We start from the raw sequence: 72,089 nt of genomic DNA, 5'->3' as shown, positions 1-72,089 counted from the left end.
ATTACCCCTTAAAGGTAATAAATACACATCCATCGACATCGTTGTATTTTTCGTTTTGATCTGTCATTTGTTGTTGGTTTTTTTGGGGGGAAAGGTGGGGGCGTAAAGTCGTAATTTATATCTAGATATGGATGTAATGATAAATTATGTAAATTTACAATTTTCTGTTTAATGCATTAAGCTAAGTTAAGAGGATTAAATGAAATATAAGATAAAATACTTATAACATTATGAATGCTTCACATCTGACAGATAAGATAGGGCTTTAAAATGGTAAATGATATTCGAATTAAAGAACAAAAAGCGACCATTCCAATCGTCTCTTTTTACGTATGTGACATGTTTTCAAAAAGAAGCGGAAGACATGTCACGATTTCGACTTTTAGATAGTCACACACAAATTAATAGACCTTAAAATGATAGTAAGACTGAATTTCGTGAAATAAGAATCTATCACATATCAAAGTTATTGTTATCCCAAGCAATCTTTTCAAATTAGAAAATACAAAATCGGAAGAAAAAAACCCATTTAAGTAGTTTTCTACATAAGTGTTTTGGCGGTGTCTTATTCTGCAGAAACATTTAACGTACAAACATCTTCTTTATTTTACACCGGAACGTTCTGTGATTAGGAAAATCTTGAGCCAAACATCTCGCATACTTAAGACAAAAGAATTCGAAGAACTAACATTAGGTTAATGTAACATATTGAGGTCAACATTTCCCAGTTGTTTACAACCTACATCTATTTTTTTTTTTTTTAAATCTGCACATTCACCAAATCTTTGAATTGCTGTTTGACAAATTCTGAGAAAATATGTTATGGCAAGTTAAAGTACTGACAGTCTCTGACAGGAGATTGTTTGAAATATATATTTAGTATCCAGGCTCGTGTAAAACTGTACTAAAATGTCATTTATTTTTCGAATGTGAATGATAGATGTATCAGTTGTATAAAGAAATCTAAAAAAGAATATGTACGGAGGTATGAGTTGAGGTTATTAAAGTCTTTAAATAAAATGTTACAATATGATATTTTTTCACTAAAAAGTACACACATTTGCACCGTAACATATTTATAATTTTCCTTTTCTGTAAAAGCAACGGCTTTCGGCTAAATTAGCCAAAGACTTATCTTGATATTGTAATGCAGTGATCGGCAGACGGTCTTCTTTATGGAGATTAAGATGTTTAAATGGCGATTGTCTAAGCTAGACATCAAAGATCGAGCTGAAGCTGAAGTGTCATTATCAATTCAGACAAATCAAATGATATATAATGTATGGATTATATTCATAACGGTATTTAAATTTATTATTTTAAGGAGATAAATGTTTAATGCTTAAAATGAGAGCGTGTTAGAATCGCCCTTTAAAGATCACTTAAACAGCGTCCACCTGAAGGCATTACATTCTCAAAATACCAGTCGGTGCACTTGTAGTGCATGATTAATCTGCTGGTTATTCACATGTCACTTAGTACAGCAAAAAAGTTAAAACTAGACACTGAATCCCCCAAAATCCCGCGAGAATAAATGATTCAGATTATAGTCTGTTCATAAAGGAATTATACAGTTTTGAAATGAAATTATGCAAATAAATTTTAAATAGTAACAAGAAAGAAAAAGTAAAGCAAAAGAGAAAGCAAAAAATAATTGGTAACTGGTGATTGTAAAGAATTCACTTTCATTCCGTTTGATATGAATTACATTAATAAACATAAAACACAATTAAGATATCAACACGTGACTCGAACTTCCAACTATTAGCAAGCATTCATACTTGGTGTACTATATTTTGCGACCAAAATAATATCGTCTTTTTTAATCATACAAAACAGTGTTTTCTGAGTATTCTTTTTGACTGAAACAATTGAAGCATCATAACAGACATGGTCTGAAGCCATTAAAAAAAAACAACAAATAGTCACATGATTACTATACGGATAATCAACGCGTCTAGGGCAGTAAGTTAAATAAATTTTAACGCCAATTATCGAACCTCTTTTTTATTATTACTTTGGAACCAAATTATAATTTGATAAAGAATTTGCCATAACACGTCTTTAAGCTGTTGTTAGCTTCGGCAGAATGTATCGTGTACATACTCATTCAGTCTCTGACATTTTTCAATTTGCGTGTGTACACGTCATCCAATAGAACCACAATAATGTCATTCGGGGTCAAAGTTATAAGTAGTTTTCTAACAACCGTTCATCATTTTTATTATAATAAATAGAAAAAGATACATCTGCAAATAATTTTAAACGGTTTATATATTTATTGAAATTACTTCTAATTGTCTCGTTTACAATTTACTAGCAGGTGATGATTATATCTTGGTATTATATTGTCATTGTTATAATTTTGACATCGCATGTTTAAGGTTCAATGTCAGTTTTGTGAAGTGCAACACATAATAATCAAAATGGTTAGATTGGTAACTTGAATAATTGGTGCTACCCTGTGGCTAGTTTTCTCTCACAGTTAAGTAACATCTAGCCTGTAAAGTCTTAGTTTTATGTCCACTGTAAAATCTGCGTTCAGTGACTAAGAAAAGAATATTGATCTCAATACTTATTTATTTCTTATTCAGTACATTTTCTTTTATTTCCTCAATAAACTATGTCTCTGTCTCCAAGGAGAGTTTGAAACACACTCTGTCTCTGTCACCAAGGAGATTTTGATACACACACACTCTGTCTCTGTCACCAAGGCGAGTTTGATACACACACTGTCTCTGTCTCCAAGGCGAGTTTGATACACACACTCAATCTCTGTCACCAAGGAGAGTTTGATACACACACTGTGTCTCTGACTCCAAGGAGAGTTTGATACACACACTCTGTCTTTATCTCCAAGGCGAGTTTGATACACACACTGTCTCTGTCTTCAAGGAGAGTTTGATACATACACTCTGTCTCTGTCTTCAATAGAGTTTGATACCCTCATTCTGTCTCTTTCACAAGGCGATTTTGATACCCACACTCTGTCTCTGCCTTCATGGAGAGTTTGATACATACACTCTGTCTCTGCCTTCAGGGAGAGTTTGATACACACATTTGGTCTCTGTCACCAAGGAGAGTTTCATAACCAAACTCTGTCTCTGTCTCCAAGGAGAGTTTGATACACACACTCTGTCTCTGTCACCAAGGAGAGTTTAATACACACACTCTGTCTCTGTCAACAAGGAGAGTTTGATACACACACTCTGTCTCTGTCTTCAATGAGAGCTTGATACACAACTCTGTCTCTGTCTTCAAGGAGAGTTTGATGGACACACCCTGCCTCTGCCTTCAAGGAGAGTTTGATACACACACTCTGTCTCTATCACCAAGGAGAGTTTGATACATACACTCTGTCTCTGTCACCAAGGAGAGTATATGATACTTAAACTCTGTCTCTGTCTTCAAGGAGAGTTTGAACCACACACTCTGTCTCTGTCTTCAAGGAGAGAGTGATACACACATCCTGTTTCGGTCTACAAGGAGAGTTTGATACACACACTCTGCCTCTGTCTTCAAGGAGAGTTTGTTACATACACTCTGTCTCTGTCTTCAATAGAGTTTGATACCCTCATTCTGTCTCTTTCACAAGGCGATTTTGATACCCACACTCTGTCTCTGCCTTCATGGAGAGTTTGATACATACACTCTGTCTCTGCCTTCAGGGAGAGTTTGATACACACATTTGGTCTCTGTCACCAAGGAGAGTTTCATAACCAAACTCTGTCTCTGTCTCCAAGGAGAGTTTGATACACACACTCTGTCTCTGTCACCAAGGAGAGTTTAATACACACACTCTGTCTCTGTCAACAAGGAGAGTTTGATACACACACTCTGTCTCTGTCTTCAATGAGAGCTTGATACACAACTCTGTCTCTGTCTTCAAGGAGAGTTTGATGGACACACCCTGCCTCTGCCTTCAAGGAGAGTTTGATACACACACTCTGTCTCTATCACCAAGGAGAGTTTGATACATACACTCTGTCTCTGTCACCAAGGAGAGTATATGATACTTAAACTCTGTCTCTGTCTTCAAGGAGAGTTTGAACCACACACTCTGTCTCTGTCTTCAAGGAGAGAGTGATACACACATCCTGTTTCGGTCTACAAGGAGAGTTTGATACACACACTCTGCCTCTGTCTTCAAGGAGAGTTTGTTACATACACTCTGTCTCTGTCTTCAAGGAGAGTTTGATACCCACATTCTGTCTCTGTCACAAGGCGATTTTGATATCCACACTCTGTCTCTGCCGTCATGGAGAGTTTGATACAAACACTCTGTCTCTGCCTTCAAGGAGAGTTTGATACACGCATTCTGTCTCTGTTACCAAGGCGATTTTGATACCCACACTCTGTCTCTGTCTTCAAGGAGAGTTTTATACATACACTCTGTCTCTGTCTTCAAAGAGAGTTTGATACACACATTCTGTCTCTGTCACAGGACGATTTTGATACCCACACTCTGTCTCTGCCTTCATGGAGAGTTTGATACATACACTCTGTCTCTGTCTTCAAGGAGAGTTTGATACATATACTTTGTCTCTGTCTTCAAGGAAAGTTTGATACACACACTGTCTCGGTCTTCAAGAAGAATTTGATACACACACCATGTTTCTGTCTTCACGGAGCTAGAGAGTTTGATACACACACTATGTCTCTGTCACCAAGGCGAGTTTGATACACACACTCTGTCCCTGTCACCAAGACGAGTTTGATACACACATTTTGTCTCTGTCTCCAATGCGAGTTTTATACATACACTCTGTCTCTTTAACCAAGGCGAGTTTGATACCCACACTCTGTCTCTGTCTCCAAGGAGGATATGATACACACAAAGTGCCTCTGTCTTCAAGAAGAGTTTGATACCCACACACTGTCTCTGTCACCAAGGCAAGTTTGATACACTCAACTTATCTCTGTCTCCAAGGAGGATATGATACTGTAAACCAAATTATTTTCGTGGATACTTTATTTTGCGTTTTGCCCTTTCAAGACCACTTCGCAGCGATTTATTTTCGGAATTCTAAATTAACTTGATATTTTAAAATAAGAGAGCATCGAAGTTTTAAATATTCGCGACGATTAATATTCGCGTTATTTTTTCCTCATGAAAGTCGCGAAAATAAATCGCTCGCGAAAATAAGTTGGTTCATAGTACACACAAAGTGCCTTTGTCTTCAAGAAGAGTTTGATACCCACACACGGTCTCAGTCACCAAGGAGAGTTTGATGCACACACCCTGTCTTTGTCTTCAAGGCGAGTTTGATACACACACTCTGTCTCTGTAAACAAAGAGAATTTGATACACACACCCTCTCTCTATCTTGAAGGAGAGTTTGATGCACACACTCTGTCTCTGTAAACAAGGAGAATTTGATACACACACCCTCTCTCTATCTTGAAGGCGAGTTTGATACACACACTCTGTCTCTGTAATCAAGGAGAATTTGATACACACACCCTCTTTCTATCTTGAAGGAGAGTTTGATGCACACACTCTGTCTCTGTAAACAAGGAGAATTTGATACACACACCCTCTCTCTATCTTGAAGTAGAGTTTGATACATTCACTCTGTCTCTGTAAACAAGGAGAATTTGATACACACACCCTGTTTTTGTCTTCAAGGCGAGTTTGATACACACGCACTCTGTCTCTGTAAACAAGGAGAATTTGATACACACACCCTGTCTTTGTCTTCAAGGCGAGTTTGATACACACACTCTGTCTCTGTAAACAAGGAGAATTTGATACACACACCCTGTCTTTGTCTTCAAGGCGAGTTTGATACACACACGCTGCCTCTGTAAACAAGGAGAATTTGATACACACACCCTGTCTTTGTCTTAAAGGCGAGTTTGATACACACACTCTGCCTCTGTAAACAAGGAGAGTTTGATACACACACCCTCTCTCTATCTTGACGGAGAGTTTGATACACACACCCTCTCTCTATCTTGACGAAGAGTTTCAACGGATACACACACCCTCTCTCTATCTTGACGGAGAGTTTGATACACACACCCTCTCTCTATCTTGAAGGAGAGTTTGATACTCACACGCTGCCTCTGGCTCCAAGGAGACTGATACACACACCCTCTCTCTATCTTGACGGAGAGTTTGATACTCACACGCTGCCTCTGGCTCCAAGGAGACTGATACACACACCCTCTCTCTAATTTGACAGAGAGTTTGATACTCACACGCTGCCTCTGGCTCCAAGGAGACTGATACACACAGTTTGCATCTGGCTCCAAGGAGACTGATACACACAGTTTGCATCTGGCTCCAAGGAGACTGATACACACAGTTTGCCTTTGTTTCCAAGTAGATTTTTTAAACAAATTAAATATCTACTACAGAGGGTGAGTAAATGATTATCTACTTACTAAAATATTAAGGTAGATCTTTCGTACATTTTATGCTTGTTTAAGCAACTATTGCTATTTTAAATCTACCAAAACTGATCATTCTACGTAGTTGATTAGCTTGTTTTTAATTCGAGCGTCACTGATGAATCTTTTTTAGATGAAACAAGCGTCTGGCGTATTAACTTATTAGCCTTATATCTTTAATTCTTTTTTTTTAAGATGAAAACTACAAAAGTTTCATTTTATACCAACACTTGGCCTGGTATCTTTAATGAGTGTTTTTTTTTAGATGGAAACTACAAAAGTACCATTTATACCAATACTTGCGGAATGCATATTATACTGCAATTGTCTTTTCCGTAATAATGATTTTTTTTCGTGCACACTAATTTCTCTCTAGAGATAACAAAATGATTATCTCTATAGAGCAAATGATATTTTGATAGTACGGAATATCAGACCAAGTGAACGGAAAACAGTTCCTAGAACGAATTGATACTCTCTCTATCTTCTAAATAGACTATTTTCATATTACCGACAATTGACTCCGGATTATATAATTTGTCGACTGGTTACCTTGGACATCATGGTACCAAGTCAGGTAAGAGAAAGCTAAAGAAGTAAAACCAAGCTTTCAATCGGTACAATTTTGGGGGAAAATTACCTGGTAAATATTTTTTTTTACTACAAAATCATCGGAAAACAGTAAACTTTCCCCTCAAATTACACCGATTATATGTTTGATTTTACTTATTTTGGTTGCTCTTACTTGACCGAGTACCATGATGTCCAAGGTAACCAGTCGACAAATTATATAATCAGGAGTCAAAAGTCGGTAATATGAAAATAATTAAAATTGTTGAATAATTTGTTACCGTAAATATATTGATGAGAGAAAGAGATATATATATCAAGGGAACGATATGATATGCATTAATGCTTTCTAAATTCCCCCGGTTCCGTAGAAGCAACTGTCAGTTGTCATTTGTTTAACAATCCAATCAGTATATTTAAAATATCTAAAATGTTTAAAAAACCAATAAAAATTTGTAAAAATTAATCAATTTTCAGAAGAGATGTTGAAAGACTCGATCTCGATTTGTCACGAGCGACTGTATAAATTACACTCTAACAGATGTAAAAAATGAATTTACACCAATTAAATTGATTTAATTTACCCTTTATTCTAATAGAATGTATTGTTCTGGTCCTAACCAGCCGTTACAAAAACTACTACTCTCTTTTCTACTGGATCAAAGGTCAAATTCTTAAAAAATCTTAAAGTCACGTCGCTTGCCGAGATAGAGTCAAAATTTCTTTAAGTAGTTTAAACGATGATGAATAACTAATCAACGTCTTTGAGCATGTGCATAAGAGAAATACAGCATTGTTAGAATCAGCGTTCTACAGATTCATTGTATGATTCTGCGTTCAATATTATATATGTCCTACTCGCCGTGAAGGGGCTCAAAACAAAGAAATATTTGAGCTTATGGAAATTATAATTATGCTTTAATCTTAAACTGTTCTTTCATACCAGTAATTTTATCAATTTAAACAATTTGTCAGAAACAGGAATTGTGTGGTTTCTCCTAAAAAGAAGATGACACGTATACCAATTATTTAGAGAGAAAATTTGAAATAAGACAGTAAACGCAGACATAATGATTGATAATTAATAAAGAAATAAACCCAGAGTTTATTAACTGAAGTTAACCAAGAGTTCTACTAGATCACTGAAGTTAACCAAGAGTTCTATTAGATAACTGAAGTTAACCAAGAGTTCTATTAGATAACTGAAGTCAACCAAGAGTTCTATTAGATAACGCTATTATTTGAACAATTATGACACAATAGGAACCGATACAAATCCCTAAGCACAGACGGTATTATAATACATATAATTCACCAAAATAGGGACCAATACAAATCCCTAAGCACAGACGGTATTATCATACATATAATTCACCAGCAAGCGGCAGTGGTAAACTCTATTAACATAAACATTTGTTAGCAATATTTCAGTGTGTTCGATATGTGTTTCTGACATGCCGTTCATAAGACTTGTTTTTGACACAACCTTCACTCAAGCATGTTTCTGACATAACTTTTAACAGGTATGTTTCTGACAAAATTTTCAGGCATTTTTTTGACATAACCTTCACCAGACATGTTTCTGACATGAGCTTCAATAGGCACGATTTTGACAAAACCTTCAACAGGCATGTATCTGACACAACCTTCAACAGGTATTTTTCTAACATATCCCTAACAGGTATGTTTCTTACATAACTTTTATCAGATATGTGTCTGACATAACCTTTTTCTGACATGTGTCTGACATAACCTTTTTCTGACATGTGTCTGACATAACCTTTATCAGACATGTGTCTGACATAACCTTTATCAGACACGTGTTTAACATAATCTTCAACAGGTAGGTTTCTGACATATCATTCAACAGGTATGTTTCTGACATATCCTTCAACAGGCATGTTTTAGACATAACCTTCAACAGGCATGTTTCGGACATAACTTTCAATAGGCATGTGTCTGACATAACCTTAAACAGGCATGTTTCAGCCATGACCTTTAACAGGCATGTGTCTGACATAACATTCAACAGGCGTGTGTCGGACAAAACCTTCAACAGACATGTGTCTGACATATCCTTCAACAGGCATGTTTCGGACATAACCTTCAACAGGCACGTGTCAGACATAACCATCACAAGGCATGTGTATGACATAACATTCAACAGGCATGTGTCTGACATAACCATCACAAGGCATGTGTATGACATAACATTCAACAGGCATGTGTGACATATCCTTCAACAGGCATGTTTTTACATAAACTTTATCAGACATGTGTCTGACGTAACCTTCAACAGGCATGTGTCTGACATAACCTTTATCAGAAATGTGTCTGACATAACATTCGTTGGGCATGAATATGTAGGCTTTACTAAAATATGAAACATCTCCTTATTTTATAAAGATTGCAGTCTCATTGCATTATTCAACCATACCACATTTCCTTATTTTATAAAGATCGCAGTCTGATATCAACCATACCACATCTCCTTATTTTATAAAGATTGCAGTCTCATTGTCAATCATACCACATTTCCTTATTTTATAAAGATCGCAGTCTCATTGTCAACCATACCACATCTCCTTATTTTATAAAGATCACAGTCTCATTGTCAACCATACCACATCTCCTTATTTTATCACGATTGCAGTCTCATTGTCAACCATATCACATCTCCTTATTTTATAAAGATTGCAGTCTCATTGTCAACCATACCACATCTCATTTTATAAAGATTGCAGTCTCATTGTCAACCATACCACATCTCCTTATTTTATAAAGATTGCAGTCTCAATGTCAACCATACCACATCTCCTTATTTTATAAAGATCGCAGTCTCATTGTCAACCATACCACGTCTCCTATATTTATAAAGATTGCAGTCTCAATGTCAATCATATCACATCTTCATATTTTCATATTTATAATTAAAAAATGTATTTGTGTTGTTTCCAAATTCAGATATATCACAAAAGATTTTTAAATCTTCCATTTGATGTTTGTGTTTAATTGAATAAAACATTTCTTTCGATTAATCAGCTTGCAACATTTCCAATTATTCAAAATAAAAATAGAAATGTTCAGTAGAAGTTTATATCGCTACTTGACCATACTTCTGCTTCTAGATGTTGTTTCCAGAATATATGAGGGGTTAATGAAGACTAGCATAAAGTACAACTCAACTCGATTCGTGAAAATCGAGAAACATCCGTAGATTTTTTTTTTAAATTTAATTCGTTTTTTGCTAATTTATTTTCTATTTTATCTATCTCTTTTGGTGAAATACAATAGACAATAAATAACAACAGCTTATTTGGTGTTCTCACAATTTTTGCTCTTATTTTCATTTTTGTCTCGCCTGCGACGAAAGTCGCAGTATGCGAGACTCAGATATTACTATCCGGCGGTGGCGGCGGCGTAAACTTTTTGTATAAAGCTTTATATTTCAGAAGGTAAAAGAACTGGATGCTTCATATCTCGTATGCAGATACCTTATGTTACAAAGTTTCCCTCTGTCGTATGTCCATTGTCCTTGACCTCATTTTCATGGTTCAGCGACTGCTTGAAAAAAAATATAGTTTTTTTGTCATGTGACTTTCACTTATCATGAGTTATAGGATAACCATATTTGGTATATGGGTTTCTTGCAACGTCTACATGTCCGCCAGACAGGGTTCACCTGACCTCGACCTCATTTCATGTATCAGTGATCAAGGTTAAAGTCCGTATCTCAAATACTATAAGGAGTAGGTCAACTATATGTGGTTTATGGAATGATTGTAATGGGTACAGTCTGACAGGTTTCAGCTGACCTTGACCTCATTTTCATGGTTCATTGGTAAATGTTAAGTTTTTGTGTTTTGGTCTGGTATTCAAGTACTTTAAGCAATAGGTCATCTATATTTGGTTTATAAAATGATTGTAAGGTGTACATGTCTGTCTGGCAGGTATCATCTGACTTTGACCTCATTTTCATGTTTCATTGGTCAATGTTAAGTTTTTGTGTTTTGATCTGTTTTTCAAATACTAATAGTAATAGGTCAACTATATTTGGTGTTTAAAAAATTGTAAGATGTATATGTCTGTCTGACAGGATTTATCTGACCTTGACCTCATTCTCATAGATCTTTAAAAATGTTTAGTTTTATTTGATATTTTTAGTAAAGCCTTTATCTCTAAGACTTTCAACATAAAATCAATGGTCAGTAAAGCAGGCGAGACATTTCAGCGTGTCCACTCTTGTTTTTATTTATAGCTATGTATGCTTAATGTAGGACAAAGATTTTCTTAATAAATAAAGAATAGAAAAACATTCCTTGACTTACTGGTTGTGGTGTTGAGTGTCCTACACAGTAACTTAAAGGGATCAAGTTCATGTGTGTGACATTAAACATCACCGTCATTCAGCCAGTGTTTATTTTCCCCTTCTCTAACCAACCATTTTCCTTCCGTCAGATGTCCCTTTTTTCGATTTGTGTTGATTATTAATTGCTTTTTGAAAGGAATGGTTAACATTATTGGTTGAGACTATATGTCCCTTTATCCGTCCTACTTTTGTATCGCCCTATCTACAACTGCTCCTGAAACGATTGACAGAATTTTATAAAGAGTTCACAGAATCGTAATCAAATGATTTTCTTTTACCCCTCCTATTTCATTTCTTCATACTTATGATTTTTGGGTTAAAATTTGCTTGAAAAGTATGTGTCTGTCCAAAGACCAGACTCAAGCTAGCGACCAATTCCAGCGACCAATCAAGCTAGCGACCAATTCTAGCGACCAATCAAGCTAGCGACCAATTCCAGCGACCAATCAAGCTAGCGACCAATTCCAGCGACCAATCAAGCTAGCGACCAATTCTAACGACCAATCAAGCTAGCGACCAATTCCAGCGACCAATCAAGCTAGCGACCAATTCTAACGACCAATCAAGCTAGCGACCAATTCTAGCGACCACTAAAGTAAGCAATCAGAATCAACTTGTCAAAGAATCGTAATGCGGTATTTGTGAAAACCACAAAACCCCATTATGAAAAAACGTTCTGTTAAAAAGAAATTCCAGCTACCAGTACGGTATATATTGTTTTTTAACTTTAAATGACCAGAGAATCCAGCAGTTGAAATGAAAGTGGGACACATCAACACCAATAAAAGTCTGTAGCTGAATGCACTGACTAGCTTGCTTGCTAAATGGCGACATATTGATATCAATAAGTAAAGAAATATATAGTTTCTATAAAAAAGAAACGTGCCATCAATTAGCAAAAAGTCAAAACATCTTAATAAAGCCTGTGTCAGATGTATGATGTTTGATGAAGTTCTGTATATGTCTATTATCAATACAGTCTTTGTAAACGAACTATTTTTATTCCGTTGCATCCAAACACATACTAAATATTATCATACATGTATTTATATGAATGAAAGTGCGCACCCTCCCCGGATTTTATACCATCGGGAAAGGGACAAGTTGGGAAAATAACCATATTATGACGTCTTCTTTACGTTTTCTGTGTTTTCCAAACCCTAAACCTATCATATTGTAAACTTGTATCAATTATTGCAAAGAAAATATTAAAGACGTCTATCTCCTAAGCATATAATGGATATGTGATAGCACATGGCGGATCAGAAATGAGAATAAAAAGTACAAAAATTGAATTTAAAAAAAAACCAAGAATATCTGTCCATGATGATTTGCTCGCACAATGATTTACCATATTAAGTGAACCGTAAAACTTGTGTCAAAATGCCAATTTTTTTAGAAAGATCGCGTTATAATGAACATGTGTACTAAGTTTTAAGTTGATCTGACTACAACTTCATCTTCAACTACATTCATTAATAACGTTAATCTAATGCAGTATGAATGGACGGACGAACGGATAAAGGAACGGACGAACGGATGAACGGACAAACGAACGAACGAACGAATGAACGAACACACAGACCAGAGAATATCACGCGCTTTACTATCGTAGGCCGAGCATAAACATATATATTTAATGTGAGCTATTACCTTACGCTCTTTCGGTAAAAGAATTGTAGGGGTCAAAGTTGTTGTTATAGAAGAAAATACGTATCCACCTTACACTCTTTCGGTAAGCCTCGCAGCTTCGTACGGCAAAGTTCTTTACCGGGCATGGCTTAAATGAAAGGTAATAGATTAGGAACGGGCCCACTGAAAAGTTTTTTTGTGAGTTAGGCCCATTCGGGAATTGTAGGGGTTCAAAGTTGTTGTTATAGAAGAAAATACGTATCCACCTTACACTCTTTCGGTAAGCCTCGCCAGCTTCGTACGGCAAAGTTCTTTACCGGACATGGCTTAAATGAAAGATAATAGATTAGGAAAGGGCCCACTGAAATGTTTTTTTGGGAGTTAGGCTCATTCGGGAATTGTAGGGATTCAAAGTTGGTGTTATAGAAGAAAATACGTATCCACCTTACACTCTTTCGGTAAGACTCGCCAGCTTCGTACGTCAAAGTTCTTTACCGGACATGGTTCAAATGAAAGGTAATAAATTAGGAAAGGGTCCACTGAAATGTTTTTTTAGGAGTTAGGCCCATTCGGGAATTGTAGGGGTTCAAAGTAGTTATAGAAGAAAATACGTATCCACCTTACACTCTTTCGGTAAACCTCGCCAGCTTCGTACGGCAAAGTTCTTTACCGGACATGGCTAAAATGAAAGGTAATAGCTTTGGAAAGGGCCCAATGAAATGGTTTTTGGGAGTTAGGCCCATTTGGGAATTGTAGGGGTTCAAACTTGTTGTTATAGAAGAAAATACGTATCCACCTTACACTCTTTCGGTAAGCCTCGCTAGCTTCGTACGGCAAAGTTATTTACCGAACATGGCTCAAATGAAAGATAATAGCTTAGGGAAGGCCCACTGAAATGTGTTTTGGGGAGTTAGGCCCATTCGTGAATTGTAGGGGTTCAAAGTTGTTTTTTTAATCAGAAGTCTTTTTTCCTGTCGATACATTTCTTTCAAGGAAGAGTGCATGCCGTACAAAATAGTGCACGTATAATTTCATTTGAAAGTACTTATTTTCGGCATAGAATACACTCTTACAACTTGTTCTTCCATATGTTTTCATTTTAAGTATAGGAAATAGAAATTTAAAGTTCCTTTTTCTAAAAAAAAAATACAGGATATTTGAGGAAGCCGAGTGCATGGAAAGCCAGTATATAGTAATTCTATCGCACATAGTATTTTTTTATTTCATTATTTGAAAGCATATTACATTAAATATATATTTTATATGCTCCGCCTACGATTGTAAAGCTCATGATATTTTCTGGTCTGTGTGTTCGTTCCTTCCTTCGTTCGTTCGTTCGATCGTTTGTCCGTTCATCCGTTCGTCCGTTCCTTGATCCGTCCTTCCACTATCCATTCATACTGCATTAGATTAACGTTATTAATGAATGTAGTTGAAGATGAAGTTGTAGTCAGATCAACTTGAAACTTAGACATGTTCATTATAATGTGACCGTTCCCTGAATATGGAAAATGATTGTTCGAGCAAATCATCATGGGCAAATATTCTTGTTTTTTTAATTCAATTTTTGTACTTTTATTCTCATTTCTGATACGCCATGTGCTGTTATATAGCCATCATATGCTTAGGAGATAGACGTCTTTAATCTTTTATTTGCAATAATTGATACAAGTTTACAATATGATAGTTTTAGGGTTTGGAAAACACAGAAAACTTAAAGAAGACGTCAAAATATGGTTATTTTCCCAACTAGTCCCTTTCCCGACGGTGTAAAATCCGGGTAGGGGGCGCACTTTTATGTATATGAATAAAAATATGATAATATATAGTATGTGTTTGAATGTAGGGGAATAAAGATAGTTTGTTTACAAAGACTGTCCTAATAATAGACACATACAGAACTTCATCAAACATCGTACATCTGACACAGGCTTTATTAAGATGTTTTGAATTTTTTCGAATTGCTGGCACGTTATTTTTTAAATAAACTATACATTTTTTACTGATTGATATCAATATGCCGGCATTTAGCAAACAAGCTAATCAGTGCAATCAGCTACAGACGTCATTGGTGTTGTAGTGTCCCCCTTTCACTTCAAATGCTGGACATCTCTGGTCATTCAAACGTTAAAAAACAATATACCGTACTGGTAGCTAGATATTCTTTTTAACTGAACGTTGTTTCATAATGTGGTTTTGAGGTTTTCTCATATACCACATTATGATTCTTTGACAAATTGATTTTCATTGTTTTCTTTAGTGGTCGCTAGAATTGGTCGCTATCTTGAGTCTGGTTGTCCAAAGTCAGGAGTCTGTAATTTAATTGTTGTCGTTGGTTTCTATATTATAAGTGTTATGTCTGTTTCTCATTTATTGTTTTGTCATAAATAAGCCGTTTATATTTTTATATGAATTGATTTACATTTCTTTATTTCGGGGCCATTTACAGCTGACTGTGCGATATTGGTTTTGCCCATGCATCGTTGAAGGCCGTATGGTAACCTATAATTGCTTAAATTCAAGTCATTTGGACACTGTTGGATATTTGTCTCATTGGCAATCAGACCACATCTCCTTATTATATAGTAATACAATCAAAACCATTTGATGTCTTTTTATAGGAGTAAAGACTCATAAAAGACGAATATTGCGAAATCTTTTAAAATGCTGATATAACCGAAACCATTGGATGACTCCTTAGAGAAGTTGTCGCCCTTAAAATAACAAAGATGATCACCAATTCAATATGTGCGAATCGGGCTCTTATGATTCTCTTGTTTTAATTAAATTATTTAGGAGTTCCCCGAAGCTTGTTTGAATTAAATGATTTAGGGGTTCCCCGATGCTTGTTTGAATTAAATTATTTAGGGGTTCCCCGAAACTTGTTTGAGTTAAATCATTAAGGGTTCCCCGAAGCTTGTTTGAATTAAATTATTTAGGGGTTCCCCGTAGCTTGTTTTAATTAAATTATTTAGGGGTTCCCCGAAGCTTGTTTGAATTAAATTATTTAGGGGTTCCCCGTAGCTTGTTTTAATTAAATTATTTAGGGGTTCCCCAAAGCTTGTTTGAATTAAATTACTTAGGGGTTCCCCGTAGCTTGTTTGAATTAAATTATTTAGGGGTTCTCCGTAGCTTGTTTGAATTAGATTATTTAGGGGTTCCCCGAAGCTTGTTTGAATTAAATTATTTAGGATTTCCCCGAAGCAAATCAATGATTTTGCCAATACTTCATTTGGGGTTAGGTATTATTTTGTGAGCTCGCAGTTCCTATAGTTTTTATACGATTTCAAGTCTGCCTCCTTATTTTTAGTATTCAAAACATTAAAACAAAAAATCCATTTTTAAGAAAACATAGTTACATGACAATTTACTATTGCCAATATGTGTTTGCCGGGTCTTCTATACACTACAACAAAACCATGTTGATTGACCAACATTAATTCAATCATGTGGTAAATGATTAACATAAATGGTTTTTCTTTAATAGTTATCCCATGAGGACGCGGCGTGTCAGTGTAAGATCACCCTGATGGCTGGAGGCCGAAGGGTGATCTTACACTGACACAACAAGTCGGAGTGGGATAACTATTTTACATCCCAGCTCTTCTAGACTATATGAAAAAACATTTACGCTTCATAACATCTAGTTCAGAATGCCATACAATAAATATAATATACTTTATACGCCAAAAAATAAGCACCATCTATTTTTATTGCATCGAAATCTTTTTCATTTAAAAAAATCAGTTAATCCTCGAAAAAGAGAAAATATTCATGTAGCAATTTTGCTAAAATTTACCATAAACAAACCGCAGACTTAAGTTTGTTCACGTATGCAGGTTCTATGCATTTGAAATTTGCGTTCATAGAAATAGTGAAAATTACACAAATCATAAACGGAATTTAAGTTTCACTGTGATTTTATTTTTTTACAACAATTAATCACCCAATATCATTAAAAGTCTCTACAAATAATCTTTGGTATGTTCGGCAAATTTAATGTCAATATTTGAGTCAATAGGATGTGTAACACCCTCTCTTCCGGTACAGTTCCATAACACGGAGTCTCATACTCTGTACAAGCCTTCTGAACTTTAGTTGAGTAAATTTATTCCATTCAGCAACAATTGCGCTTCTTAAATCGCTAATATTTTGCAAAGGTGGATATCTGCGATTGAGATTTCTGCCAATGGCATCCCAGACATGTTCGATAGGGTTCATGTCTGGAGACATGGAAGGCCAAAAGATAGTGCCAATGGCTTCTTGCTCTTTGTACTCTTTGTACTCGGTTACAATCCTTGCCCTGTGTGGTCTAGCATTATCGTACATGCACAAGGGTCTTGAAGCAAGTGGAGGATTATCAAAATGAGGGACTACAATGTTTCTAAGCACCAAATCCCTGTATGTCTGTCCGTTCATGTTACCCTGCAGAATATGCATACCCACCTTACAACAGTATGATAAGAAACCCCATACTGTAACACCACCAGCAACGTATGCAATCGTTGGGCAAATGTTGTTTTGGTCATTAGCAGTTTTATTTCCACGGCAAACTCGTATTCTGCCGTCTATTGGTCGTAACATAAACTGACTCTCATTTGACCAATGCACATTTTGCCAGCTTCTCATGTTCCAGCGTCGATGGTCATTAGCCCCTTGAAACCTGATTATACGGTGCCTGGCTGTTAGGGCAGGTCTCTTGACAACACGACGTGCTCTTAGGTAGCCTCTATGAAGTCGACGGACCAATGTTCGAACACTAACATGACCACCTTGACGCCAGTGGTGTCTAAGTTGTGGGGCAGGAGTAAATGGGTTGGCGTTAGCGCAACCAATTAGGAGTCTGTCATCACGATCGGTTGTTAAACGGGGTCTTCCGGACCTTGGTCTATCATTTACAGTTCCTGTGTCAACATGACGTTGTAAAAATCTGACAATGACGGTGTGTTTAACATTGAAATGGTTACCTATGCAACTAGTGCTCCTACCGGCATTTGACATGTCAATTGCTTGTCAAGGTTCAGTCACATATAACTTACCCCTTGCCATATTTCACAGTGACTTGGTGAAGGTCAAATTTCACCTGTACGCGGGGCAGTAGGAAGATGATTTAAAGGCATCGAAACAGTGTATTCGAAAAAGTGCAGATGACCTTTAATAAAAAATTGCTTGGCGTGTTGATCGAATTTTTTTTTTTTTGTCGTAATGAATTTTCTTAGTGTATGTTATAGGCAATTCATAACACCAAATATAAATATTTTTTTCGCAATAGTTAAAAAAATATTGCCAATTATATTTAGGTGGTGCTTAACTTTTGGCGGACTGTATATATACCCTTTATGAGAAATATTCATGCGGAATAAAGACTAACTTTCGAAATTTATGTAGAAAAAATCCACTAAATTTCCAGTGTCTATGCGGGGATACGAACTCAAGACCTTAAGCATATGAAGCCACGATTCATACTCCTACATCAGAACCAGAAAGTTTGTATCCAGTCGTCCTGGTGTAGGGTATGAATCGTGGCTTCATATGCTAAAGGTCTTGAGTTCGAATCCCCGCATAGACACTGGAAATTTAGTGGATTTTTTCTCATAAATTTCGAAAGTTAGTCTTTATTCCGCATGAATATTTCTAAGTTTTATTGTGGATTGTGGATAAAATGTTAAAGAACAAATGAAAGCATGCAAAACATAGAAACTCAAGCTAGGGTGATCCGGCTGCGATATAAGTAGTAAGAGGGTCGTATATTACCTATAGATATTCACAAATTCTTAAATTATAATTGTAGTAAAAAAAATCCTACATTGACCTTAGAATATACGATTCACTGATCTTTATGTTAATAGGTGGAGGTCCCAACTACATATTTAAGAGACACTTGGTCAGACAATACTTGGTCATGTTAAAATACAGCAGCACGTTTGATTACACGAAAAAGGAAATTTGACTCAATTACGCCTGTTCTAATATCGTTACACTGGCTACCCATACATTACCGTTGCCAATATAAACTTCTTTTATATGTGTACAAAGCCCAGCATGGCAAGGCTCCTAGCTACCTTCAAGATTTAATTACGCCTTACAAACCCAGTAGATCCCTCAGGTCGGAAAATTGTATGCTCTTACATCCTCCGAATGATGTCCGAACGAAAAGCTACGGTGAGAGGCGTTTTGACAAGGCTGCACCTACACTCTGGAACAGTTTGCCATCGTCCTTGCGGAGTGTAAATTCTTTAGATGTTTTTTAAAAGCAGCTCAAGACTCACTTATTTCGAACTGCTTTTAAGGATTTCTTGTAGATTTTATATACTTTTAATTGACTGCATTAGTTTTAGACTGTTTTGTATATTTTAGGGTACATGCATTTTTCATTTTTAGTATTTTATTAATTTTTATATGCTTGTTTGATTTTTGTAAGTTGGTGCTTTGTAATTTATGTTTTATGTATTTTTGTATTTTATTTATTTTCAAATGTGAAGCGCTTAGAGTAATTGTTGTTATTATATAATGCGCTTTATAAATATTGTATTTATTATTTTTTATTTATTTATGTTTTATGAACATTTAAAACCCTCGGCTACGCCTTGGGCTTTAAATCTTCATAAAACATGACCAAATATTGTCTAAACTTTACGTAACTTACTGCATTAACAATGCTTTAAACATTGAACATTATAATGATTTCTGTAAACAGAAGAAATGAAGATTAGATCTCCATACATGTCATGTCGTATAAGATATTTGTCGGTTCCGGTTTACTATATGCATCTGTAGAACTGATAGCCGGTAAATGGTGTGTAAACGACATTTTATATTTGTCGGTTCCGGTTTATTGAATGCCTCTGTAGAACTGATAGCCGGTAAATAGGTGTGTAAACGACATTTTATACTTGTCGGTTCCGGTTTACTGAATGCATCTGTAGAACTCATAGTGTAAATGGTTGTGTACGACATTTTATATTTGCAAGTTTGTTTTTCTTTTCTCTAATAGAAGGGGTTTGCATTCGTCAGCTATCTATACTACTAAAGAAAGAGACCGATTTCATTAAGCCGCAATTCCTCTGAAACCATACAAAGTCGGAAATATTTGTGATATGACGTATAAATGTAGTGTTTTGTACTTCCTAAATTTGTCTTTGAAACAATCTTTTTTCCACAGAAAACGCCAATTTATGAGAAAAGATCCAAATTAAGAGACCGTTATCGATCTGTGTCTTATCCATGCTCAGTCGACGTACTGCCTGCGAAATCAAAGTGAAAGTAAGAAGAAAGGATAGAAAATAGGACAGTTAGGCCTATAAGGATCCTGTATTGTTTTGTAAGTGCATCATTTTGCTAAATTAAACGACATTCACCCTTTTTACTCAGGTGCAGAACTGTCAAAAAATGAAATGGGCGTTGAACGTGTCGAAGTGATCCTTCCCCCTTTTTATGTGTAAACACAGGCACCCGACGTTCCGGACGCCCCCCCTTTAACCAATGTTTTGACTAAAAGATGAAATTATTTAAACATACGAATTTATTAGCAAAAAAACGACTGGATCGCCGATTACAAACAAACAGAGAACGTTATATTCGGATCCTCCCCTTTTTATGTGTATCTTCTAGTATATATGTTACAGGCATTTTCTACTTAAATTGAATTATTTACACTTAACACAAGCACTGAAGTTGACAATTATTTGTTACTTCATGCCATGTTTGGGTGACAACGGCTGTAACACATTTGTCCAGATTTTCCCCGATTAGGGGACTTAAAAATAATAATGAGAAGAAATAAATCGGAGCAAAAACAATAAGTCTCAATGCATCGTCGATTGATTGTTGCATGCTAAACGTCTAGTGGCAAACATTTCATGCATATTCAAAACGGTCTTTGCGGGGACATAATAATAAGAGATTCGCAGTACAAGATCTTACATAAGTCGTCAACCAACTCATGATATGTGATATTGTCCTTATTTGATTTAAACTCTCTTAAAAATATTCCTTGAGTGCATCAGATTTTTATTTTGCATATTTTACCAGGTGAGCGATTCAGGCTCCTAGGAGCCTCTAATTTTTTATTTACTAATGTTTGTTATGAAAACTGTAAAACAGCATTATAGCTTGACAGCATAAATGCACATACCTTTGCATATGTCAATAATTCAAAGGATGTTCTTTTATTCCAATCTTGATTTTGTTCAAAATAGTTTCATATTTTTCTCTGTTCCATATTACACATTTCTGATTAGAATCAACATTTTCAATTAATTGGTTTTTAAATTTTTGTTATGTTGTAAGAACAATGTGCCCTTCTGTCATTGTAAAAGAAGGTCATTAAATGACCATCTGAAATACAGAGCAAAAGTATATATTTTTTAGCGGAGTTCTAGTTATAGACATTAAAACCGTATCAAAACCTCAAAATTTACCTGCAGGCTACACTTTCTTATAAGAATAATCTTTATTTTACTCAACATTTCTTTGCTTTACAAGATATTTCTATCATCTATTTCATTTATTTCATATTTATACAATTTGCCTGAAACTAAACAGGCAATTTGTTGAATTTTCATTAGAAATTTCAGGCATTTTAGAAAATGACTAGGTATTTCTAGGCATTTTATAAAACACCTATCAACTTTAGGCATTTTAGAAAATGCGTAAAAAATCAGTCATTTTAAAAAAATGCCTAAATTTAGAAAATACCTGTAACATATATAAACTGGAGAAAAAGTAAAATCACAAAAATACTGAACTCCGAGGAAAATTCAAAAAGGAAAGTCCCCAATCAAATGGCAAAATAAAAAAAAACAAACACATCACACGAATGGATAACAACTGTTCATTCTTATGTAGAAAATGGTGGATTGAACCTGGTTTTATAGCTAGCTAAACCTCTCACTTGTATGACAGTCGCATCAAATTCCATTATATTGACAACGATGCGTGAACAAAGAACTGAGAATGAATAGTTATTTATTGATTGCATGCCTAACGTCCATTGGTAATTATTTCATGCATTATAATTATGCATTGTGGTAAATGTTCCTTTCCTTTGTAGCGTAATTAGGAATATAGTTTGGTATCAAAAGTCAAGAACTGACCTGACTACTGACCACGAGTCTGGTCGTATTAATCTTTGACCTAACAATACCACTTTACAAAATCTTTCCACTTCAATTAACTGAATAAACGTTTCCAAGAGTATTAAAGTTAACTAACCGTAAAATACTTTGGAATTGCATCTGTTCGTTTTTTATGGGAATTAAGGAAAACATGACTTCAGTCGTATTTATACATAGGATAGTTGTCAAATTATTTTACGGTAATTAGATAAAGAAAACCCTGTAGCCTCGACCAGAAATACATTTAAATAAATGACTTGACCTTGTACGACTTGAATATAAAGTATAACTAATGTTGTAAATACATTGCTGGATTAGATATTCTAAAAGTTTACCATTCAATGTATGGAACCATAGGAAATACATTTTATTTCAGAAAATCATATATCATTATATAATATTTGATCATTGTAAAAAAAATATCTTCTTCTATATCATGACAAGTGATTTTAACGAAATTGTATTCGTACTGCAAGGGAAGCTCACATGAACAAATTTGTAGTCGTACTGCAATGGAAGCTCACATGAACAAATTGTATTCGTACTGCAAGGAAAGCTCACACGAAAAATTGTATTCGTACTACAAGGAAAGCTCACATGAACAAATTGTATTCGTACTACAAGGAAAGCTCACATGAACAAATTTGTATTCGTACTACATGGGAAGCTCACATGAAAAATTGTATTCGTACTGCAAGGAAAGCTCACAGGAACAAATTTGTATTCGTACTACAAGGAAAGCTCACATGAACAAATTTGTATACGTACTGCAAGGAAAGCTCACATGAACAAATAAATGTGCACAAACGTGTAATCCAAAATCCACAACATACTTATATTATTTATCATTATATCATTATTAGAATGTAATATCGTTTACTTATATTATTTATCATTATATCAGTATTCGAATGTAATATCGTTTACTTATATTATTTATCATTATATCAGTATTAGAATGTAATATCGTTTACTTATATTATTTATCATTATATCAGTATTCGAATGTAATATCGTTTACAAAAGCCATTTGACTATGTTATTTATTTACCCTAATAATTTCACAGAAAGTTAATGAAAGATCGTTGATTTCAGACAAGAATACGATTGTTTAACTGTTTTGATACCCGAAAACTCCTCTAAAAGAATTTAAAACGTATTGTTACAACTTGAAAATCTACATCATATAAGGTTATAGAAAAATATAGAATCATTATGGTATAGAATATGTCTAGCTCTTAACCGTCTTGTGTGTCGAAATGTTAATGCTAAATTGGCCGAAACCTCCGTATATATCACAGTAAACACATATCTTATTGTACCCATATCTCGTGCATAACGTTGTACATGGTATACCGCCATCTTGGATTGTACAATCGCAGTACACAGTACACAATCGGTCTAGATCTTTGCCCAAATCTGTAAATTTGGAGACAGATTTATAGGTTAGACTGTTTATTTAATGAAAGAAAACTTGGTGATTTACTGCATTATTCAAAATGTTTAAATAAATACCAAATAATTGTGTTTTTAGAATCGTTTTTTCAGCTTTGCCATTTAAGGGGAGATAACTCTTTTAGTAAAAAATTTATACTGGACTGATAAGGAAATTTTATTTTTTTACTTTTAGCAAGAAAACAAGTTCGGTGACACCATTTTTTCTTTTTATTTTCTGAAAGCATATTATAAAACCTATCTTCTCATATTATATTTCAAAATTCTATCTCATAGATTTCTTTTTAAGCACAAAAATGTGTTTTTTCATGAACAATCTAACCAAATTTGTGCAATTTCGTACAACCCGTAGCTTGAAAAATAGCACGGTGACCCATACTTTTTATTATATATTTTTGGAAAAAGCATAGAAAAATCTATCTGAGGAAATATATACCTATGATCTACCTTAAGGAAATATTTTTTTCCGGTTACTAATTAAATAATCCGTTAAATTCCGAAGCAATTGATCACGTTCACTAACTCTGATTCCACGAAAACTTTCATTTTCTGGTATCTTCGATAAATAAGAAGGGGAAACAAGACAGATGAGGAGATGGTATGACTGCCAATGAGACAACTATCCACCAAAGCATGAGGATGTAAATAACTATACATCTTGGTGCATTCGTTGAAAACTTGTATTAACAATTCGGAGAAAACAACTTTAAGTGAGACCTGAATACGATATATGTCTTATATATCTTATTGAAGTACTTAAGTGATAACACGTCGTGGTTTGACCTCAAAGTTATCAGTATGTTATACATCCGTTTAAAGAGCTAATTAAATAAAATTAAGAAAAAGTAACATTTTAATTTGATATTAACATTAGAAAGTGTCAATTAACTAGAATTAACATTTGTGTTGATCGTTTAAATGAAATAAGAAATCCCATTTAAAACTCTGATAAATATATAGAGAGAACTATAAAAAATACTTAACACACTTGGACATGTAAGAAGTGTCCACCAATGGGCGGCCTGAAACTGTTAAATAAAAAGACTTGAGAGGGGTATATACTGTTGTATATAATTACCAAAAAGTTGACCCTTATACTATTTGCTTAAATGACTTATAGTTAGGTCAAATGATATATAAGATGTAAAGAATTTTTATCACAATAACTCACTATATTCAAAGATAATTGTAGATGTTATTCCTATACAGGAAAAACATGCTAGTTTTTCTCTCTCATTTGTATGTAAAATGTCCTAAGGAAATGAAAAAAAGTACGTATTGAGTAATTGCTTTGTTACAGTTTTCTGATACCTGGAAATTCTGGAAAAAGGGAATTGCAAATTTGCATATTTGACGACCAGAGAGAATTGATTAACTGACAGAAATAATTCAAATATTCCAACGTTTCGGCTGTTAAAAGGCTGAAAATCTGTTTCACAAATCCAAATTTAAAGACAATAATGCATTTCCTTTTTCAGTTGAAAGGCAAATAAAATTGATTATCTATATATTTTGACAATTTGAATGCATCTTTTTCGAACAAACTTAAATCTAGGAGTATGGTCGCAAATTGTGAATCTTATATTATTTAGTTTAAATCGTTATATAACCTGAAAGTTTTATAGCCTCGGCGTATTTGAGTAAGCAATCGTTATATAACCTGAAAGTTTTATAGCCTCGGCGTATTTGAGTAAGCAATCGTTATATAACCTGAAAGTTTTATAGCCTCAGCATATTTGAGTAAGCAATCGTTATATAACCTGAAAGTTTTATAGCCTCAGCATATTTGAGTAAGCAATCGTTATATAACCTGAAAGTTTTATAGCCTCAGCATATTTGAGTAAGCAATCGTTATATAACCTGAAAGTTTTATAGCCTCAGCATATTTGAGTAAGCAATCGTTATATAACCTGAAAGTTTTATAGCCTCAGCATATTTGAGTAAGCAATCGTTATATAACCTGAAAGTTTTATAGACTCAGCGTATTTGAGTAAGCAATCTGGGTAAAAAGAACAAGAGTAGTGAGAAGATACAAAGGGGAAAGGGAAAAAAGAGGGAGCAGGGGGGGGGGGGGGGGGTTAAGTCGTTACATAACCGGAAGTTTTATAGCCTCGGCGTATTTGAGTAAGCAATCGTTATATAACCTGAAAGTTTTATAGCCTCAGCATATTTGAGTAAGCAATCGTTATATAACCTGAAAGTTTTATAGCCTCAGCATATTTGAGTAAGCAATCGTTATATAACCTGAAAGTTTTATAGCCTCAGCATATTTGAGTAAGCAATCGTTATATAACCTGAAAGTTTTATAGCCTCAGCATATTTGAGTAAGCAATCGTTATATAACCTGAAAGTTTTATAGACTCAGCGTATTTGTGTAAGCAATCCGGGTAAAAAGAACAAGAGTAGTGAGAAGATACAAAGGGGAAAGGGAAAAAAGAGGGAGCAGGGGGGGGGGGGGGGGTTAAGTCGTTACATAACCGGAAGTTTTATAGCCTCAGCGTATTTGAGTATGCATCGTTATATAACCTGAAAGTTTTATAGCCTCAGATTTGAGTAAGCAATCTGGGTAAAAAGAAAGAGAGTAGGGAGAAGATACAAAGGGGAAAGGGGGGAGAGTTTAAATCGTTATATAACCTGAAAGTTTTATAGCCTCAGCGTATTTGAGTAAGCAATGTGGGTACATAACCGGAAGTTTTATAGCCTCAGCGTATTTGAGTAAGCAATGTGGGTACATAACCGGAAGTTTTATAGCCTCAGCGTATTTGAGTAAGCAATCTGGGTAAAAAGAAACAGCAGTGAGAAGATACAAAGGGGAAAGGGGAAAAATGGGGGGGGGGGGGGAGAGTTTAAATCGTTTTATAACCTGAATGTTTTATAGCCTCAGCGTATTTGAGTAAGCAATCCGGGTAAAAAGAAAAAGAGTAGAGAGAAGATACAAAGGGGAAAGGGGCAAAAAAGGGGGGGTTTAAATCCATAAGTCGACGAAAAAGTATAAGGTTGTACGTTTTGTACTAATTACAATTTTTCTTTTTTCGAATTAGTTTCTATTTGTAAAAATGTAAGCATTATAAAATTACTGGATACTTTATGAATAATAAAATGTCATCATTTAGACAATTTATATTTGACTTGATTGTGATGGAAAGTCGGTAATGATGAGATTACCGAGGGCAGTATTAAGTCATTGTCCGAACGGGTACAAAAATAATGCTTCCTAAACATGGTCCTTCTACAAGAACAGATAATTTGTACTATACATTTAAAATAAATTTTGTTCATATTGGCCATTGTTAACTACACAAATATCTCATTCATATTTGCCATTGTTAACTACACAAATATCTCATTCATATTTGCCATTGTTAACTACACAAATATCTCATTCATATTGGCCATTGTTAATAACACAAATATCTCATTCATATTGGACATTGTTAACTACACAAATATCTCATTCATATTGGCCATTGTTAACTACACAAATATCTCATTCATATTTGCCATTGTTAACTACACAAATATCTCATTCATATTGGCCATTGTTAATAACACAAATATCTCATTCATATTGGCCATTGTTAACTACACAAATATCTCATTCATATTGGCCATTGTTAACTACACAAATACCTCAGCCAATCTACGTGACCTTATGGTTGGGTTTAAGAATATAGATTATTTCCGCCATTTTGCATGATGGGATAATTGGGTTTCAGGAGATTCTTAATTCATTGTTGATAGTTTCTGGACTGTTATACCGGTCGTCAGACGAATTGATATTTTCAAATGCCAAAAAGTATAAGAAAGAAATATTGGTGATGGTTACAGTATACATTTTTCTGTATATCTATTCACAGTCAAGTATTAAAAACATATACGACCCCAAGGGTTGAGGTTGGTGTCAAAATATAGTCACCTATGACTTTTTTCTATCGGCGCTTAAACCCATATTGAGTGACGTGCGATTGGTTGTTAGGAGTAGATGAATAAAACAACAATGTCCGGTCGGAATGGGGCAGTTAAATATCAGATGCCATGTGTAGGGAAATGGCTGTTGTCTGAACGTTAAAAAACACTTGAAAACAACTCTTTGCGTGACTGTCTTTGGCTTGTTGCAAACTGTTTGTCCCTGTCCAACATTCCTTATTTTTCCAGTTGCGATCCGAATTTCAGATTCCCTCCTGGTCGATCCACTTTGCAAAACATACAATTTAACCATTGCATTTGTATTAAAACATACCAGTTACCCATTTAATTTTTATTTTTTTTCGTTTACTTCCTGAATATACACTAAAGAATTGCCACTGTCTTGGCGTTGAGCTCACCATTTCATAATTTAGGCTGTTTCCGTTGTCATTTGAAAGCTACTGGGAAATACCGAAAAAAAAAATCAGAAATAATTTTAGACCTATCTTGGCGAAGGATAAATTGGGGTGTAATATCGGCCAATAGTAGAAACGTAAAAGTACGAGTTGTCATACTGGGACATAGAAACACAACTTTTCCTTTAGACCCATCGCTGAGATTATTATATTGAATATTACGCGACTTAAAAGACAGAACGTTGTACATGTATGCAAATTGTAAATCTTGGAGTTAGATTTTTGAGAAAAAAGAATGTAAGTAAATAAAGCCGACCATCAGACGATTTACATGTTACAGGAGTGATTACACGTGGAAATAACAAATTCTCTTCGAAATTACACGAAACGAATTTGATATGAAGAATATTATTCAGATTTTCAATATTTATTTCTAGTGTAGTACGTGGTTCTCGAAGTCAAAAGTCTGAAACCCTGAAAAATTAAAATATCACTCCTTGTTGATTGTATGATTAACCTTCACCAGAAACGCTCATACCCACAAAGACTGAAAGCCAGAATGTATAACTGTCTAAACACGTGGAAAGCCGGAATGTATAACTATCTAAACACCTGGAAAGCCAGAATGTATAACTATCTAAACACGTGGAAAGCTATATGATCAAAAGGTGCCCAAAAGATTAACTAAATCCATGTAAGGTTAATTGCCTGAGGGATTTGGAACCTTAGCAGAGAACAGGACGCTAAAACCAGATAAAGGAAACCAATGCATTCTAAAACATATAAGATATATATTTAACAATCTATTAAGATCAACAAATTATTTAATGACATTATGTTCTAACACTATCTCATTGTCAAAACAGTCAAAATCTATTGAATTATGATTATACTAAATTAAAAACAGATATGTCTTAAAATCAATTTTTGAAAGGTTGATATAATTATTCAAATTACCTCTAATGGTCTCGTTTACAATTAAGTAGCAGGTGATGATTATATCTTGGTATTAAATTGTCATTGTTATAATTTTGACATCGCATGACTAGCACAGAGTGTCAAATTTGTCTAGATATGACAGAAGTACGCCACAAAAGCTGTTAAAAAGGTCAAAATTAATAATTTGGATAATTGGTGCCAGCCTGTGGCTATTTTGTTCTTACAGTTTACTATCATTATGCCCTTATTATACACAAATACATAGGAATTAGATGGATTGGGTTTAATAGTGAGTCTTTCGTGTCTGTTCGTTGAAGTTACAATAAAACAAGACCAGTGTAGTATTTGCAAAAACAATCCCCAAATTCATAACCTCAGTTTCGGAACCCTCTTGAGTGTTTTGAAACTTAGGTTCATAAAACCCCCTCTAGTTCCAAAAACACTCACCTTTGATAACTGTGTATGGACGAAATTATTTTATTGTATTATATTATATTATTTCTTTTTATTTTTATTTCGTGTATTTTATTTTGAAAAAGAAGCAATCTGTTGCATTTTATTTATTTATTTATTTATTTATTTATTTATTTATTTATTTATTTATTTATTTATTTATTTATTTATTTATTTATTTATTTATTTAAAAGCCCTTTCATTTTATTTATTTATTTATTTATTTATTTATTTATTTATTTATTTATTTATTTATTTATTTATTTATTTATTTATTTATTTAAAAGCCCTTTCATTTTATTTATTTATTTATTTATTTATTTATTTATTTATTTATTTATTTATTTATTTATTTATTTAAAAGCCCTTTCAACCCACAACGTATACATCATTTACATTCACCTATGTAGTCAGCAGTTATATTTCCATCATAGAATAAAAAAGCAAATAATGATCTTAAAATACGGCAACAATGTATATCAAATTATTTATTTTTAATGTTATTTCATTTGAAAATCAATCCCTTTTATCGTACGGCAGATACTATTTACAATCGAATGACACTACGGTTATACAGATAGAGGTCAACAGGGGGTTTCATCACACAAGATAATTCTGCTATAGAAGAAGAAGAAGAAGAATATTTTATTTCCAATTATGGGCCCCAAAGGGCATAAACATTACAACATCAATAATTTTCACAATACAATACAAACAATGGCCAGGCTGAAGCTAGCGAACAATAACTAGCGAACAATAAGCCAGCGAACAATAAGGCGATATATCTAAAAACCGAAAAAATGAATAAGACACCAACGGCCGTCAAATGAAAAATATTTAAAAAGGCAGACATTCCGTCCAAATATTGCAATTTCAACTCTATCGTGAAATGGTATTTATCCCATCCATTGATAAAACAAGTCACATCTCTTTTTAGGCTAATATTCAGTACCACAGTAAATCTGCATCTGTCAAGGGATTATTTGTAGGTGTAAGACCACTAATGCACCCACTTCAATTTAGAACGTATGTAAAAGTAGTCCTTTCCTGTAAAATACAGCATCTTTGATGTCATTGTTTAATTGAACTAAGATACACATTTGTAGAAATGGGGGTTGGCCTATTCCATGGCTTCTAGAGAAAAATAATGAGGGGTGTCACGGGGTATGACTATATAGGTCTTGTAGAGGAGAAACAGGCGCATCTTTTGCGCAAGGTATCGAAGGGCGCTATGTTCAAATATCTGAAACTAGAGCTCAAAATAAAAAAAAAAATGTTAAAAACAGGGGGGTTGGCCTATTCCATGGCTTCTAGAGAAAAATAATGAGGGGTGTCACGGGGTATGACTATATAGGTCTTATAGAGGAGAAACAGGCGCATCTTTTGCGCAAGGTATCGAAGGGCGCTATGTTCAAAAATCTGAAACTAGAGCTCAAAATTAAAAAAAAATGTTAAAAACAGGGGGGTTGGTCTATTCCATGGCTTCTAGAGAAAAATAATGAGGAGTGTCACGGGGTATGACTATATAGGTCTTGTAGAGGAGAAACAGGCGCATCTTTTGCGCAAGGTATCGAAGGGCGCTATGTTCAAAAATCTGAAACTAGTGCTCAAAATTAAAAAAAAAAAATGTAAAAAACAGGGGGGTTGGCCTATTCCATGGCTTCTAGAGAAAAATAATGAGGAGTGTTACGGAGTATGACTATACAGGTCTTGTAGAGGAGAAACAGGCGCATCTTTTGCGCAAGGTATCGAAGGGCGCTATGTTCAAAAATCTGAAACTAGAGCTCAAAATTAAAAAAACAAAATGTTAAAAACAGGGGGGGGGGGTGGCCTATTCCATGGCTTCTAGAGAAAAATAATGAGGGGTGTCACGGGATATGACTATATTGGTCTTGTAGAGGAGAAACAGGCGCATCTTTTGCGCAAGGTATCGAAGGGCGCTATGTTCAAAAATCTGAAACTAGAGCTCAAAATAAAAAAAAAAAATGTTAAAAACAGGGGGGTTGGCCTATTCCATGGCTTCTAGAGAAAAATAATGAGGGGTGTCACGGGGTATGACTATATAGGTCTTGTAGAGCAGAAACAGGCGCATCTTTTGAGCAAGGTATCGAAGGGCGCTACGTTCAAAAATCTGAAACTAGTGCTCAAAATTAAAAGAAAAAAAAATGTTAAAAACAGGGGGGTTGGCCTATTCCATGGCTTCTAGAGAAAAATAATGAGGGGTGTCACGGAGTATGACTATACAGGTCTTGTAGAGGAGAAACAGGCGCATCTTTTGCGCAAGGTATCGAAGGGCGCTATGTTCAAAAATCTGAAACTAGAGCTCAAAATTAAAAAAAAAAATGTTAAAAACAGGGGGTTGGCCTATTCCATGGCTTCTAGAGAAAAAAAATTAGGGGTGTCACGGGATATGACTATATAGGTCTTGTTGAGGAGAAACAGACGCATCTTTTGCGCAAGGTATCGTAGGGCGCTATGTTCAAAAATCTGAAACTAGAGCTCAAAATTAAAAAAAAATGTTAAAAACAGGGGGGTTGGTCTATTCCATGGCTTCTAGAGAAAAATAATGAGGAGTGTCACGGGGTATGACTATATAGGTCTTGTAGAGGAGAAACAGGCGCATCTTTTGCGCAAGGTATCGAAGGGTGCTATGTTCAAAAATCTGAAACTAGTGCTCAAAATTAAAAAAAAAAAAATGTTAAAAACAGGGGGGTTGGCCTATTCCTTGGCTTCTAGAGAAAAATAATGAGGGGTGTCACGGGGTATGACTATATAGGTCTTGTAGAGCAGAAACAGGCGCATCTTTTGAGCAAGGTATCGAAGGGCGCTATGTTAAAAAATCTGAAACTAGTGCTCAAAATTAAAAGAAAAAAAAATGTTAAAAACAGGGGGGTTGGCCTATTCCATGGCTTCTAGAGAAAAATAATGAGGAGTGTCACGGGGTATGACTATATAGGTCTTGTAGAGGAGAAACAGGCGCATCTTTTGCGCAAGGTATCGAAGGGTGCTATGTTCAAAAATCTGTAACTAGTGCTCAAAATTAAAAAAAAAAAAATGTTAAAAACAGGGGGGTTGGCCTATTCCTTGGCTTCTAGAGAAAAATAATGAGGAGTGTTACGGCGTATGACTATACAGGTCTTGTAGAGGAGAAACAGGTGCATCTTTTGCGCAAGGTATCGAAGGGCGCTATGTTCAAAAATCTGAAACTAGAGCTCAAAATTAAAAAAAAAAATGTTAAAAACAGGGGGGGGGGAGGGGGTTGGCCTATTCCATGGCTTCTAGAGAAAAATAATGAGGGGTGTCACGGGATATGACTATATTGGTCTTGTAGAGGAGAAACAGGCGCATCTTTTGCGCAAGGTATCGAAGGGCGCTATGTTCAAAAATCTGAAACTAGAGCTCAAAATTAAAAAAAAATAAATGTTAAAAACAGGGGGGTTGGCCTATTCCATGGCTTCTAGAGAAAAATAATGAGGGGTGTCACGGAGTATGACTATACAGGTCTTGTAGAGGAGAAACAGGCGCATCTTTTGCGCAAGGTATCGAAGGGTGCTATGTTCAAAAATCTAAAACTAGAGCTCAAAATTAAAAAAAAAAATGTTAAAAACAGGGGGGTTGGCCTTTTCCATGGCTTCTAGAGAAAAATAATGAGGGGTGTCACGGGATATGACTATATAGGTCTTGTTGAGGAGAAACAGACGCATCTTTTGCGCAAGGTATCGAAAGGCGCTATGTTCAAAAATCTGAAACTAGAGCTCAAAATTAAAAAAAAATGTTAAAAACAGGGGGGTTGGTCTATTCCATGGCTTCTAGAGAAAAATAATGAGGAGTGTCACGGGGTATGACTATATAGGTCTTGTAGAGGAGAAACAGGCGCATCTTTTGCGCAAGGTATCGAAGGGCGCTATGTTCAAAAATCTGAAACTAGTGCTCAAAATTAAAAAAAAAAAATGTTAAAAACAGGGGGGTTGGCCTATTCCATGGCTTCTAGAGAAAAATAATGAGGGGTGTAACGGGGTATGACTATATAGGTCTTGTAGAGCAGAAACAGGCGCATCTTTTGAGCAAGGTATCGAAGGGCGCTATGTTCAAAAATCTGAAACTAGTGCTCAAAATTAAAAAAAAATAAATGTTAAAAACAGGGGGGTTGGCCTATTCCATGGCTTCTAGAGAAAAATAATGAGGGGTGTCACGGAGTATGACTATACAGGTCTTGTAGAGGAGAAACAGGCGCATCTTTTGCGCAAGGTATCGAAGGGTGCTATGTTCAAAAATCTAAAACTAGAGGTCAAAATTAAAAAAAAAAATGTTAAAAACAGGGGGGTTGGCCTTTTCCATGGCTTCTAGAGAAAAATAATGAGGGGTGTCACGGGATATGACTATATAGGTCTTGTTGAGGAGAAACAGACGCATCTTTTGCGCAAGGTATCGAAAGGCGCTATGTTCAAAAATCTGAAACTAGAGCTCAAAATTAAAAAAAAATGTTAAAAACAGGGGGGTTGGCCTATTCCATGGCTTCTAGAGAAAAATAATGAGGGGTGTCACGGGGTATGACTATATAGGTCTTATAGAGGAGAAACAGGCGCATCTTTTGCGCAAGGTATCGAAGGGCGCTATGTTCAAAAATCTGAAACTAGAGCTCAAAATTAAAAAAAAATGTTAAAAACAGGGGGGTTGGTCTATTCCATGGCTTCTAGAGAAAAATAATGAGGAGTGTCACGGGGTATGACTATATAGGTCTTGTAGAGGAGAAACAGGCGCATCTTTTGCGCAAGGTATCGAAGGGCGCTATGTTCAAAAATCTGAAACTAGTGCTCAAAATTAAAAAAAAAAAATGTAAAAAACAGGGGGGTTGGCCTATTCCATGGCTTCTAGAGAAAAATAATGAGGAGTGTTACGGAGTATGACTATACAGGTCTTGTAGAGGAGAAACAGGCGCATCTTTTGCGCAAGGTATCGAAGGGCGCTATGTTCAAAAATCTGAAACTAGAGCTCAAAATTAAAAAAACAAAATGTTAAAAACAGGGGGGGGGGGTGGCCTATTCCATGGCTTCTAGAGAAAAATAATGAGGGGTGTCACGGGATATGACTATATTGGTCTTGTAGAGGAGAAACAGGCGCATCTTTTGCGCAAGGTATCGAAGGGCGCTATGTTCAAAAATCTGAAACTAGAGCTCAAAATTAAAAAAAAAAATGTTAAAAACAGGGGGGTTGGCCTATTCCATGGCTTCTAGAGAAAAATAATGAGGGGTGTCACGGGGTATGACTATATAGGTCTTGTAGAGCAGAAACAGGCGCATCTTTTGAGCAAGGTATCGAAGGGCGCTACGTTCAAAAATCTGAAACTAGTGCTCAAAATTAAAAGAAAAAAAAATGTTAAAAACAGGGGGGTTGGCCTATTCCATGGCTTCTAGAGAAAAATAATGAGGGGTGTCACGGAGTATGACTATACAGGTCTTGTAGAGGAGAAACAGGCGCATCTTTTGCGCAAGGTATCGAAGGGCGCTATGTTCAAAAATCTGAAACTAGAGCTCAAAATTAAAAAAAAAAATGTTAAAAACAGGGGGTTGGCCTATTCCATGGCTTCTAGAGAAAAAAAATTAGGGGTGTCACGGGATATGACTATATAGGTCTTGTTGAGGAGAAACAGACGCATCTTTTGCGCAAGGTATCGTAGGGCGCTATGTTCAAAAATCTGAAACTAGAGCTCAAAATTAAAAAAAAATGTTAAAAACAGGGGGGTTGGTCTATTCCATGGCTTCTAGAGAAAAATAATGAGGAGTGTCACGGGGTATGACTATATAGGTCTTGTAGAGGAGAAACAGGCGCATCTTTTGCGCAAGGTATCAAAGGGTGCTATGTTCAAAAATCTGAAACTAGTGCTCAAAATTAAAAAAAAAAAAATGTTAAAAACAGGGGGGTTGGCCTATTCCTTGGCTTCTAGAGAAAAATAATGAGGGGTGTCACGGGGTATGACTATATAGGTCTTGTAGAGCAGAAACAGGCGCATCTTTTGAGCAAGGTATCGAAGGGCGCTATGTTCAAAAATCTGAAACTAGTGCTCAAAATTAAAAGAAAAAAAAATGTTAAAAACAGGGGGGTTGGCCTATTCCATGGCTTCTAGAGAAAAATAATGAGGGGTGTCACGGGGTATGACTATATAGGTCTTGTAGAGGAGAAACAGGCGCATCTTTTGCACAAGGTATCGAAGGGTGCTATGTTCAAAAATCTGAAACTAGTGCTCAAAATTAAAAAAAAAAAAATGTTAAAAACAGGGGGGTTGGCCTATTCCTTGGCTTCTAGAGAAAAATAATGAGGAGTGTTACGGCGTATGACTATACAGGTCTTGTAGAGGAGAAACAGGCGCATCTTTTGCGCAAGGTATCGAAGGGCGCTATGTTCAAAAATCTGAAACTAGAGCTCAAAATTAAAAAAAAAAATGTTAAAAACAGGGGGGGGGGGGGGAGGGGGTTGGCCTATTCCATGGCTTCTAGAGAAAAATAATGAGGGGTGTCACGGGATATGACTATATTGGTCTTGTAGAGGAGAAACAGGCGCATCTTTTGCGCAAGGTATCGAAGGGCGCTATGTTCAAAAATCTGAAACTAGAGCTCAAAATTAAAAAAAAATAAATGTTAAAAACAGGGGGGTTGGCCTATTCCATGGCTTCTAGAGAAAAATAATGAGGGGTGTCACGGAGTATGACTATACAGGTCTTGTAGAGGAGAAACAGGCGCATCTTTTGCGCAAGGTATCGAAGGGTGCTATGTACAAAAATCTAAAACTAGAGCTCAAAATTAAAAAAAAAAATGTTAAAAACAGGGGGGTTGGCCTTTTCCATGGCTTCTAGAGAAAAATAATAAGGGGTGTCACGGGATATGACTATATAGGTCTTGTTGAGGAGAAACAGACGCATCTTTTGCGCAAGGTATCGAAAGGCGCTATGTTCAAAAATCTGAAACTAGAGTTCAAAATTAAAAAAAAATGTTAAAAACAGGGGGGTTGGTCTATTCCATGGCTTCTAGAGAAAAATAATGAGGAGTGTCACGGGGTATGACTATATAGGTCTTGTAGAGGAGAAACAGGCGCATCTTTTGCGCAAGGTATCGAAGGGCGCTATGTTCAAAAATCTGAAACTAGTGCTCAAAATTAAAAAAAAAAAATGTTAAAAACAGGGGGGTTGGTCTATTCCATGGCTTCTAGAGAAAAATAATGAGGGGTGTAACGGGGTATGACTATATAGGTCTTGTAGAGCAGAAACAGGCGCATCTTTTGAGCAAGGTATCGAAGGGCGCTATGTTCAAAAATCTGAAACTAGTGCTCAAAATTAAAAAAAAATAAATGTTAAAAACAGGGGGGTTGGCCTATTCCATGGCTTCTAGAGAAAAATAATGAGGGGTGTCACGGAGTATGACTATACAGGTCTTGTAGAGGAGAAACAGGCGCATCTTTTGCGCAAGGTATCGAAGGGTGCTATGTTCAAAAATCTAAAACTAGAGCTCAAAATTAAAAAAAAAAATGTTAAAAACAGGGGGGTTGGCCTTTTCCATGGCTTCTAGAGAAAAATAATGAGGGGTGTCACGGGATATGACTATATAGGTCTTGTTGAGGAGAAACAGACGCATCTTTTGCGCAAGGTATCGAAAGGCGCTATGTTCAAAAATCTGAAACTAGAGCTCAAATTAAAAAAAAATGTTAAAAACAGGGGGGTTGGTCTATTCCATGGCTTCTAGAGAAAAATAATGAGGAGTGTCACGGGGTATGACTATATAGGTCTTGTAGAGGAGAAACAGGCGCATCTTTTGCGCAAGGTATCGAAGGGCGCTATGTTCAAAAATCTGAAACTAGTGCTCAAAATTAAAAAAAAAAAAATGTTAAAAACAGGGGGGTTGGCCTATTCCATGGCTTCTAGAGAAAAATAATGAGGGGTGTCACGGGGTATGACTATATAGGTCTTGTAGAGCAGAAACAGGCGCATCTTTTGAGCAAGGTATCGAAGGGCGCTATGTTCAAAAATCTGAAACTAGTGCTCAAAATTAAAAAAAAATAAATGTTAAAAACAGGGGGGTTGGCCTATTCCATGGCTTCTAGAGAAAAATAATGAGGGGTGTCACGGAGTATGACTATACAGGTCTTGTAGAGGAGAAACAGGCGCATCTTTTGCGCAAGGTATCGAAGGGTGCTATGTTCAAAAATCTAAAACTAGAGCTCAAAATTAAAAAAAAAAATGTTAAAAACAGGGGGGTTGGCCTTTTCCATGGCTTCTAGAGAAAAATAATGAGGGGTGTCACGGGATATGACTATATAGGTCTTGTTGAGGAGAAACAGACGCATCTTTTGCGCAAGGTATCGAAAGGCGCTATGTTCAAAAATTTGAAACTAGAGCTCAAAATTAAAAAAAAATGTTAAAAACAGGGGGGTTGGTCTATTCCATGGCTTCTAGAGAAAAATAATGAGGAGTGTCACGGGGTATGACTATATAGGTCTTGTAGAGGAGAAACAGGCGCATCTTTTGCGCAAGGTATCGAAGGGCGCTATGTTCAAAAATCTGAAACTAGTGCTCAAAATTAAAAAAAAAAAAATGTTAAAAACAGGGGGGTTGGCCTATTCCATGGCTTCTAGAGAAAAATAATGAGGGGTGTCACGGGGTATGACTATATAGGTCTTGTAGAGCAGAAACAGGCGCATCTTTTGAGCAAGGTATCGAAGGGCGCTATGTTCAAAAATCTGAAACTAGTGCTCAAAATTAAAAAAAAATAAATGTTAAAAACAGGGGGGGTTGGCCTATTCCATGGCTTCTAGAGAAAAATAATGAGGGGTGTCACGGAGTATGACTATACAGGTCTTGTAGAGGAGAAACAGGCGCATCTTTTGCGCAAGGTATCGAAGGGTGCTATGTTCAAAAATCTAAAACTAGAGCTCAAAATTAAAAAAAAAAAATGTTAAAAACAGGGGGGTTGGCCTTTTCCATGGCTTCTAGAGAAAAATAATGAGGGGTGTCACGGGATATGACTATATAGGTCTTGTTGAGGAGAAACAGGCGCATCATTTGCGCAAGGTATCGAAGGGCGCTATGTTCAAAAATCTTAAACTAGAGCTCAAAATTAAAAAAAAAAATGTTAAAAACAGGGGGGTTGGCCTATTCCATGCCTTCTAGAGAAAAATAATGAGGGGTGTCACGGAGTATGACTATACAGGTCTTGTAGAGGAGAAACAGGCGCATCTTTTGCGCAAGGTATCGAGGGGCGGTATGTTCAAAAATCTGAAACTAGTGCTCAAAATTTAAAAAAAAAAGGTTAAAAACAGGGGGGGGGGTTGGCCTATTCCATGGCTTCTAGAGAAAAATAATGAGGGGTGTCACGGAGTATGACTATACAGGTCTTGTAGAGGAGAAACAGGCGCATCTTCTGCGCAAGGTATCGAAGGGCGCTATGTTCAAAAATCTGAAACTAGAGCTCAAAATTTAAAAAAAAAATGTTAAAAACAGGGGGATTGGCCTATTCCATGGCTTCTAGAGAAAAATAATGAGGAGTGTCACGGAGTATGACTATATAGGTCTTGTAGAGGAGGAACAGGCGCATCTTTTGCGCAAGGTATCGAAGGGCTCTATGTTCAAAAATCTTAAACTAGAGCTCAAAATTTAAAAAAAAAATGTTAAAAATAGGGGGGTTGGCCTATTCCATGGCTTCTAGAGAAAAATAATGAGGGGTGTCACGGGATATGACTATATTGGTCTTGTAGAGGAGAAACAGGCGCAGTTTTTGCGCAAGATATCGAAGGGCGCTATGTTCAAAAATCTGAAACTAGAGCTCAAAATTAAAAAAAAAATGTTAAAAACAGGGGGGTTGGCCTATTCCATGGCTTCTAGAGAAAAATAATGAGGGGTGTCACGGAGTATGACTATACAGGTCTTGTAGAGGAGAAACAGGCGCATCTTTTGCGCGAGGTATCGAAGGGTGCTATGTTCAAAAATCTTAAACTAGAGCTCAAAATTTAAAAAAAAAATGTTAAAAACAGGGGGGTTGGCTTATTCCATGCCTTCTAGAGGAAATTAATGAGGGGTGTCACGGAGTATGACTAAACAGGTTTTGTAGAGGAGAAACAGGCGCATCTTTTGCGCAAGGTATCGAGGGGCGCTTTGTTCAAAAATCTGAAACTGGAGCTCAAAATTAAATAAAAAAGGTTAAAAACAAGGGGGGGGGGGGGTTGGCCTATTCCATGGCTTCTAGAGAAAAATAATGAGGGGTGTCACGGAGTATGACTTTACAGGTCTTGTAGAGGAGAAACAGGCCCATCTTCTGCGCAAGGTATCGAAGGGCGCTATGTTCAAAAATCTGAAACTAGAGCTCAAAATTAAAAAAAAAAATGTTAAAAACAGGGGGATTGGCCTATTCCATGGCTTCTAGAGAAAAATAATGAGGGGTGTCACGGGATATGACTATATAGGTCTTGTAGAGGAGAAACAGGCGCATCTTTTGCACAAGGTATCGAAGGGCGCTATGTTCAAAAATCTGAAACTAGAGCTCAAAATTAAAAAAAAAAAATGTAAACAGGGGGGTTGGCCTATTCCATGCCTTCTAGAGAAAAATAATGAGGGGTGTCACGGAGTATGACTATACAGGTCTTGTAGAGCAGAAACAGGCGCATCTTTTGCGCAAGGTATCGAAGGGCGCTATGTTCAAAAATCTGAAACTAGAGCTCAAAATTAAAAAAAAAATTGTTAAAAACAGGGGGGGTTGGCCTATTCCATGGTTTCTAGAGAAAATAATGAGGGGTGTCACGGAGTATGACTATACAGGTCTTGTAGAGGAGAAACAGGCGCATCTTTTGCGCAAGGTATCGAAGGGCGCTATGTTCAAAAATCTGAAACTAGAGCTAAAAATTTAAAAAAAAATGTTAAAAACAGGGGGATTGGCCTATTCCATGGCTTCTAGAGAAAATTAATGAGGGGTGTCACGGGATATGACTATATAGGTCTTGTAGAGGAGAAACAGGCGCATCTTTTGCGCAAGGTATCGAAGGGCGCTATGTTCAAAAATCTTAAACTAGAGCTCAAAATTAAAAAAAAAAATGTTAAAAACAGGGGGGGGGGGGGGGGTTGGCCTATTCCATGGCTTCTAGAGAAAAATAATGAGGAGTGTCACGGGATATGACTATATTGGTCTTCTAGAGGAGAAACAGGCGCATCTTTTGCGCAAGGTATCGAAGGGCGCTATGTTCAAAAATCTGAAACTAGTGCTCAAAATAAAAAAAAAAAATGTTAAAAACAGGGGGGTTGGCCTCTTCAATGGCTTCTAGAGAAAAACAATGAGGGGTGTCACGGAGTATGACTATACAGGTCTTGTAGAAGAGAAACAGGCGCATCTTTTGCGCAACGTATCGAAGGGCGCTATGTTCAGAAATCTGAAACAAGAGCTCAAAATTAAAAAAAAAATGTTAAAAACAGGGGGGTTGGCCTATTCAATGGCTTCTAGAGAAAAATAATGAGGAGTGTCACTGGGTATGACTATAAAGGTCTTGTAGAGGAGAAACAGGCGCATCTTTTGCGCGAGGTATCGAAGGGTGCTATGTTCAAAAATCTTAAACTAGAGCTCAAAATTTAAAAAAAAAATGTTAAAAACAGGGGGGTTGGCCTATTCCATGCCTTCTAGAGGAAATTAATGAGGGGTGTCACGGAGTATGACTAAACAGGTTTTGTAGAGGAGAAACAGGCGCATCTTTTGCGCAAGGTATCGAGGGGCGCTTTGTTCAAAAATCTGAAACTGGAGCTCAAAATTAAATAAAAAAGGTTAAAAACAGGGGGGGGGGGGGGGGGGGGTTGGCCTATTCCATGGCTTCTAGAGAAAAATAATGAGGGGTGTCACGGAGTATGACTTTACAGGTCTTGTAGAGGAGAAACAGGCCCATCTTCTGCGCAAGGTATCGAAGGGCGCTATGTTCAAAAATCTGAAACTAGAGCTCAAAATTAAAAAAAAAAATGTTAAAAACAGGGGGATTGGCCTATTCCATGGCTTCTAGAGAAAAATAATGAGGGGTGTCACGGGATATGACTATATAGGTCTTGTAGAGGAGAAACAGGCGCATCTTTTGCACAAGGTATCGAAGGGCGCTATGTTCAAAAATCTGAAACTAGAGCTCAAAATTAAAAAAAAAAAATGTAAACAGGGGGGTTGGCCTATTCCATGCCTTCTAGAGAAAAATAATGAGGGGTGTCACGGAGTATGACTATACAGGTCTTGTAGAGCAGAAACAGGCGCATCTTTTGCGCAAGGTATCGAAGGGCGCTATGTTCAAAAATCTGAAACTAGAGCTCAAAATTAAAAAAAAAATTGTTAAAAACAGGGGGGGTTGGCCTATTCCATGGTTTCTAGAGAAAATAATGAGGGGTGTCACGGAGTATGACTATACAGGTCTTGTAGAGGAGAAACAGGCGCATCTTTTGCGCAAGGTATCGAAGGGCGCTATGTTCAAAAATCTGAAACTAGAGCTAAAAATTTAAAAAAAAATGTTAAAAACAGGGGGATTGGCCTATTCCATGGCTTCTAGAGAAAATTAATGAGGGGTGTCACGGGATATGACTATATAGGTCTTGTAGAGGAGAAACAGGCGCATCTTTTGCGCAAGGTATCGAAGGGCGCTATGTTCAAAAATCTTAAACTAGAGCTCAAAATTAAAAAAAAAAATGTTAAAAACAGGGGGGGGGGGGTTGGCCTATTCCATGGCTTCTAGAGAAAAATAATGAGGAGTGTCACGGGATATGACTATATTGGTCTTCTAGAGGAGAAACAGGCGCATCTTTTGCGCAAGGTATCGAAGGGCGCTATGTTCAAAAATCTGAAACTAGTGCTCAAAATAAAAAAAAAAATGTTAAAAACAGGGGGGTTGGCCTATTCAATGGCTTCTAGAGAAAAACAATGAGGGGTGTCACGGAGTATGACTATACAGGTCTTGTAGAAGAGAAACAGGCGCATCTTTTGCGCAACGTATCGAAGGGCGCTATGTTCAGAAATCTGAAACAAGAGCTCAAAATTAAAAAAAAAATGTTAAAAACAGGGGGGTTGGCCTATTCAATGGCTTCTAGAGAAAAATAATGAGGAGTGTCACTGGGTATGACTATAAAGGTCTTGCAGAGCAGAAGCAGGCGCATCTTTTGCGCAAGGTATCGAAGGGCGCTATGTTAAAAAATCTGAAACTAGAGCTCAAAATTAAAAAAAAAAATGTTTAAAAACAGAGGGGGGGGGGGGGGTTGGCCTATTCCATGGCTTATAGAGAAAAATAATGAAGGGTGTCACGGGATATGACTATATAGGTCTTGTAGGGAGAAACAGGCGCATCTTTTGAGCAAGGTATCGAAGGGCGCTATGTTCAAAAATCTGAAACTAGTGCTCAAAATTAAAAAAAAAAAATGTTAAAAACAGGGGGGGTTGGCCTATTCCATGGCTTCTAGAGAAAAATAATGAGGGGTGTCACGGAGTATGGACTATACAGGTCTTGTAGAGGAGAAACAGGCGCATCTTCTGCGCAAGGTATCGAAGGGCGCTATGTTCAAAAATCTGAAACTAGAGGTCAAAATTTAAAAAAAAATGTTAAAAAGAGGGGGATTGGCCTATTCCATGTCTTCTAGAGAAAAATAATGAGGGGTGTCACGGGATATGACTATATAGGTCTTGTAGAGGAGAAACAGGCGCATTTTTTGCGCAAGGTATCGAAGGGCGCTATGTTCAAAAATCTTAAACTAGAGCTCAAAATTTGAAAAAAAAATGTTAAAAATAGTGGGATTGGCCTATTCCATGGCTTCTAGAGAAAAATAATGAGGGGTGTCACGGGGTATGACTATATAGATATTGTAGAGGAGAAATAGGCGCATCTTTTGCGCAAGGTATCGAAGGGCGCTATGTTCAAAAATCTGAAACTAGAGCTCAAAATTTTAAAAAAATATTAAAAACAGGGGGTTGGCCTATTCCATGGCTTCTAGAGAAAAATAATGAGGGGTGTCACGGGGTATGACTATATAGGTCTAGTAGAGGAGAAACAGGCGCATCTTTTGCGCAAGGTATCGAAGGGTGCTATGTTCAAAAATCTGAAACTAGAGCTCAAAATTTAAAAAAAAAATGTTAAAAGCAGGGGGGTTGGCCTATTCCATGGCTTCTAGAGAAAAACACTGAGGAGTGTCACGGGGTATGACTATATAGGTCTTGTAGAGGAGAAACAGGCGCATCTTTTGCGCAAGGCATCGAAGGGTGCTATGTTAAAAAATTAGAAACTAGAGCTCAAAATTAAAAAAAAAATGTTAAAAACAGTGGGTTGGCCTATACCATGGCTTCTACAGAAAAATAATGGTGGGTAGTAGTGTAAAAAGGAGGATTTTGCCGCATTTGCCATTTTTAAGCGCAAATCCTGCATAGGGACCCCAACCTCAAACATAAAATGCAAATTCATTGTGTTTCAACTAGTCTAAGGGTAGAAACAAGAATATGGCTTTTTGTAAACAATGGTAGAGACACCTTAAAGGGATGTAATCCTAGGGGTAGATACAAAAATATGGCTTTCGTACAGAGCCTGGAAATTCTAAAATGGAAGGAACTCCCAACCTGGGTAAGATAAAAAATTCTAGAAGTGGTAGAAGTAGATGGGAAGTTTGGCAGGAGTAAGATCTTCACCTTGAAAAACAGAGAAGGAGAAACGACAAGGGTATGGGCCTGCAGTAGTCTGAACAGAGAGAAGGAACCCTTGGAAGGAGCCTTCGTGAGAAGTACAGGCTTAAAAGTTAGTAAAATGACCAAACAGGAGTACTTTTCTTGCGATCTTGTAAGAAATTAATTAAAACAAAAAAAATAAAAAATGGGTTGGATGGGGTACAAAAAAAATTTCCATCCGATATTTCTGCCGGATCGGAATTTTTTTTTTTTTTTTGTGTTTTTTTTTATGCTTGAAACGGAGCACATCGTTAAGTGAAGCAGAACGGAACACATCGTGAAACGATGTGTGTAGTGAAGCGTAATGAAATGATGTGTGACGTTTTTACGGCGCATGCGCATTAAGGTCCTCACTAAAAGTGGTGGAAGGTTGTCGCAGCTGATCTTTCTCATCATAGTAGTTCTTGAGGCAGCTTGTGATCTTACCAAACTCAGCATCATCAATTTGTTCATCATCAGTCAAAGCAGTACTAATACATTGTTCAACCAAGGATTTTGTGGACTCTGCCAATCGCAAGGTGTCGCGGTGTTTTTTTCTTCTTTTTCATGATACGCCTTGAGATCAGTGTGAGTACCATCACGCCAGTGGCACTCAAGCAAGCAAGGGATCCTAGGGGAAGGGAGGCTATAATATACCGGTCAAAGCTGAATCCATGGTGCAGCTGTCAACATCAAACTGGCTACGGAACACACACCCTGTGCTATAGACACTACTTTATCGAGTCGTTTGTAGATCTTCAAGGTACGTTGATACTTAAGAATATCCGCGTTGAGTTGTTCTTCCATACATTCGACTCTGTTCTGCCGGTAACCAGAATCTAAATCATCCATTTATTTATAGGAGCATACCGAGGAGAGGAATGTTTTTGAAGGGGCTGTTAGCACCTAAGATCAGACCGGCTCCGTCGTGGAATTGCTGACCACGCTTTAAGTAGAGTCCATCACCATAGGTTTACAGGTTCACTAATGCCATCTCATAGGTCTTGGATTCCTTGAGTTCCAGTGTGGTGGGGGGGGGGGGGGGGGGGGGGTTGAACCAGGTAAGGATTTGACTATCGTTTCCAGAGACGATGAACGAGAACCCCTGTTTGGGGTCAGTGTTGTTTGCAATTCGTCTCAAAAATGTGTTATCCATTTATTTATGGTACACCATTGTCACATATTTTTGCTTCCACTCTTCGATACCGTCATACTGCTCCTTGAGTTGTCTACCAGTCTTCACGACGATCGCAAAGACTTCGGCAGGGCGGCTGGCAAAGAGGAGTTGTAGGTAAATTTTTTCCATTTTGTACTTTTAGAACACAACGTTCATCTTCTGACCATCGGATTCAAACTGTAGGATTCTGTCGGAAATGATAAGTGCAAATGCTCTCGTGTTGGCCTCCACGTTACGCTCGAACTGGGCCCGGATCTGAATGTCCACCGTGGATTCTTTCAGCCGCTCGGACTAGTGACTCACGTCAATGACAAACAAGGAGTACAGATCGATGAAGTCAGAGGGGTTGATGCCTCCGTTGCTGAGGAGGATGTCCATGTTGTGGAATTTCTTCATGAAGTAAGCAGCCTCTTTGAACACTCTGGCTACCCTGTTTTCGGTGGAAACGGCATTGTAGTCGACGGCCGGGTAGCGTTCAGCGTTGAGAGTGACATGGGCGTTTTGCAATCGACAGTTATCGAACACGGCAGCGTTGCTCTCCTGGTTTCCACTTCTCTCGGTTTGGAAGGCAACGATGATGTACCTGGGCTTCTCGCGACCGCTCTTGGCAGATAAACGCCAGCTGAACTGTGAGGCTTTTGGGACGGCTATGGATTGGCACTGCCTCATTCGAAATCCACAGTTGATCTTCGCTTTACTCTGAATGGTTTTGTATAGCTGCATCTTGTTTTCGTCTGAAGGAGTGACGTGGCGGACGAACCATGAGATCTTACGCAGGACAACTTTTCCCACGTCGACGGCTTGGTCCCTCAGGATGGCATGTGTATCTGAATCGCGCACGAGTGTGATTTCATGCCTTAACCCGTACACGATCTTGTCGTAGTCATCAGCGAACCAAAAAATGTGCTTCAGGGGGATGGCGATTGAAAACGACCCTTTGTTCGCCGGCTTGGCAATGATGTAGCCACGGCGCGCTACAAAGCCGGTGTTGTTTGCATGGGCGTCGGTGGAGGAATCCTTGAACCACAGTTCGTTGAGACCTTGTGATTTGGAAAAGTCGTCGGGGTAGGTCAACATTCCCATCATGGTGGTGGCGACGCCTGGGTCGTTGATGTGCTCGATTTGCTGGCCGGAGATCTAGAGTCGATAGCTGATGGTTCTGAAGAGATACATGATACCATTATGGACGAGGGACACGAGATCATCGTCGGCATATGCAGTGCCGTCGTTCATTAGTAGCCGTCCTTCGAAATTCTACCAAGAGATAACTCTCGGCGGAGTGTAGGAACAAATCCTGGGTTTCGATGTTGATTCGGATTTCAGAACCGGCACTGTTCAGCTGGGCACTGGCTTGTGGTTCGTATTCTCGATCCTGATATTCCTAGAGACTTTCGTCGAAGGTCAACCCTTCGGTGATTGTAAGGATGTCAGACATAATGTATTTATTTATAGCGTTGGACGAAGTCGTGGATGGTTTTGATACCAGAGCCAAAGATAAGATTGTTCAACCGAACTTTCTCTGGCTTCTTGCGTTGAACACTTGATTGTTGGGGGGGTTTTATTGTGTTTTCTGGGGCGGGTCACATTATCAACCACATGGTCGACGGCTTTGGAGGCCCCTTTCAACACTTTCCAGGCTGCATTGGTGGCAGCACTCACTGCCTTACTTCCTAGGGTTTTGGCGGCAGAGGAAGTAAACATGTGTTCAGCCGAACTGGCGATTGTGTCAAACAGTCCTCTACCACTGTAGGCGTACTTTCGAGCGTAACCTTTTAACACTTATTTATAGGATGCTACGACGAAGCGCCTTATATTCCTCGATACTGATATGTCTACCCTTTTTCATAGCATCGATAATTTCGTTGCACACACCATTAGTTCCTGCTAGGTATGCTGCGGCACACATGTACAGTTCCAAGCGGCCGAGAAGCTGCTTGAAGTTGGAAGGTAAAAACACGGTTTGCAGCCCACTGCCAAACTTATTCTTTTGGTAGATGTGGGACACGATTTCCTTCCACTTGTAACCCTTATTCGCCTTCGGGGTTCTCGAGAGGGTGGAATTGCCTTGATACATGGCACCGGAACTTTTTAGAATCTGTGCATAGTCCTCTAGGTCTTCGGGCTCGAACGATTCTGGATTCTTTTTCACCATGAGTTCCCAGAGGCCAAGGGTTCCTTTGTACCTCACACCATCCACGAAAATATCATCACCGTCAAAAGTAACTTGTGAGATTCCGATAAAGATACTATCGTTTTCAGATCGCAATCCAAAGGTGTGGTCGGCGGAAGGAGTCATACTGAGCTGCAAATACTGCCGTGCTCGGGGTCCAAGGGCGGTGTCTGTAGGTGGTGCGATGGGTAGTGGGTCGGTAAACTCGAGCGGTGGAGGAGGAAGGGCTGGCACTGCTGCAGGAAGGTCTGCGATCGTTTTGGTGATCTGTGAAGCTACCTCTCGCTGAGCCTCAACCACAGGCTTAAACACCTTGGAAAGGTCTCGGCTAAGTCCAATCTTGTCGAGGCGATGCTGCATATTACTGGCTTGAATTTTCCGCTTGGTGTCTTGCAACTACCTGGCAAGCGCCTCACGCTGCTTAGGGTCGATAATCTTGATAAACGTCATTTATTTATAGGATCGAACGCTGTTAAACGCCCCATAGCGTTGGTGTGAACGCCCCTAAGCGTGGGTGTGAACGCCCCATAGCGTTTATAGACGTTTTTCCAAACACCTTATAGCGTTGGAAAAATATCTCTCATTTAGCGTTTAAAAAGTTGTTGAAACAATGGGGGTAACGAGTATGGTTGTATTCTCTTCGAAAACTTCAAGTGTCTTAGGCATAGGTCTATACGCGGTTGGCATGGGTGTGTACACTGGTGGCCTCGAATCGTCTTGGTAGGGCATTGGGGTTGAGGAAAGTGCTCCACCTTACCATACTGGCGGCCAGAGTTTCATGCGTCGAAATCACCTACACCGCTATCGATCGGGCGGGGGATCGCGCGACCACACTTCCAACACATACTCCTTATATCGATAAGGTCCCACTCGAACTTACATTTGCAGGTCCACTCAAACTTGTAGGGCTGGGGTTCCTCTGTGTCTTCATACTCCAGTTCCAGGAAGAAATCTTCAAACTGATCCATTCTTTATCTTATACCTCATAGAACTCATCTAATTTGTATCGGTATTTACCTGCTGACTTGTGGCTCGTGAGATCGATGGTTACAAATCCATAGGGTTGGGACCAGCAATGCTTACACAGAGCGTCAAATTGTTACTTGGTAAGATCGTTGCAGTGGTCACGCCGGATATGATCGAGATTCTTAGCATCTTGCTGAAAGAGACAGATAAAGTTTGCATGTTCTCAGATCGATTGTCGGGGCAGTTTGAAGTAGTTCTGTCACAGGTAGAAACAATCGACGTTGTTGTGGCGATCGCGCACGTAGTAGTCTTCACACGTGTTCTGTTTGCTCAGCAACAAGTCGTCGAACACTATGAGGTTCTTGTGGCTAGGGTCAAGTTCCCGGGGTCTGGTACATCGCTCCCTTGCTCGAAGAAAAAAGTATCGATACCATTTGGGTGTCGTGGTGGAGGTAAGGCGTTGACCACATCGATCAACGAGTAGGGTGACTTGCCCTTGCACTGTAGGAGGTCTCGTATATCTTCCTTAGGGAAGCCTTTTCCCAGCGCTTGCTGCAACCGCTGGTAGATGGGCTGGTGAAGCGATTTTCCGAAAACGTACAATCGATCGTTGTCGAGCCATCCATCGCGCAGGAGTAGGTTGTTCAACAGCGTTGTCTTACCACAGTCCGACCTCCCAATGATCAACCCTCTGATCGACCGCTGCGGTAGGAGATAGTGATTGCTCCTTTTGGGAGCGTTGGCACTGTAGGAAATGTCTTCGACGTTCATTTATTTAGATGCCTTTCAAGCGGTGTTCAAGGAGCGCGTTCCTGAGAAATTGTGGACAGACATTTTATTTTCGTGAAGTTAACTAATCAAATGGTTCTGCATGTTTGAGTTTGTGGTCACACTTGTCCAGCTTGTCCATTATTTTTGCTCATGTTCTTTGATTGCTGCATCATATTCTATCTTCATTAATTTTATATCCGTTTAAATCTGGTCGCACTAGGTTTCATACGTGCTGTCTTTTACTTTTTTTAATAACCCACCATTTCATTACAGCATCCGAACTGGCCCTCGGAGCTTTCAGAATGGTGATATGGTTGTCGTTCATGTTCCAGTATTTGAAGGAACTACCCTTGATCATCCCTCTTTATCAATGGCCTTTGTGTTGTTCCATTCCCTGAAAAATGCTATTCGGAGATTGGCGAGCATTTCCAATGGATTTTGGCTCTTTCTGATGGGTCGTCCAAGTTCGTCCCAAAGATGTTCCATTGGCGATAATCAGGAGACATTGCTGGCCACGGCAACACACGAATGAGATTATTCTCCAAAAAATCATTAAAATGTGTGCCACGTGACAACGGGCGTTTTCCTGCTGAAAAACGTGGTTAAAACGATGCCTTCGGAGAAACGGGAGAACGAGTGGAGCCAGAATTTCGTTCCTATACCTTTTTGCATTTAGGTTACCTTCAATAATTGTCAGATCGGTGCGTTCCTGGTAGGTTATTCCGTCCCATACAACAATTCCGCCACCCTCAAACCGATCCGTTTCCTGTACGCACGCATCAGAAAATCATGCATTGCATCTCCGGTAGACACTGGCTTTGCCGTCGCTAAATGTCAAGTTGAATTTCTATTCATCGGTAAAAAGGACTTGTCTCCATGTTAGTCTATTCCATCGAATCCGTACCCGAGTCCATTGAAGTCGCGACATCCTGTGACCCTGCATAAGGATAGGTCGTCCCTTCAACGGACGATGGGCTCTTAGGCAAACTTGATGCAGTCGGTTACAAACTGTTTGGGAATAAGCCTGTTGTTGTTTCTTCCATGAGTTTGTCGTGCTGTTTGTGACAAATTTACAAATCGATTCCGGAGATGAATAATGCGTATGTGACTGTCCTGACGTAACTTCATTTCACGTTGCCTGCAACCTCGGGGACGATTATTTGTCGTGCCAGTATCTCTAAGACGAGTCTTAAGCTTTTCAATATTCATTCTAGAGACATTGGGATGATTTGCAACCTGTATTAGAGTCATTTTTGCTGCCAACAACACAATAGCTCGTTCTCTCTCATTATGACGTAGACGTGGCATTGACTTACATGTAACTTTTTCAATTTTTTAATGCGACCTTTTGTTAACAATAGTGCTCGACACATTTAATGAACAAAAGGACAACTCAATTCCATCTCTATACAGGTAAATGTTTGAAAAAATGCTTATTTGTTTAAAATCAGAAAATGACCTAACGTCGTCTTCGAATTTTTAACAAATTAGTAAATGATAGATAAATCATTCAGGTCACTAGTTTTAATCTTGAAAATATTATAAATTAATATATGTAATTTCTTTTAATTAAAAACCAGGGTAACGTTTCTTTTTTTTGCCTATATAGCTAGTAAACATTTATTTATATCAGACAATGCACGCACGTGGACGAGGGTACTTATACCGTCTTTAGGAATGTGGCGCTTGGATTGTCAATGATAAAGTTAACTGGTCTGTATGTAGTTTTACTATCATATCTTTTTAACAACTCAGTACTGTTTGCCGATTTTGTTTTATTCTGGTACAAAACCTCTGATGTAAATATACTTTTGAAAATAATACAAAGTAGACTGTCTATTAAGTCTGTCATAGTATATAGAACTTTAGGTTGTATACCAGCTGGCCTTCGCACTAAAGTTCTTTCATCTTCATCGTTTTCTTTTTCGAAATTCCCTTGAAAAAAATTTAGTCAGTGTCCAGCCTTCTCTTTATCAGTACTTACATAACACATTTTACAATCTCTTTCATCATGTAATTCGGATGGGGGGATTTGGATTTTCATTTCGACTTCATATGACAAGAAATTCTTCTTTCCTGACTCTGATATGTCTTTTTCACGGTTTTCACGTTCTTGTCCGACATTTGAGTTGGCTTTGTTCCTCACTAAATTTTAGTTCCTTTCCACATAGCACCTCTTGAAGCTTTGCGCAAACTATGCGCCTGTGTTCCCTCTACAAGACCTTTATAGTCTTACCCCGCGACATCCCTCATTATTTTTTCCAAAGGCTATGGAATAGGCAAATTCCTGTTGTTTTTCCCAAATTTTTTTGAAATTCCGAGCCCTAGTTTCAGTTTTTGGACAAAGCGCAACTCGAAACCTTGCGCAAACCATGCGCCTGTTTCTCCTCTACAAGACCTATATAGCTATACCCCGTGAAACTCCACATTATTTTTTTCTCTAGAAGCCATTGAATAGGTGTAATACCATCAATGCATGGTACGTCACATCCGGTTGCATACGAAAATAGGTCGAAAAAAATATTCCCTTGAATTTGACAGTTATAGGTAATTAATTCATCATTTTTATTGCAGTAAAACATTTCTGGGTCATAAACATATACATGTATCTTGGGTATTTCAAAGCATCATTTTTTTTTTTTTATTTTTGGTTTCTATAGAATATTTTGGAAACTCGAGGTTGCATGGTAACTAAAGCTTGTATACAGGTAGGTTATATAAGGAGGAAAATTTGATTGGTTAACTGACAGTTATGGTTATTTTCTTATATGCAATGAAATTTTATGTGAATTCTTTTCTATAGTACTGGACAGGATAAAACTTTACTCATGCCAAGTATTTTTTTAATTTGAAACAAAAATAAATTCTGCATAATTTTTTGAAAAGTGCAAATTCTAAAAAGACTAATAAGGGGAAAATCAATGGTGGTATTACACCTAATATGGGGTGCTGTACATGCACCTTTGACCTTGTGAGTATACTCGTGTGTTAAAATTTCTTGCTATTCAAGTGAAATATTACAAACAATGAAATATTCTGAGTGGATTGAGTCTCCAAAACATATTTTATGAGAACATTTCCTTGAAATTGGACTCTACCATGAATATTAGTTAACAGAACAAGCCATACTTCACGGTGTTTTGGGGAGCTTTTTATCCTTTTTTCTTATATTCTGCTATAATAGAAAGTTTTCTCTCAGAAATATTTTAATAAATATATAGTTATAAGTAAATGTGATTATTTTTTAAAGCAGCACCAACAAATTATTCACTAATAGAGAAGCTTGTTATGTCCCTCTCTGGAACGCTGCGTAAATTTAAGTTTTACGTAAGGACTTATTAAAACCTCCAGTAAACTTTTAAATGGATTGTTCATTCTGCTTGAATACTTCAATTACTCAATGTAATTTATTGTAACATTTCTATCATAAATGAGTGAAAGTTACTTCATTATTTTTATTTATTGGCCTGAAAAGTTGAAATTTTTAGGAAATGACATGTATAAATGGACCAAAAGAGATAATATTTAATCATTATTGGTCCACACTATATTCTATCATGATGCGGGTTGGTTTGGATTTTTCGAAAAATATCTGCACGAATCGCTGAAGATGTCGTCGTACATTATACTAGATTTTTCTCAAACTATTGAACTGATTATGACAAAACATGACAGGAATGCTTGAAAAAAACAGTATTACAAAGGAAAAAATCCCTTTCAGTTTATTAAATAAAAATGTCTTCTTCAGGTGTAATACCACCAAATCATGGCATGTCACATCCGGTTGCATACAAAAATAGGTCGAAAAAATATTCCCTTAAATTTGACAGCTGTAGGTAATTAATCCATCATTTTATTGCAGTCAAACATTTCTGGGTCATCAACATATACATGTATCTTGGGTATTTCAAAGAATCATTATTGTTTTATTTGGGGTTTCTATAGAATATTTTGGAAACTTGAGGTTGCATGGTTACTAAAGCTTGTACACAGGTTAAATAAGGGGCAAATTTGATTGGTTAACTGACAGTGATAGTTATTTTCTTATATGCAATGAAATGTTATGTTAATTTTTTAATTTGAAACAAAGATAAATTCTCCACAATTTTTTGGAAAACTGCAAATTCAAAAAAAAAAAAATAATAAATGAAAATCAATGGAGGTATTACACCAATAGGCCAACCCGATCTGTTTTATTCCATTTTTTTTTCAAATTTTGAGCTCTAGTTTCAGATTTTTTAACATAGCGCCCTTCGATACCTTGCGCAAAAGATGCGCCTCTTTCTCCTCTACAAGACCTATATAGTCATACCCCGGGACACCCCTCATTATTTTTCTTTAGAAGCCATGAAATAGGCCAACTCCCCTGTTTTTAACCACTTTTCTTCAAATTTTGAGCTCTAGTTTCAGATTTTTTAACATAGCGCCCTTCGATACCTTGCGCAAAAGATGCGCCTGTTTCTCCTCTACAAGACTCATATAGTCATACTCCGTGACATCCCTCATTATTTTTCTCTAGAAGCCATGGAATAGGCCAACCTCCCCCCCCCCCCCCCCCTGTTTTTAACAATTTTTTTTTTCAAATTTTGTGCGCTAGTTTCAGATTTTTGAACATAGCGCCCTTCGATACCTTGCGCAAAAGATGCACCTGCTTCTGTACTACAAGACCGATATAGTCATACCCTGTGACACCCCTCATTATTTTTCTCTAGAAGCCATGGAATAGGCCAACCCCCCCTGTTTTTAATAAATTTTCTTTTCAAATTTTGAACTCTAGTTTCAGATTTTTGAACATAGCGCCCTTCGATACCTTGCTCAAAAGATGCGCCAGTTTCTCCTCTACAAGACCTATATAGTCATACCCCGTGACACCCCTCATTATTTTTCTCTAGAAGCCATGGAATAGGCCAACCCCCCTTATTCTAACATTTTTTTTTAAATTTTGAGCCCTAGTTTCAGATTTTTGAACATAGCTCCCTTCGATACCTTGCGCAAAAGATGTGCCTGTTTCTACTCTACAAGACCTATATAGTCATACCCCGTGACACCCCTCATTATTTTTCTCTAGAAGCCAATGAATAGACAAACCCCACCCTGTTTTTAACATTTTTTTTTTTTAATTTTGAGCTCTAGTTTCAGATTTTTGAACATAGCGCCCTTCGATATCTTGCGCAAAAGATGCGCCTGTTTCTCCTCTTCAAGACCTATATAGTCATACCCCGTGACACCCCTCATTATTTTTCTCTAGAAGCCATTGAATAGGCCAACCCCCCTGTTTTTAACATTTTTTTTTTAATTTTGAGCTCTAGTTTCAGATTTTTGAACATAGCGCCCTTCGATACCTTGCGCAAAAGATGCGCCTGTTTCTCTTCTACAAGACCTATATGGTCATACCCCGTGACACCCCTCATTGTTTTTCTATAGAAGCCATGGAATAGGCCAATCCCCCTGTTTTTAACATTATTTTTTTTAATTTTGAGCTCTAGTTTCAGATTTTTGAACATAGCGCCCTTCGATACCTTGCGCAAAATATGCACCTGTTTCTCTATTACAAGACCTATATAGTCATACCCTGTGGCATCCCTCATCCCCTGTTTTAAATAATTTTTTTTTTCAAATTTTGACCTCTAGTTTCAGATTTTTGAACATAGCACCCTTCGATACCTTGCGCAAAAGATGCGCCTGTTTCTCCTCTATAAGACCAATATAGTCATATTCCGTGACACCCCTCATTATTTTTCTCTAGAAGCCATGGAATAGGCCAACCCCCCCCCCCCCCAACCCCCCCCCCCTGTTTTTAACATTTTTTTTTTAATTTTGAGCTCTAGTTTCAGATCTTTGAACATAGCGCCCTTCGATACCTTGCGCAAAAGATGCGCCTGTTTCTCCTCTACAAGACCTGTATAGTCATACTCCGTGACACCCCTCATTATTTTTCTCTAGAAACCATGGAATAGGCCAACCCCCCCTGTTTTTAACAATTTTTTTTTTAATTTTGAGCTCTAGTTTCAGATTTTTGAACATAGCGCCCTTCGATACCTTGCGCAAAAGATGCGCCTGTTTCTGCTCTACAAGACCTGTATAGTCATACTCCGTGACACCCCCCATTGTTTTTTGTCTAGAAGCCATTGAATAGGCCAACCCCCCTGTTTTTAACATTTTTTTTTTTAATTTTGAGCTCTAGTTTCAGATTTTTGAACATAGCGCCCTTCGATACCTTGCGCAAAAGATGCGCCTGTTTCTCCTCTATAAGACCAATATAGTCATATCCCGTGACACCCCTCATTATTTTTCTCTAGAAGCCATGGAATAGGCCAACCCCCCCCCCCCCCCCCCTGTTTTAACATATTTTTTTTTAATTTTGAGCTCTAGTTTCAGATTTTTGAACATAGCGCCCTTCGATACCTTGCGCAAAAGATGCGCCGCCTGTTTCTCCTCTATAAGACCAATATAGTCATATCCCGTGACACCCCTCATTATTTTTCTCTAGAAGCCATGGAATAGGCCAACCCCCCTGTTTTTAACATTTTTTTAAAATTTTGAGCTCTAGTTTCAGATTTTTGAACATAGCGCCCTTCGATACCTTGCGCAAAAGATGCGCCTGTTTCTCCTCTTCAAGACCTATATAGTCATACCCCGTGACACCCCTCATTATTTTTCTCTAGAAGCCATTGAATAGGCCAACCCCCCTGTTTTTAACATTTTTTTTTTAATTTTGAGCTCTAGTTTCAGATTTTTGAACATAGCGCCCTTCGATACCTTGCGCAAAAGATGCGCCTGTTTCTCTTCTACAAGACCTATATGGTCATACCCCGTGACACCCCTCATTGTTTTTCTATAGAAGCCATGGAATAGGCCAATCCCCCTGTTTTTAACATTATTTTTTTTAATTTTGAGCTCTAGTTTCAGATTTTTGAACATAGCGCCCTTCGATACCTTGCGCAAAAGATGCACCTGTTTCTCTATTACAAGACCTATATAGTCATACCCTGTGGCATCCCTCATCCCCTGTTTTAAATAATTTTTTTTTTCAAATTTTGACCTCTAGTTTCAGATTTTTGAACATAGCACCCTTCGATACCTTGCGCAAAAGATGCGCCTGTTTCTCCTCTATAAGACCAATATAGTCATATTCCGTGACACCCCTCATTATTTTTCTCTAGAAGCCATGGAATAGGCCAACCCCCCCCCCCCCCCCCCCCCCCCCCAACCCCCCCCCCCCTGTTTTTAACATTTTTTTTTTAATTTTGAGCTCTAGTTTCAGATCTTTGAACATAGCGCCCTTCGATACCTTGCGCAAAAGATGCGCCTGTTTCTCCTCTACAAGACCTGTATAGTCATACTCCGTGACACCCCTCATTATTTTTCTCTAGAAACCATGGAATAGGCCAACCCCCCCTGTTTTTAACAATTTTTTTTTTAATTTTGAGCTCTAGTTTCAGATTTTTGAACATAGCGCCCTTCGATACCTTGCGCAAAAGATGCGCCTGTTTCTGCTCTACAAGACCTGTATAGTCATACTCCGTGACACCCCCCATTGTTTTTTGTCTAGAAGCCATTGAATAGGCCAACCCCCCTGTTTTTAACATTTTTTTTTTTAATTTTGAGCTCTAGTTTCAGATTTTTGAACATAGCGCCCTTCGATACCTTGCGCAAAAGATGCGCCTGTTTCTCCTCTATAAGACCAATATAGTCATATCCCGTGACACCCCTCATTATTTTTCTCTAGAAGCCATGGAATAGGCCAACCCCCCCCCCCCCCCTGTTTTAACATATTTTTTTTTAATTTTGAGCTCTAGTTTCAGATTTTTGAACATAGCGCCCTTCGATACCTTGCGCAAAAGATGCGCCGCCTGTTTCTCCTCTATAAGACCAATATAGTCATATCCCGTGACACCCCTCATTATTTTTCTCTAGAAGCCATGGAATAGGCCAACCCCCCTGTTTTTAACATTTTTTTAAAATTTTGAGCTCTAGTTTCAGATTTTTGAACATAGCGCCCTTCGATACCTTGCGCAAAAGATGCGCCTGTTTCTCCTCTACAAGACCAATATAGTCATATCCCGTGACACCCCTCATTACATTTCTCTAGAAGCCATGGAATAGGCCAACCCTCCTGTTTTTAACATTTTTTTTTTTAATTTTGAGCTCTAGTTCAGATTTTTGAACATAGCGCCCTTCGATACCTTGCGCAAAAGATGCGCCTGTTTCTCCTCTACAAGACCTATATAGTCATATCCCGTGACACCTCTCATTATTTTTCTCTAGAAGCCATGGAAAAGGCCAATCCCCCTGTTTTTAACATTTTTTTTAAAATTTTTAGCTCTAGTTTCAGATTTTTGAACATAGCGCTCTTCGATACCTTGCGCAGAATATTCGCCTGTTTCTCCTCTACAAGACCTATATAGTCATACTCCGTGACACCCGTCATTATTTTTCTCTAGAAGCCATGGAATAGGCCAACCCCCCTGTTTTTAACATTTTTTTTTTTTTAATTTTGAGCTCTAGTTTCAGATTTTTGAACATAGCGCCTTTCGATACCTTGCGCAAAAGATGCGCCTGTTTCTCTTCTACAAGACCAATATAGTCATATCCCGTGACACCCCTCATTATTTTTCTCTAGAAGCCATGGAATAGGCCAACCCCCCCCCCCTGTTTTTAACATTTTTTTTTTTAATTTTGAGCTCTAGTTTCAGATTTTTGAACATAGCGCCCTTCGATACCTTGCGCAAAAGATGCGCCTGTTTCTCCTCTACAAGACCTATATAGTCATATCCCGTGACACCTCTCATTATTTTTCTCTAGAAGCCATGGAATAGGCCAATCCCCCTGTTTTTAACATTTTTTTTTAAATTTTTAGCTCTAGTTTCAGATTTTTGAACATAGCGCTCTTCGATACCTTGCGCAGAATATGCGCCTGTTTCTCCTCTACAAGACCTGTATAGTCATACTCCGTGACACCCGTCATTATTTTTCTCTAGAAACCATGGAATAGGCCAACCCCCCCCTATTTTTAACAATTTTTTTTAAAATTTTGAGCTCTTGTTTCAGATTTTTGAACATAGCGCCCTTCGATACCTTGCGCAAAAGATGCGCCTGTTTCTCTTCTACAAGACCTGTATAGTCATACTCCGTGACACCCCTCATTGTTTTTCTCTAGAAGCCATTGAATAGGCCAACCCCCCTGTTTTTAAGATTTTTTTTTTTAATTTTGAGCTCTAGTTTCAGATTTTTGAACATAGCGCCCTTCGATACCTTGCGCAAAAGATGCGCCTGTTTCTCCTCTACAAGACCTATATAGTCATATCCCGTGACACCCCTCATTATTTTTCTCTAGAAGCCATGGAATAGGCCAACCCCCCTGTTTTTAACATTTTTTTTTTTAATTTTGAGCTCTAGTTTAAGATTTTTGAACATAGCGCCCTTCGATACCTTGCGCAAAAGATGCGCCTGTTTCTCCTCTACAAGACCTATATAGTCATACCCCGTGACACCCCTCATTATTTTTCTCTAGAAGCCATGGAATAGGCCAACCCCCCTGTTTTTAACATTTTTTTAAAATTTTGAGCTCTAGTTTCAGATTTTTGAACATAGCGCCCTTCGATACCTTGTGCAAAAGATGCGCCTATTTCTCTTCTACAATACCTATATAGTCATACCCCGTGACACCCCTCACTATTTTTCTCTAGAAGCCATGGAATAGGCCAACCCCCCTGTTTTTAACATTTTTTTAAAATTTTGAGCTCTAGTTTCAGATTTTTGAACATAGCGCCCTTCGATACCTTGCGCAAAAGATGCGCCTATTTTTCCTCTACAATACCTATATAGTCATACCCCGTGACACCCCTCATTATTTTTCTCTAGAAGCCATGGAATAGGCCAACCCCCCTGTTTTTAACATTTTTTTTTTTTAATTTTGAGCTCTTGTTTCAGATTTCTGAACATAGCGCCCTTCGATACCTTGCGCAAAAGATGCGCCTGTTTCTCTTCTACAAGACCTGTATAGTCATACTCCGTGACACCCCTCATTGTTTTTCTCTAGAAGCCATTGAATAGGCCAACCCCCCTGTTTTTAACAATTTTTTTTTTTAATTTTGAGCTCTAGTTTCAGATTTTTGAACATAGCGCCCTTCGATACCTTGCGCAAAAGATGCGCCTGTTTCTCTTCTACAAGACCTGTATAGTCATACTCCGTGACACTCCTCATTATTTTTCTCTAGAAACCATGGAATAGGCCAACCCCCCCTGTTTTTAACAATTTTTTTTTTAAATTTTGAGCTCCAGTTTCAGATTTTTTAACATAACGCCCTTCGATACCTTGCGCAAAAGATGCGCCTGTTTCTGCTCTACAAGACCTGTATAGTCATACTCCGTGACACCCCTCATTATTTTTCTCTAGAAGCCATGGAATAGGCCAACCCCCCCCTGTTTTTAACATTTTTTTTAAAATTTTTAGCTCTAGTTTCAGATTTTTGAACATAGCGCCCTTCGATACCTTGCGCAAAAGATGCGCCTGTTTCTGCTCTACAAGACCTGTATAGTCATACTCCGTGACACCCCTCATTATTTTTCTCTATAAGGCATGGAATAGGCCAACCCCCCTGTTTTTAACAATTTTTTTTTAAATTTTGAGCTCTAGTTTCAGATTTTTGAACATAGCGCCCTTCGATACCTTGCGCAAAAGATGCGCCTGTTTCTCCTCTACAAGACCTGTATAGTCATACTCCGTAACACTCCTCATTATTTTTCTCTAGAAGCCATGGAATAGGCCAACCCCCCTGTTTTTAACATTTTTTTTTTTTAATTTTGAGCACTAGTTTCAGATTTTTGAACATAGCGCCCTTCGATACCTTGCTCAAAAGATGCGCCTGTTTCTGCTCTACAAGACCTATATAGTCATACTCCGTGACACCCCTCATTATTTTTCTCTAGAAGCCATGGAATAGGCTAACCCCCCTGTTTTTAACATTTTTTTTTTTAATTTTGAGCTCTAGTTTCAGATTTTTGAACATAGCACCCTTCGATACCTTGCGCAAAAGATGCGCCTGTTTCTCCTCTACAAGACCAATATAGTCATATCCCGTGACACCCCTCATTATTTTTCTCTAGAAGCCATGGAATAGGCCAACCCCCCTGTTTTTAACATTTTTTTTTTTAATTTTGAGCTCTAGTTTCAGATTTTTGAACATAGCGCCTTTCGCTACCTTGCGCAAAAGATGCGCCTGTTTCTCCTCTACAAGACCAATATAGTCAAACCCCGTGACACCCCTCATTATTTTTCTCTAGAAGCCATGGAATAGGCCAACCCCCCCTGTTTTTAACATTTTTTTTTTAATTTTGAGCTCTAGTTTCAGATTTTTGAACATAGCGCCCTTTGATACCTTGCGCAAAAGATGCGCCTGTTTCTCCTCTACAAGACCTGTATAGTCATACTCCGTGACACCCGTCATTATTTTTCTCTAGAAGCCATGGAATAGGCCAACCCCCCCCTGTTTTTAACATTTTTTTTTTTAATTTTGAGCTCTAGTTTCAGATTTTTGAACATAGCGCCCTTCGATACCTTTCGAAAAAGATGCGTCTGTTTCCCATCAACAAGACCTATATAGTCATATCCCGTGACACCCCTCATTATTTTTCTCTAGAAGCCATGGAATAGGCCAACCCCCCTGTTTTTAACATTTTTTTTTTTTAATTTTGAGCTCTAGTTTCAGATTTTTGAACATAACGCCCTTCGATATCTTGCGCAGAAGATGCGCCTGTTTCTCCTCTACAAGACCTGTATAGTCATACTCCGTGACACCCCTCATTATTTTTCTCTAGAAACCATGGAATAGGCCAACCCCCCCTGTTTTTAACATTTTTTTTTTTAAATTTTGAGCTCTAGTTTCAGATTTTTTAACATAGCGCCCTTCGATACCTTGCGCAAAAGATGCGCCTGTTTCTGCTCTACAAGACCTGTATAGTCATACTCCGTGACACCCCTCATTATTTTTCTCTAGAAGGCATGGAATAGGCCAACCCCCCTGTTTTTAACATTTTTTTTTTTAATTTTGAGCTCTAGTTTAAGATTTTTGAACATAGCACCCTTCGATACCTTACGCAAAAGATGCGCCTGTTTCTCCTCTACAAGACCAATATAGTCATATCCCGTGACACCCCTCATTACTTTTCTCTAGAAGCCATGGAATAGGCCAACCCCCCTGTTTTTAAGATTTTTTTTTTTAATTTTGAGCTCTAGTTTCAGATTTTTGAACATAGCGCCCTTCGATACCTTGCGCAAAAGATGCGCCTGTTTCTCCTCTACAAGACCTATATAGTCATATCCCGTGACACCCCTCATTATTTTTCTCTAGAAGCCATGGAATAGGCCAACCCCCCTGTTTTTAACATTTTTTTTTTTAATTTTGAGCTCTAGTTTAAGATTTTTGAACATAGCGCCCTTCGATACCTTGCGCAAAAGATGCGCCTGTTTCTCCTCTACAAGACCTATATAGTCATACCCCGTGACAACCCTCATTATTTTTCTCTAGAAGCCATGGAATAGGCCAACCCCCCTGTTTTTAACATTTTTTTTAAATTTTGAGCTCTAGTTTCAGATTTTTGAACATAGCGCCCTCCGATACCTTGTGCAAAAGATGCGCCTATTTCTCTTCTACAATACCTATATAGTCATACCCCGTGACACCCCTCACTATTTTTCTCTAGAAGCCATGGAATAGGCCAACCCCCCTGTTTTTAACATTTTTTTAAAATTTTGAGCTCTAGTTTCAGATTTTTGAACATAGCGCCCTTCGATACCTTGCGCAAAAGATGCGCCTATTTTTCCTCTACAATACCTATATAGTCATACCCCGTGACACCCCTCATTATTTTTCTCTAGAAGCCATGGAATAGGCCAACCCCCCTGTTTTTAACATTTTTTTTTTTAATTTTGAGCTCTTGTTTCAGATTTCTGAACATAGCGCCCTTCGATACCTTGCGCAAAAGATGCGCCTGTTTCTCTTCTACAAGACCTGTATAGTCATACTCCGTGACACCCCTCATTGTTTTTCTCTAGAAGCCATTGAATAGGCCAACCCCCCTGTTTTTAACATTTTTTTTTTTTAATTTTGAGCTCTAGTTTCAGATTTTTGAACATAGCGCCCTTCGATACCTTGCGCAAAAGATGCGCCTGTTTCTCTTCTACAAGACCTGTATAGTCATACTCCGTGACACTCCTCATTATTTTTCTCTAGAAACCATGGAATAGGCCAACCCCCCCTGTTTTTAACAATTTTTTTTTTAAATTTTGAGCTCCAGTTTCAGATTTTTTAACATAGCGCCCTTCGATACCTTGCGCAAAAGATGCGCCTGTTTCTGCTCTACAAGACCTGTATAGTCATACTCCGTGACACCCGTCATTATTTTTCTCTAGAAGGCATGGAATAGGCCAACCCCCCTGTTTTTAACATTTTTTTTTAAATTTTTAGCTCTAGTTTCAGATTTTTGAACATAGCGCCCTTCGATACCTTGCGCAAAAGATGCGCCTGTTTCTGCTCTACAAGACCTGTATAGTCATACTCCGTGACACCCCTCATTATTTTTCTCTAGAAGGCATGGAATAGGCCAACCCCCCTGTTTTTAACAATTTTTTTTTAAATTTTGAGCTCTAGTTTCAGATTTTTGAACATAGCGCCCTTCGATACCTTGCGCAAAAGATGCGCCTGTTTCTCCTCTACAAGACCTGTATAGTCATACTCTGTAACACTCCTCATTATTTTTCTCTAGAAGCCATGGAATAGGCCAACCCCCCTGTTTTTAACATTTTTTTTTTTTAATTTTGAGCACTAGTTTCAGATTTTTGAACATAGCGCCCTTCGATACCTTGCTCAAAAGATGCGCCTGTTTCTGCTCTACAAGACCTATATAGTCATACTCCGTGACACCCCTCATTATTTTTCTCTAGAAGCCATGGAATAGGCTAACCCCCCTGTTTTTAACATTTTTTTTTTTAATTTTGAGCTCTAGTTTCAGATTTTTGAACATAGCACCCTTCGATACCTTGCGCAAAAGATGCGCCTGTTTCTCCTCTACAAGACCAATATAGTCATATCCCGTGACACTCCTCATTATTTTTCTCTAGAAGCCATGGAATAGGCCAACCCCCCTGTTTTTAACATTTTTTTTTTTAATTTTGAGCTCTAGTTTCAGATTTTTGAACATAGCACCTTTCGCTACCTTGCGCAAAAGATGCGCCTGTTTCTCCTCTACAAGACCAATATAGTCAAACCCCGTGACACCCCTCATTATTTTTCTCTAGAAGCCATGGAATAGGCCAACCCCCCCCCTGTTTTTAACATTTTTTTTTTAATTTTGAGCTCTAGTTTCAGATTTTTGAACATAGCGCCCTTTGATACCTTGCGCAAAAGATGCGCCTGTTTCTCCTCTACAAGACCTGTATAGTCATACTCCGTGACACCCGTCATTATTTTTCTCTAGAAGCCATGGAATAGGCCAACCCCCCCCTGTTTTTAACATTTTTTTTTTTAATTTTGAGCTCTAGTTTCAGATTTTTGAACATAGCGCCCTTCGATACCTTTCGAAAAAGATGCGTCTGTTTCTCATCAACAAGACCTATATAGTCATATCCCGTGACACCCCTCATTATTTTTCTCTAGAAGCCATGGAATAGGCCAACCCCCCTGTTTTTAACATTTTTTTTTTTTAATTTTGAGCTCTAGTTTCAGATTTTTGAACATAGCGCCCTTCGATACCTTGCGCAGAAGATGCGCCTGTTTCTCCTCTACAAGACCTGTATAGTCATACTCCGTGACACCCCTCATTATTTTTCTCTAGAAACCATGGAATAGGCCAACCCCCCCTGTTTTTAACAATTTTTTTTTAAAATTTTGAGCTCTAGTTTCAGATTTTTTAACATAGCGCCCTTCGATACCTTGCGCAAAAGATGCGCCTGTTTCTGCTCTACAAGACCTGTATAGTCATACTCCGTGACACCCCTCATTATTTTTCTCTAGAAGGCATGGAATAGGCCAACCCCCCTGTTTTTAACATTTTTTTTTTTAATTTTGAGCTCTAGTTTAAGATTTTTGAACATAGCACCCTTCGATACCTTACGCAAAAGATGCGCCTGTTTCTCCTCTACAAGACCAATATAGTCATATCCCGTGACACCCCTCATTATTTTTCTCTAGAAGCCATGGAATAGGCCAACCCCCCTGTTTTTAACATTTTTTTTTTTAATTTTGAGCTCTAGTTTCAGATTTTTGAACATAGCACCCTTCGATACCTTGCGCAAAAGATGCGCCTGTTTCTCCTCTACAAGACCTGTATAGTCATACTCCGTGACACCCGTCATTATTTTTCTCTAGAAGCCATGGAATAGGCCAACCCCCCTGTTTTTAACATTTTTTTTTTTTTAATTTTGAGCTCTAGTTTCAGATTTTTGAACATAGCGCCTTTCGATACCTTGCGCAAAAGATGCGCCTGTTTCTCTTCTACAAGACCAATATAGTCATATCCCGTGACACCCCTCATTATTTTTCTCTAGAAGGCATGGAATAGGCCAACCCCCCTGTTTTTAACATTTTTTTTTAAAAATTTGAGCTCTAGTTTAAGATTTTTGAACATAGCGCCCTTCGATACCTTGCGCAAAAGATGCGCCTGTTTCTCCTCTACAAGACCTATATAGTCATATCCCGTGACACCCCTCATTATTTTTCTCTAGAAGCCATGGAATAGGCCAATCCCCCTGTTTTTAACATTTTTTTTTAAATTTTTAGCTCTAGTTTCAGATTTTTGAACATAGCGCCCTTCGATACCTTGCGCAGAAGATGCGCCTGTTCCTCCTCTACAAGACCTGTATAGTCATACTCCGTGACACCCCTCATTATTTTTCTCTAGAAACCATGGAATAGGCCAACCCCCCCTGTTTTTAACAATTTTTTTTTTTAAATTTTGAGCTCTAGTTTCAGATTTTTGAACATAGCGCCCTTCGATACCTTGCGCAAAAGATGCGCCTGTTTCTGCTCTACAAGACCTGTATAGTCATACTCCGTGACACCCCTCATTATTTTTCTCTAGAAGGCATGGAATAGGCCAACTCCCCTGTTTTTAACATTTTTTTTTTTAATTTTCAGCTCTAGTTTCAGATTTTTGAACATAGCGCCCTTCGATACCTTGCGCAAAAGATGCGCCTGTTTCTCCTCTACAAGACCTGTATAGTCATACTCCGTAACACTCCTCATTATTTTTCTCTAGAAGCCATGGAATAGGCCAACCCCCCTGTTTTTAACATTTTTTTTTTTTAATTTTGAGCACTAGTTTCAGGTTTTTGAACATAGCGCCCTTCGATACCTTGCTCAAAAGATGCGCCTGTTTCTGCTCTACAAGACCTATATAGTCATACTCCGTGACATCCCTCATTATTTTTCTCTAGAAGCCATGGAATAGGCCAACCCCCCTGTTTTTAACATTTTTTTTTTTAATTTTGAGCTCTAGTTTAAGATTTTTGAACATAGCACCCTTCGATACCTTGCGCAAAAGATGCGCCTGTTTCTCCTCTACAAGACCAATATAGTCATATCCCGTGACACCCCTCATTATTTTTCTCTAGAAGCCATGGAATAGGCCAACCCCCCTGTTTTTAACATTTTTTTTTTTAATTTTGAGCTCTAGTTTCAGATTTTTGAACATAGCACCCTTCGATACCTTGCGCAAAAGATGCGCCTGTTTCTCCTCTACAAGACCAATATAGTCATATCCCGTGACACCCCTCATTATTTTTCTCTAGAAGCAATGGAATAGGCCAACCCCCCTGTTTTTAACATTGTTTTTTTTAATTTTGAGCTCTAGTTTAAGATTTTTGAACATAGCGCTTTTCGCTACCTTGCGCAAAAGATGCGCCTGTTTCTCCTCTACAAGACCAATATAGTCAAACCCCGTGACACCCCTCATTATTTTTCTCTAGAAGCCATGGAATAGGCCAACCCCCCCCCCCCCCCCCCCCCCCCCCTGTTTTTAACATTTTTTTTTTAATTTTGAGCTCTAGTTTCAGATTTTTGAACATAGCGCCCTTTGATACCTTGCGCAAAAGATGCGCCTGTTTCTCCTCTACAAGACCTGTATAGTCATACTCCGTGACACCCCTCATTATTTTTCTCTAGAAGCCATGGAATAGGCCAACCCCCCTGTTTTTAACATTTTTTTTTTTTTAATTTTGAGCTCTAGTTTCAGATTTTTGAACATAGCGCCTTTCGATACCTTGCGCAAAAGATGCGCCTGTTTCTCTTCTACAAGACCAATATAGTCATATCCCGTGACACCCCTCATTATTTTTCTCTAGAAGCCATGGAATAGGCCAACCCCCCCCCCCTGTTTTTAACATTTTTTTTTTTAATTTTGAGCTCTAGTTTCAGATTTTTGAACATAGCGCCCTTCGATACCTTGCGCAAAAGATGCGCCTGTTTCTCTTCTACAAGACCTGTATAGTCATACTCCGTAACAACCCTCATTATTTTTCTCTAGAAGCCATGGAATAGGCCAACCCCCTGTTTTTAACATTTTTTTTTTTTAATTTTGAGCTCTAGTTTCAGATTTTTGAACATAGCGCCCTTCGATACCTTGCGCAAAAGATGCGCCTGTTTCTCTTCTACAAGACCAATATAGTCATATCCCGTGACACCCCTCATTATTTTTCTCTAGAAGCCATGGAATGGCCAACCCCCCCCCCTGTTTTTAACATTTTTTTTTTAAATTTTGAGCTCTAGTTTCAGATTTTTGAACATAGCGCCCTTCGATACCTTGCTCATAAGATGCGCCTGTTTCTCCTCTACAAGACCTATATAGTCATACCCCGTGACACCCCTCATTATTTTTCTCTAGAAGCCATGGAATAGGCCAACCCCCTTGTTTTTAACCTTTTTTTTTTTTAATTTTGAGCTCTAGTTTCAGATTTTTGAACATAGCGCCCTTCAATACCTTGCGCAAAAGATGCGCCTGTTTCTCCTCTACAAGACCTATATAGTCATATCCCGTGACACCCCTCATTATTTTTCTCTAGAAGCCATGGAATAGGCCAACCCCCCTGTTTTTAACATTTTTTTTTTTAATTTTGAGCTCTAGTTTCAGATTTTTGAACATAGCGCCCTTCGATACCTTGCGCAAAAGATGCGCCTGTTTCTCCTCTACAAGACCAATATAGTCAAACCCCGTGACACCCCTCATTATTTTTCTCTAGAAGCCATGGAATAAGCCAACCCCCTGTTTTTAACATTTTTTTTTTAATTTTGAGCTCTAGTTTCAGATTTTTGAACATAGCGCCCGTTGATACCTTGCGCAAAAGATGCGCCTGTTTCTCCTCTACAAGACCTGTATAGTCATACCCCGTGACACCCCTCATTATTTTTCTGTAGAAGCCATGGAATAGGCCAACCCCCTGTTTTTAACATTTTTTTTTTTTTAATTTTGAGCTCTAGTTTCAGATTTTTGAACATAGCGCCCTTCGATACCTTGCTCAAAAGATGCGCCTGTTTCTGCTCCACAAGACCTATATAGTCATACCCCGTGACACCCCTCATTATTTTTCTCTAGAAGCCATGGAATAGACCAACCCCCCTGTTTTTAACATTTTTTTTTTAATTTTGAGCTCTAGTTTCAGATTTTTGAACATAGCGCTCTTCGATACCTTGCGCAAAAGATGCGCCTGTTTCTCCTCTACAAGACCTATATAGTCATATCCCGTGACACCCCTCATTATTTTTCTCTAGAAGCCATGGAATAGGCCAACCCCCCTGTTTTCAACATTTTTTTTTTTATTTTGAGCTCTAGTTTCAGATTTTTGAACATAGCGCCCTTCGATACCTTGCGCAAAAGATGCGCCTGTTTCTCCTCTACAAGACCTATATAGTCATACCCCGTGACACCCCTCATTATTTTTCTCTAGAAGCCATGGAATAGGCCAACCCCCCTGTTTTTAACATTTTTTTTTTTATTTTGAGCTCTAGTTTCAGATATTTGAACATAGCGCCCTTCAATACCTTGCGCAAAAGATGCGCCTGTTTCTCCTCTACAAGACCTATATAGTCATACCCCGTGACACCCCTCATTTTTCTCTATAAGCCATGGAATAGGCCAACCCCCATTTCTACAAATGTGTATCTTAGTTCAATTAAACAATGACTTCAAAGATGCTGTATTTTACAGGAAAGGACTACTTTTACATACGTTCTAAATTGAAGTGGGTGCATTAGTGGTCTTACACCTACAAATAATCCCTTGACAGATGCATATTTACTGTGGTACTGAATATTAGCCTAAAAAGAGATGTGACTTGTTTTATCAATGGATGGGATAAATACCATTTCACGATAGAGTTGAAATTGCAATATTTGGACGGAATGTCTGCCTTTTTAAATATTTTTCATTTGACGGCCGTTGGTGTCTTATTCATTTTTTCGGTTTTTAGATATATCGCCTTATTGTTCGCTGGCTTATTGTTCGCTAGTTATTGTTCGCTAGCTTCAGCCTGGTCAAACAATGAGATAAAACAAAAAAAAACAAAATTAAGAACAATTTAAGTTCTTAAAGTAATATATAGATAAAGAACCTATAATTTTAAATATATAATGCATTATCATGCAAGTGTGGTTGATAAAAATAACAAACAAACAGCCAAAAATAGATATATATATATATGCATAAATCTATTCATATAAATGAATGACAACCATAAACAATGAAAATTTCAATTCTAGAAGTTTTCCTACTGACTGTTCTTATGCTCTGATTAAGGGAGAAGGTACCAAAAACATCCTTTTTTTTTTTTTGTGGGGTAGGCATTTGTTGCCCCCTTAACAAAAAAATGTATAACAATCTAATAGGGCCTGGGCTTATCTCGCCCTTTATGTAAATAAATTCAGATACAAATTATTCTGTTCTGCTATCTTTTCGATGTCTTTCACACGTTGTTCTGAGTAGAGAAAGTTTCTCTTATCTCTGACATCTAACCAATGTCATGCCTTCTCTTGACATCCTTATAGAAGGCTTCATTGTCTTGTTTCTTTATTAGTCCTTGTTCTTTTTAGGTCTCACAATGTGCCATTAGTATTGTTGTTTCTCCTTCCACTTCAAGTAAGTAAGTCTTTTGTGGAAGGTCTAGTGTGATTTTTTTGTATTATTATCTCCCCCTTTTTGTGTTTGCGGCGTTCCTTTCTTTCTCTACCCGTTGTCGATTTACATTCGACACCTACAGAGGAAGCGGGGCCTTTTGGCGATGATGTGGCTGTTGGTAGTGGAGGAGCTTTATCTTTCTTAGAGATTTCCTCGGCCGGTGCTTCCGTTGACGAGTCTGTCTCTATTGGTTGAGCGGTATTGCCTAGCTCATCAGGTTTTGAGGAGTCATTGTCTAACATTAGAGCTGGAGTTCCAATCTCTGCAGTTGACTCGGACTTTTTGGCCAAAAATGCCCTCAGTCTGCGGTTATTCCTTTCAGAACGGGACTTTGATGACTTCTTTTTAGGTGGTAATGTCGACCTCTCTCTTTCCGCTATCTTTCAGGGTGTCCATTTTACAGTAAGTTTGTAACATCCATTCCGAGCTGATAAAGCCCAGTCGGCGGTTTGGTGTTCTAACAAATGCAAAATGGTAAAGATATCACCAGATAATACGGGCTGTTGTTGGTGTGTTTCACTGCCATCATCAGACATTATGAGAGTTTCCTGACATGTTGATTGCTTTGTGAAGTTCTCTAAAATAGTTTTACGAAGTAAATCGGACACAAACGTACATCCACACAACCACAAACACCCTGTTACTACGTAGGAGGGGCCTACCCCCGGTCGTATATTGCTAATGAGGCCCCTCATGGGGGTCCCAGTCATCACATAATCACCAATTTTTTACCAATATAATCACATGATCATTAAATATTTGCTTTGGTAATCAGAAATTGATTTTCTTTAGTAATCAAATAATCATAAACTAAAAGCTTGGTAATCATTTAATTATAATTTAAATGAAAAATATTTAATAACAAAAAAAGCTTCAACAGTTGTTAATAAAATCTGGGTCTTCTCTGGCATGTCAGACATGTCTTAAATTGCTTGTTTACTTCTTCCATGATTTTTTTTGAGGAAGCTTTTCTTCTTACTCATCATCCTTCTCCTCGGGTGAAACAGTATCACAGATCTGCGTCTTTTGCTGGTGGACAATTTTTGTGTACAATTCTGATGTAAGAACAATTGTATCTGATCTTCCCCCTCAACATCTTCAAGCTCTAGTGTTCCTAAAGGAGCAACCATTTGATTCTCTGGGGTGGGGCAGGGATTGGTACCCAAAGTCAATAATTTTTTTACTCAGACCAGAAAACGCCTTTTTCATGGCCAATCACAAACACAATTAATTTTTCAACATTTATTAAAAACATTTTTTTTACACTTTTATATTTTTATGTTGTTTTAAATTAATTTAACTTGAATTTATATGTGTTTACTTTATTCGATACATGTACATGTATATACCAAGCCAAGTCAGATTAATATTGTTTCTCGCCGGACTATTCAAAAGGCCAGGAGAGCTTTCGCCATCATTTGTCGTCTTCGATAGATCAGATTGACTGACAAGCTGTCTATATAAAGTAATGGGACAATGACACGAAGACATCACCAAATCACCCAAATGCAATACACAAAATGACACCCAGAGCTTACCACATGGTCTTCAACTGAGCAGGAACTACCCACCAACAGCCATTCAGCTCTGGTTGGCTCTAAACACAAATCCAAGAGCACAGCAAAATGTCAAAATATCCATGACCTGGGAGGAAACATTGGAATTTCTCTTTTTTTTCAAGTCTCCGCCTTGAGCATGTTGAGGAAAGAAAAAATATTCAAGATCCCCCTTCCAAAGACATAAAAATCCCCCCCCCCTCTTTCAACATTTCTCAATACTTTTATTCTTTATAACAAAAATAAAGAGATGTGGTATGATTGCCAATGAGACAACTATCCACCAAAGTTCAAATGATGAGGATGTTATCAAGTAAAGGCAACCGTACGACCTTCAACAATGTGAAAAAACCCATACCGTATAGTCGGCCCTGACATGAAAAATATAAAACAGTTCAATTGAGAAAAATAACGGCTTATTAATAACAAAACAATTTACGAAAAACAAATATGACGGACATGAACCAACCTCAACCAATAAACTACAGGCTTCTGACTTGGGACAGGCACATACAGTATGTGGCGGGGTTTAACATGTTTGTGAGCGCTCAACCCTCCCCTAACCTGGGACATTTTGTTACAGCACAACTTAAGAACAAACTATAAAAATAAGTTGAAAAGGGCTTAACTCATCAAATCGATACAAAACAGAAAAACATCTTATAACAAGAATGTGTCCATAGTACACGGATGCCCCACTCACACTATCATTTTCTATGTTCAGTGGACCGTGAAATTGGGGTCAAAACTCTAATTTGGTATTAAAATTAGAAAGATCATATCATGGGGAACATGTGTACTAAGTTTCAAGTTGATTCATCAACAACTACCTTGACCAAAAACTTTAAGCGGACAGACGGACGGACGGACGGACGAACGAACGAATGAACGAACGGACGCACATACCAAAAAACAAAATGCCCTTCTACTATCGTAGGTGGGGCATAAAAATACAGACCGGACGTGGCAGGGTATTTATATTTCCTTAACAAACAAAAAAGGACACTAAGTACAGATTTGAGAGTACTCGCAGTAACTGACAGTTAGTTCAAAGCCAATAACAACTAATAAAAAAATCATGTATCTAAGAATAAAATATCAATCAGTACACATCCAACATCCAATGGATTTAGTGTTAAGACCTCATTAACAGTCTGAGAAAGACATGATCTTGTGCAATGCCAAAATATATGTATCGACATATTGTAGTACCTTGGAAGTGCATATGTGTATAACAATACTATTTATAAATAAGATGTGGTATGAGTGCCAATGAGACAACTCTCCATTCAAGTCACAATGTGTAAAAAGTAAACAATTATAGGTCAAAGTATGGCCTTCAACACGGAGCCTTGG

General features: G+C 37.8%; 2 long non-coding RNA genes across 7 annotated transcripts; one reads left to right on the top strand and one right to left on the bottom strand.

The window, feature by feature from the left end:
- The first annotated feature begins 34,864 nt into the window (after nt 1-34,864).
- On the top strand, nt 34,865-40,644 carry LOC127724541 (uncharacterized). The gene is made up of 3 exons (XR_007992556.1): nt 34,865-35,454; nt 36,356-37,952; nt 40,452-40,644. It is a non-coding gene; the product is annotated as an uncharacterized LOC127724541 (long non-coding RNA).
- Nucleotides 40,645-53,295: 12,651 nt separating this feature from the next.
- Nucleotides 53,296-68,112, bottom strand: LOC127724540 (uncharacterized). 6 transcript variants are annotated; one of them, XR_007992553.1, is made up of 10 exons: nt 67,026-68,112; nt 64,298-64,867; nt 63,625-63,764; nt 61,848-62,202; nt 60,788-61,497; nt 60,393-60,430; nt 55,633-55,770; nt 54,873-55,088; nt 54,216-54,353; nt 53,296-53,309 (listed from the first exon to the last, which is right to left on the bottom strand). It is a non-coding gene; the product is annotated as an uncharacterized LOC127724540 (long non-coding RNA). The 6 variants fall into 6 exon arrangements; XR_007992554.1 differs by lacking the exons at nt 53,296-53,309; nt 60,788-61,497; nt 61,848-62,202; nt 63,625-63,764; nt 64,298-64,867 and adding exons at nt 62,558-62,734; nt 65,048-65,224; nt 66,130-66,629 and having other exon boundaries at nt 54,111-54,353; nt 66,988-68,112; XR_007992555.1 differs by lacking the exons at nt 53,296-53,309; nt 60,788-61,497; nt 61,848-62,202; nt 63,625-63,764 and adding an exon at nt 62,558-62,734 and having other exon boundaries at nt 54,111-54,353; nt 63,982-64,867.
- Nucleotides 68,113-72,089: the final 3,977 nt, after the last annotated feature.

The sequence above is a fragment of the Mytilus californianus genome, unplaced genomic scaffold, assembly GCF_021869535.1.
Source record: "Mytilus californianus isolate M0D057914Y unplaced genomic scaffold, xbMytCali1.0.p SCAF_14, whole genome shotgun sequence".
NCBI classification, from domain to species: Eukaryota; Metazoa; Mollusca; class Bivalvia; order Mytilida; family Mytilidae; genus Mytilus; species Mytilus californianus.
Note: the sequence above shows the minus strand (reverse complement) of the source record. Positions and strands in the feature narration are given on the sequence as shown.